The 72089-nt window shown below is 37.1% G+C and overlaps 2 protein-coding genes and 2 pseudogenes across 2 annotated transcripts; 1 reads left to right on the forward strand and 3 right to left on the reverse strand.

The window, feature by feature from the left end:
- Positions 1-4600: 4600 nt before the first annotated feature.
- On the forward strand, positions 4601-5548 carry Olfr290 (olfactory receptor 290). The gene has a single exon (NM_146416.2). It carries the CDS (start codon positions 4601-4603, stop codon positions 5546-5548), a length of 948 nt encoding a protein of 315 aa, NP_666528.2.
- Positions 8211-9309, reverse strand: Gm18560 (predicted gene, 18560; annotated as a pseudogene).
- Positions 28989-52829, reverse strand: Vmn2r65 (vomeronasal 2, receptor 65). The gene is made up of 6 exons (NM_001105180.1): positions 52636-52829; positions 36192-36471; positions 35020-35820; positions 32324-32542; positions 31961-32084; positions 28989-29908 (listed from the first exon to the last, which is right to left on the reverse strand). Exons 1-6 carry the CDS (start codon positions 52827-52829, stop codon positions 28989-28991), a joined length of 2538 nt encoding a protein of 845 aa, NP_001098650.1.
- Gm17985 (predicted gene, 17985) lies at positions 37269-38088 on the reverse strand (annotated as a pseudogene).
- Positions 52830-72089: the final 19260 nt, after the last annotated feature.

The following is a 72089-nucleotide window of genomic DNA, read 5'->3' on the forward strand; positions in this document are numbered from 1 at the left end:
TCAGCAATTAAAAATAAGGTCATCATGAATTTTGCAAGGAAATAGATCGAACTTGAGACTATCACGCTGAGTGAGGTAAACCAGTCTTAGAAGGACTTCTATACTATGTATTCACTTATAAGTGGATAATAGTCATAAAATATACAAGGTTACATGGTAACCACAGTCTCAGATAAGCTAAACCAGAAGGAATTCCAAAGTCAGTAAGCTTAAAACTCACTTACAAGGGGGGAATTAATAGTCATAAGAGGCAGGTAGAGTGAGGTAATTGAGAGGGAAGTGGGATGGGGAGGGGAACGGGGTATTCAGGATCTGGTGTTTGGTAGGACAGGATAGATTTCTAGATGCCCATGAAAATGAATGAAAATCTACAGTTAACAGAGGTGAAGAGGTAGGACCCATCTCCAGGGTGAGACAGAGACCTGGCATAAGAGAGTTGCCCAAGAATCAATGGGGGTGACCTGAACTGTAACTCACTACACTGGTGATATACAACCTGATATACAACCTGATGATGCCACCCGTCCAGACAGGGGGTGGAGTGATAGAAACACTAACCCCCCTCACAAAACTTTCAACTCAAATTTTATTCTGTCTACAGTAATGCAGGTATGAAGGAGGGAGTAGAGCCTGAGGAAATAGCCAACCATTACCCGACTCAAATTAACATCCATCCTATGGGAAAATTCCAATCCCTAACACTACAAATGACACTCTGTTATGCTTGCAGATATGAGTATGTTGTTCTGTGAGAGGCTCCATCCAGCATTTGACTCAGACAGATACAGAAACTCACAGCCACAAAGTGAATTGAACTTTCTTATGGAAAAATAGGAGGAAGGATTTCAGGTCCTGAAGGAGATTGGAATTCTACAGGATCACCAACAGAGTCAACTAACCTGGACACTTGGAGGTCTCAGAGTATGAACCAGTAAAGTGTTGGACCTATGCCTTCCTGCTTCTATGTAGCAGATGTGCAACTTGACTTTCCTGTGGGTCCTGAACTACTAGAACATGGGTTATCCCAAAAGTTGTTGCCTGTATATTGGATATGTTCTTCTAGCCAGACTGTCTTGTTTGATGTCAGTGGGAGGAGAGAGTATGTACCTATGCTTGCAAAGATTTGAAGTGGCAGGGTGGGGGGAATACTTAGGGGTGCTCCCCTTGGTTGGTAGAAATAGGGAGGGAAATATGAGAAGGATTATGGGAGCAGGTGAGAGGGGCAGGTGCAGCAATCTGGATGTAAAGTGAACAAGTAAGAAAATTAAATTTAAAGAAATAATAAAAAGAATGCAGTTAAAAAGTTTCATATTCAAATGGGTTTGTGTCTATGTTCACAGCAGTTCTCTCATGTTGATGGCACATAGTTTTCATAAGATATTTTTGTGCTAATAAATATATATAGTAATATTTTTGCTCTTTTATAAAGAGATTATTTACAGAAAATGTGATGATATGTTCAATGATAGATTTTTGTAATCATTGTAATTTTTGTAGTTTCCTATCACCAATTATCACCTTTACTTTGGCCATATGATTACTATAAAACTTTTTATTATAGTCTGTAAAGCAAGTTCAAACTTTTACACCAGGGTAAGTTATTGTTATTTACAGAAGGCACTATTGAAAACCACAAAATAAATATCTTATCACAGAGTTACTATTGGCCAAGTTCATTACAGGTGGTCCATGGGCTATTACAAGGAATGAAAATGGCACTCCTGTAACATAGAATTATTTTAAAACCAAATATCAAATTAATTAGTTTTGTGTCCCTATTCCTAACTTGGTAGTAATGTAGATATTCTCCCTAGAGTTCTTATTATCCTGCTTCCCTAAGGAGAGAATGGGAATATATAAATTATTGACTAACCCCTAGTGTGAGTCCTAAGAACAAGTGTTAATTTGGTTTTTACCTACTGATGCAATATTTTGCTCGATCATCTACTTTGTCTTTTTGAAACTATTTATTGGTAACAATATATTTTAAGTATAATTTAAATGCAATACTTTGTTGCTATTAGTAAATATACTAATAAAATATAGTTTTATATGTTGTATAATTTAAGCTATATATGTTTTATTTTTTTGCTTAATTGTATCTGTTATATTTCCCTATGTGACAGAAACTTAAATATTCTAAAAAGTTAGTAGTTTCTTGTATAATATTTTTAAAGTTTGCTATATGCAAAGTTCTAAGTCAGAAATGGTAAGAACATCTGAATGATATGCAATTTTTAATAGAAATGTAATGTTTTCCCTATATATTTTTCTTTTATTAATTTCCATCTTATGTTTATATTTTTTTAGGTGCATCAAGTAATCATAAAATACACTTGGAGAGATTGAATTTTGTAAAGCTTCCCTAAATCTCTAGCTAGGAAACTATTGATCCTTCCATCGGATTCTAGAACTTGTTTCTGAGAATAATGTTATTGATAAAATTTTTTACTTTTAATTGCATCAAAATTGTTAATAAGTAATGTTAATACTAGAATGAAAAGTCTGATAAATATATGCAGTCTTTACATGTAAGCAAATGTTATGTTCTGTGTTTCAAGGATTACTAGTTTCATGGAATACATTCAAACAAAAATGTATAAAAATAAAAATATATTAGATTTTGTTATATATGTATATATATATATATATATATATATATATATATATATATATATATATATAATTACTATCTGAAGATAAGGATAGGTTTATTTAATCAGAATATTCTAAAATATATTTCTATTCATTCTTGTTTGAAAGAACCAAATTTGTGTGAGGAAACAATAAGTAATTGTACAAGGTAACATTTGTTGCGTGAAGATGTTGCTGTTGCAATAAAAGTGCCACATTCTATTTGCGCATCTTTTATTATTTGGAAGACTAATACATATGATAAAATGTAAGAGCTACACAGGGTTGTGAAAATTAGAGACAATAATAATTGATATGATTTAGGTTTTGTTTCAGTCATTGTTATTCATCCAAGAACATCCTTCATTAACTTTATAATGATATACATATATTTGTAATGATTGTAATATTTTTCATAGTTCAAGATATGAAAAGACTAGCAATAGAAGTTTATTTATTCCAAAGTTATGTTCTAAATCTGTTGTTGCTTGAGGAATGAAGATGAGCACATTGCAGTGCTTTCTCTTTTTCTTTTATTTTGAAATAGGGTTTTGCTTTGTAGTTCATGCTGGCCTCAAATTTACAATTCCCTGGTCTTAGCCCCCTAAATGTGAGAATTGGGGATAAAACCATTATATATTATTTATATTATATTTCTGTGCATTTTAACTTACTGAAGAAAGTATTCATTGTTTCACCAGGAAATAAACAGGAGTCAGATTATAGAAGGTACATTTTCATTTATTTTCTAACCACCTTATACTACAAATTGTCTAGTATGTGGTACTATAGAAAATTTGTTTTCAAAACCACCAAACACAGTATTAATTTCTACAAGTTTGGTTATTTTCTGGTGAACATCATTATTATGCATATGTTAATGTAAATGCTATTGTTCATATCCTAAATATATGGTATCAAAGTTATAGGACTATTTCTACATTTAATTCTTCCAAGTATTTATATGTTGAAGAAGTCATAGGTCATTCATACAGTCATGATTTCATTGTTGATATGATTTCCTATAATTTTGATAATTTTTAGTATCATAGTCTTACCTACCATTGAATATATTTGTATATATAATATGATTGCATAGTAGAATATATGAAGTAAGCAGTTGTGTAATAAAGTAATTCTACCTTAATTTAGACTGAAGAAGTGTCTAGTGTCATATACATTAATATAAGACATAACAGACTATAAAAATGTTTAAGGTAATGTGAAAATTACATCAGTTTTTCATGAATTGTGAAATTAATATTTATATAAGTATTCTATATGAATAACAAGTCATGAATTTTCAAGGTCTGTTTAGTTACTTAGTGAATTTCCTCCAGAGATAGAATGGGGATTTTGTATATTCAGAAATAGTATAAATACTCAGAAGTTTTAGAAAGGCTAAAAGGTAAATTCACATAATAGACACCAAGGTAATCAGAGAATTGTAAGGACATACTTTAAAAACCTGTAATCCATCAAATTGGAAAATCTAAATAAAAGAATAATTTTTTTGATAGGCAACACCCACCAAAAGTTCCCCAGCAATAACAACAACAATGAAAATGCCTAGGGCCAGAAGATTTTAGTATAGAATTCTCCCAGACATTTAAAGAGGATTCAATGCCAATATCTCTGAAATTATTCTACAAAATAGAAACAGGAAGAACATTGCCCAATTCATGCTATGAGGCCCCTCAAACCACTTGAGGATTCAACAAAGGGAATTACAGACCAATATTTCTTAACAATGTATATAATGTACTTGTAAATAGAATCCAAAACATATAAAAATTTCATGATCCAACGCTATGCGATAATAATAATTAAGATAGAGGTAACACATACCACCTTCAACCATGTTCTGATATATTCCCAGTTTCTCACAAGCAGGATCCCTGCTTTATCAGTCTAATCTGTATTCTGTGCTCTCATTTCAATTAGACACATCCTGTGGATAAAGGAGATGGACGTCTACAATCTTACCACAGTGACTCAGTTCATCCTCATAGGGCTCTCTGACCTCCCTGAAGTGCGCTATCCACTCTTTGTGGCCTTTGTCATCATCTATCAGATCACTTTACTGGGAAATGGGCTCATCCTCTTGGCCATTGTGACTGAGAAAAAGCTTCAAACTCCCATGTATTACCTGTTGGCAAATCTGTCCTTACTGGACATATTCTGCCCATCAGCTACTGTCCCCAAGATGCTTAAGAATCTCTTGACTGAGGATCACAGCATTTCCTTTGTTGGGTGTGCTTTACAGCTCTATTTCCTGGTGGCTCTAGCTGGGACTGAAGTCTTCTTGCTGGCTGTGATGGCTTATGACCGGTATGTGGCCATATGCTTTCCTCTACGTTACTCTCTCATTATGACCAAGGTTCGCTGTGTGCAGCTGTTGTTTGGGACTTGGGCAGCTGGGTTTCTGAACTCCTTTGTCCACACAATGTCCACCTTTAGCCTGTCTTTCTGCAATTCTAATAGAGTTAATCAGTACTACTGTGATATTCCACCTGTGGTGGCCCTGTCATGCTCATCTACCTATATGGCAGAAATGCTTGTTTTAGTGATAGGAGGTATCTGTGGGGTTGGTGCTTTTCTGATCACTCTGATCTCCTACATATACATTGTCTCCACCATCCTAAAGATCCGGTCAGCTGAAGGAAAGCGCAAAGCTTTCTCCACATGTGCTTCCCATCTTCTTGTAGTCTTCTTGTTCTATGGCACCACTATATTTACCTATATTCGCCCAACCTCCAGTCAACACTCTCCTGGTAGAGACAGACTCATCTCTATGTTGTATGGGGTCATTACTCCCATGTTAAACCCCATTATCTACAGTCTGAGAAACACAGAAGTCAAAGGAGCTCTAAGAAAAGTTTTACATCTTCGGATATGTTCACAGAGAGAATGATGCAAGACTTCTCAAGCTAAGATGTACTCCTTGTAGATCCTTGATTCATGCAGTTGGCCTGTGTCTTTTGGTTAGTGAATTGAAGTTATTTGTGTTTAAATTTATTATTGAAATGTGTGTTGATTGTAGTCATCCTGTTGTTGATTTTTTGTCTTGGCTATACTTATTTGTATCTTTAACCTGTAATATTGTTTCTCATGTTTTCCTTAGGTTTGGTTTGTTGGTTGTTTACAGTGTAGAACATTTTCCTTTATCCTTTATATATGACATAGTTTTTGTGGGTATATATACTAAATTGGTCATCAAAGCCTTTAAGGACTTGGAAATGCATTGTTCACTACTCTTCTGACTGAAATTTTTCATTGGGAAATCAGCTCTAAAGCTGTAGATCATTTTTGTTGCCATTTCTATTAGTTTTATTGATGTATTTCTTGGTTATCACTTAGTCATTTGTTCTGCCTGAGTTCTTTCTGTTTAATTTCTTTTTTAAAAAATATTTTTATTGGATATTTTATTTATTTATATTTGAAATGTTACCTCCTTTCCTGGTTTCCCTTCCAGAAACTCCCTATCACAGCCTCCCTCCCTCTGCTTCTATAAATGTGCTCCTTCACTAATTCAGCCACCCTCTCACTCCTGCTTCCCCACCCTGGCATTCCCCTACAATGGTTCATCAAGCCTTCCCAGAACCAAGGGCCTCCCCTCCCACTGCTAACAAGACCATTCTCTTTAATTTCATTGTTCTATTTCTTTGTGTTTCTTTAAATTATTTGTATTCTTTGATCACATTTATGATTGTTCCTTTAAATTCTGTCTTCTGATGCCTAGCTAAATAATCTTATTTGGCAAACATTTCTATAGTACTAGTACATTTTGGAGAGACGATAGTGGCCTAATTTGTCAGATTGTTGGTATTTTGTGATAAAGTCTGGGTATATGCACTTCCTTTATTAGCGCTAAGTTTGATATAGACAAAGCAGATTGGAGTAGAATAGCAGACACATGGGCAAGCTGGGCCTACAGGTTGGAAATAACTTGGGGTAATGAAGTCAGGTGTACATATTATCCTTGACCTTTGAGCAGGATGTATTTCCCACAGTGTGAAGGTATATACACCTATGTGGATAGATTGCATGTTGTATTAAAGGGTCTTTCTGTTGGAGAAAAGGTAAGGTATAACTTTCTAGAAGCCAAATTTGATTGAGGAACTAAATGTGGGACCTTGGTGAGATCTCATAGGTTGGAAGATACCATGGATAGAGCTTCAGGAAGACTCACCAGGTGTTTTATTGATTAATTTTTGATGTAGGTATTTGTAGCTCACAATGGGAAGTACCACCACTGAGCTTGTAATCCTGGGTTGTATAAGGAATTAAGATAAGAAATCTCTGAGGAGCAAGCCAATAGGTAGTTTTTCTCTATGGTTTCTGCTTCATTTCCTAACTCTGGGTTCCTGACTTGAGTCCTGTTCTGGGTTTTCTTGATTACTGTATATTGTAAGATGAAATAAATGCCATTTTGTCCCAAATTTGTTGTAGTAAGTGTTTTTATCACAGTTATGGGCATTTGACCTGTATTGCAATAACAAACATGAAAGTTTCTTTTGGGGAGCAGGTATGAAATCCAATCATAAAATGGTTAGTGACTCTATAATAGTCCTACCAATGTCTTCTTGCCTGGAAGTAAGTATTGAGGTATGCTAGATCCAAATTTGGGTAAGACAACTGATGCTTTATTTTATAATAATTAGACTTAAAGCACCTTTTCCATTATGAAATCTAGCCAGTAGAGATGAAATTTGTTAGTTGGTTTGTGTTTGATTTCTTTGTCATTTATCCAAAGCTTATGTTATCTTCAGAACTAAGGATTTGTTAAAAATTTTTATGTGGACCCACAAATCAGCAAATTTCAAAGTGAAAGAATGTACTTAAGCTGACAAACTAATAAAATATGCTAAGACTTGCTGGTAGAGTCACCAGCACTTTACACAATGCTTGGCCTCAACCAGTTTAAGTAAAATAAATATGGAAAAAAGATCATTGCAAGGCCAATCATTCCCCTTGGGGAATCAAGAAGCCAGTTTTGACCAGTTGAACAACATATACATACACTGAATATGAACACATGCTTCTTCAGAGAAGCAGGGTATCTTTGACCTCCTGACACTGGGCTCTGTGTCTGCTCTGTGCATTAGAAAGACAACTGCAAGTGTTGGGCCCAAAGATATTTTCTGGGATGCTTGACAAGACTGCCACTGCTCCCATGCACAGTGTATGCATCCCATGCGCTGTTGCACAGTGCAGTGTGCTCAATCAGCCTACCATAGTCGAATTCTTTCACTGCCCTCCAGAGGAACTCAAATCATCATTGGTGCAATTACAAACGAAAACATGTCTACAGCTGGCAGCTGGTACCTCTGATTTTACTTCCATGTGTGGAACTGCACACACAGTGTGATTCCTGAGCAAAAAATTCAACTACTGTGACCAGAAGAGCTTGTTAATCCACAGTCTTTGCCTTATTGTATGCAAAGTGAGCTACTGCGCGGATTGTCCTGAGTCTGTCTCTCTGTCTCTTCTTGAGCATCAGTTGGATCCTTTCTGAAACAACCAGAGAAGCATGCAGAAGCTTCTTTCCACTGTGGCTCCTTTCAGTCCAGAAACTGATAGAAAAGGTTGTACCCAGACTCTGAGTTCTTGGAGATATCAGATGTCAATCTGTAGAAGTCTTCAATAGCTTGTGCATCTACTCTACAATGTTGTCATCACATAACAACCAGAAATCATGACTCTTAACTATTGCAATATAATGGCCTCAGTTGGGACCACTTCCGCAGTGAACCTCAACAGCGACCAGGTCATACATTCTGTCAGGGTTGGTTGTGTCTCCTGAAATGTTAAACAGACGGAGTTCTAAAGGAAACAGCACCCGGTAAGAAAGCTTTCTATATCGATGAATTTGGTCCATATATTTAAATCTCTTCAGGTGCAGAGGCAGGATCATGGGTAGTTTCTTAACTTCCAGGCATGTGTGTGCTTTCTGCTTGCTCAGGCACTCTTTACAGTAGTATTTATATTCACAGCACAGTTTCTGTGTTACTGAATCCTCTTAAACAGTGAGTAATTGATGTGTTTTGTTCCATGTCAACAGAAAAGTCTAAAAAAAAAAAACCCAAATATTCATCTTTGCTGCTTATAGTAAGCACAAGTAAGACACTTGGTTTCATTAGTTAATGTTCCATGAAAAATTTCGTGGACCTACGTTGGGTCTGGTAGTGCTGTTGTTATCCTTGCTGTCCATGGGTCTCCGTTCCCTAATCGTCCATTTTGCTTCCCCTGTTTTCTTTCTTATTGTAGAATATCAGCAATTGTATTGAGTAGGTAACTTAAGAATTCATGGACACCTTGTTGCATGTAGCTGTCAAACAACTTGTTTTCTTTCTGCAATCTTGTGATAAACTTCTTGGGCGGGATCATGCCGACCTTCCTTCTGGACGGCTATGTTGTGGAAGAGGTCTGCCAGGCAGGTGAGAAGATTCTCCTTTTTTTCTGGGCTGACTTTTGTATACTAGAACTTTTTCCTGAAATGGACAACAAAAATAAAGTGCTTGTAAGAACTGAGTTGCAATATCAGGTGTTCCTCAAACTGACTAATCCGAAATAGTGCTTGCTGACCAGAAACTGTTCTGGACCAATCTCTTTCTCTAATTTCGAGGCATTGGCGCCCACTGTACAGATGGAGACAAATGTGAAGACTGTCATTAGGATTTCCATCTGCCATCTTCCAGACAGTTACCGCAGGCGGGGGACACAGGGAGTCAGACCGCCTGCTCAGTATATACACTTTAAATTAAAATTTGCAATTAAAAATATTTTAAAAAAATTTATTAGATATTTTCTTCATTTACATTTCAAATGCTATCTATAGTTTCCTCTCTGAAATCCCCTATATCTTCCCTCCCCGCCCTGCTCCCCAGTCCACCCACTCCCACTTCCTGGCCCTGGCATTCCCCTGTACTGGTGCATATAATCTTCACAAGACTAAAAAAATTTAAAAGACTATATTTTTGGTATGCTATCTGAAGTAACTTCACATCTATTACTGTGTTACTTGTTTCAATATCTATGTTTACATGCATGTTTATATTTATATTTGCTTATATCTGTATTATCTATTTTTTCTGTTATATATTTATCATGTAGTTACAGATCTGCAATTTTTCCAATTATGTTTTATTATTTTAAGAAGTTTTAAATTTTTATTTATGAGCATGAGGATTTGCCTGCATGTAACTATTTTCTCCATTGTACTTGGTGTACATGTGTGACTGTATCTTCTTGCTATTTGCAATGTTCATAAATGTTGTTCAATCTTCTGGCAATAGAGTTATAGATAGTAGTGGATCACCATGTGGATGTCAGAAACAAAATCTTGGTCTTTTGCAAGAGCAATAAGTGCTTTTAACTTTTGAAACATTTCACCTATCATTAATTGTACTTAAATATTTGTTTATTTGTATGCATATGTATGTTTTGTTTGCATGTTGTCCGTGCAACACATGTGGGCAGTGTGCATAGAAGCCAGAAGAAAACATTTTATCCCCAGGAACAGGAGTTTCCATTGACTTCAGTCATCACATGTGTGGTGGGAATTGAATTTGGGTCATTTGGAAAAGAAACCATAACCTCTAAGACATCTCTTCAGACCCTTTTTACTTTTAACTAACAAATTGTTATAAAAATTTAAGGAGTCAAATTGTCTATTGTTTATAAACATTGAGTAATAACTAAATAATGTTAGTTATCATTTTCTTCCCCTCAAACATCTAATTTTTCTGGTGGGAATTATTGAACATTTCCATTTTTCAGTTAGTTAACACAACTATATTTTTATTTAGTATATTCAACACATCATTGAAATACAGGTCACAGAGAAAAATTTTATTTAGTCCAATAAATTGAATGTTTGTTGCTTCAGGAAATGTTGCAGGACGAAGCAACCAAGTCATCATAGCATTTTTATTGATCCTTTGGGAATTTCATGTAATGCACCTCAATCACTCTCACTTCCCAGTCTTTCCATAGGCAACTGCCAATCCATGTGCTCTCCTCAGCCCAATCTCCCCCATTCCTCCCAGAAGAGAGAGAAAAAAAGAAAATGAAAAGGTCCAATTGTGTTATCTATATAATTACTGGAGCAGAGTCAAGTTCTTGATGTCCTGGCCCTTAAGTAGAACTGAGTTGTTTCTCTCCCACACTTCTGCCAATAGCAACCAGTTGTGGAGAGCAACACTTCAGCATTTTAATCACAGTTTTAAAGAGTTCTCTTTAATGGACTCCTGTTGAGGCTGCTACTTTTTGGTGTTGTGGTGGGGGTTGAAGTGGGCAAAGGTTTTGCCCACTTCAAAGGTTTTGCCTTCCATGTTCTTCATTCTGCCAACCATGTGTCTGACATCATCAATATCACTGCAAAAGTAGCTTCCTTGCTGTTTATAGTTAGCAGGAGCACCAATCATGAGCTCCAACATGGTGCTGATTACATCAAAGATGAGGAATACAGTCTTACAGCTACAGTAGAACCATGAATACATTCAAGTTTTGGAGGCACTACAGGACACCCACATCAATATGGCCCTCAGCGACAGCATGGCCCATGGAAATCAACATGACATTAGGCTGCAGATCAAATGATCATGAATATCCATGTGGCTTCTTGTGGCTTCATGGGCCATGAACATCAACACAAACCTGGACTGCAATTGGAATTCAAATCCAGATGTGGTCCTTGGTGGCAGCATGGATCCGAACATTGCCATGATCCTAAGTGGCAACACAGGACATCCATGTTGATATATCCTTCCCCTGCCCCCATGGTAGCATGGCTCATAAACATCAAAATGGCCTCAATGCTCAGGACAGCTCATCCTGAAATGGTTTGAAGCAAGATACAGGATTTGATATAGAGGTAGTTTTAAAACTGATGGTCTCTGGCCTTCTAGCTCTGTAACTATACTGAATGCTTGCTGATAACTTCTAAAAAAAATCCTAAAAATTTTCTTGCTTATTCTATGATTAAAAACCACTGGCTTGGACAACTAACACCTGTTTGCCTAGCAGTGTGGAAATAAGAAAAAATTTATTTCTATCATTCCTTCTTCTGTCCAGGCAGCCAGAAGCCTCTTTGGATAGGCTGGTTAACACTTTGGGAACCAGGGAGGAAAGGAAAGAAAAGAGTTAATATGCTTTATATAGTCAAATATGCATAGACATATATAGATTCATACATACATATATACATTACATTTATATTGATATTCTCATTTACTCATCAATATATTCCAATTTTGTTGGGCCCAACAAAATGTTTCATACATTCCACAAGTATTCATGCATGCTTACATACACATATATCTACATATGTATGTACAAACAAGCAGACACATACATTTGGATAAGTGGGGGAAAAATAGGGAATGTCTAGGTAGAAGCCTAGAGATCATTTGTTGCCCAGAGAGGGGAGGTCAGATTAGATGGTACACAAAATGGTGGGACCTTGGATAGATCTTGAAATTTTAGGAGAATGGTTGAATGGGGGACAGTAGGGAGTCTCATCAGTTTAGATCCAGGATAAGGAAGTGGGAGGTTTGGCAGAGTGGGGAAAGGTTGTGACACACAAGGAATCTGTGATTGGAGGTTGATAGATGAAGTCATGGTAAAAGCCCAGTGGTTGGTTGTAGCTCAGGTAGAGTGATCTGACCAGGCAGGGGTATCATATGTGGGTTCTATGCTGTGTCTACAATAAGTGATCATACCTGTTGAGCTATCTCTAAAGCTTCTCTCACCTACCATCTATCAGTTAGGTAATCAGTTAACTATCCACATAATTTTATTGTGCTATCAGGAGTCAAGTTAATTGGTATGTGTTAAAATTGGTTGTGTTTCTACTTACTGAGATGTTTAATGGTCATGAGGATGATGCTCAACTTTCACATGATGCACTAAATAATAATACATAAATATGCATTTTGTCTAACAATGAAAAGACATTGTTTAAGAAAATGTGATAATATAATTATATTTTAAAACAATGGTTGGCATACATTTTTTTTGCTACTGTTTGGGCACATGATTACAAAATTATTTTGTTTTATCTTGTTTACAAGGTATATAAACATATAATTTTTTATTGGGGTAGGGAATTGTAATTTATTTAGTTTACATGAAAATTATTCAATGTGTCAAGAAACCCTAAAATAATTGTTTGAGATATGTATTTATATATTATATTTATATTTGGTTGCACACCAAGGTTTGAAAACATTTACTGGGCCATTACAAGAAACTTAAATACCACTGCTATGCCACAAATTTATCTTAAGGTTTACATTAAATTGATTAACTTAATTTTACCTTGTTTAGCTATGTGGTTCTATTATTAGGCTGGTAGTAACATACTTAATCTCTCTTAAGTTATTATTAGGATTCTCCAAGGATAAAGGAGGAATAATATAAATTATATATAAACACTTGACATGAGTCTTACATTCAAGTGGTGAATGTATTTTGATCTACTGATCTAATTTGTTGACCAGGCTACTTGTTTTAACTTACTGATTTGTTTTTCTGGTTATGTTAACCTACTTTTAAAGCAAAATATGCTGTTTTGCTAATGTTTCAATAAATCAAATATAGTTTTCATTATGCTAACTTTTAAGACATATTTCTATTTTGCTAATTAGGAACTATTTTTTCTCTATATAGCAGACATTTTAATACTTTTGAAGGAAAGAGTTTCATATATTTCACTTTTGCCATATTAAAGATGTTAAGATTCTGAGCCCTGAATGGCCATGGAAAAGAAAGCATGATGTGCTTTACCAAACCATGGTGCTGAGCCAGGATGTGGGTCTCCATGAGTGCTGATGGTTGCTGAGGCCTTGGAGCATGTTTACGTAATAATTTCCATATTTTCTTGTTTCTCATTCAGGGAATGCTCTCTCCATTAAGGTTTATGACACCATGATAATTAGACATAGCATGAACCTTGGAAGTGAGAATCTGTTCCTCAGCAAAATGGTAAACACTGTGACCTCCAGAACAGCCTTTAAGGCTGTGGGGAAAAAACTGGGAAAATATGAGTTCAAGAATATCTATTTCCTGACTATGCAAAATATAAGGGTGAAATATGAAATGTGTAGGGGCCTTTATGAACCTGAACAAACAGATATAGCTGTATTAACAAGTTAGTAAAGGGAAGACAATAGTTCAAAAATAAGGCTCATGACTAAAAAGGAGTAACAGGAAACGAAGGAGTAGTGATCTTAAGATGGGATCCCACCCAGCTAAGTTCATTGTTTGTGCTCATGAAGCAGGCAGATTCCTGAGTTAAAATTCAGCCTGGAACACAGCATGCTTGGTTACAGGTGTGGTGGAAATGGCAATCTTAGGATAGGATCTCACCCAGCTAAACTTATTGTTTGTGCTTGAAAAGGTGGGCAGATCTCTGAGTTTATTTGCTATGGAAAAACAATGTACTTGTTGTTTTCTAAGAATCAAGGGACTCAAATCATAAAATGCTGATTCATGGCATAATAAAAAGGAAACTTGGGGTAATCACTGAACTGATATGTAAATAATACACTGGGCTTTGGTCTGTAAGCGCTGAGCTACCTAAACAGTTCAAGAAAATGATAACAAGAAGGGTAAATTCTGGATAAATAATTACAGATAGTTAATGCTAGCTATGCAAGTCAATTACCACTTATACATTACATCAAGAACCAAATGAAATACATGGTTACACTTCATAAATGCTTCCTAGAATCTCTAGCTTAAAAATTGTTCATTTCTACTTTGGAAGTGTTACATAAACTCTTCTTGAGAAATATGATGAGCAGGATGTTACTCTTCCTTGTCTAATTTATTCATAAGTGCTTAACCTTTATGTTTGAATTAAGAAGAGAAAATTATTGGGATAAATACAAGTACCTTTTCCACATAAATAAGTTCTGTACTGCATGTATCAAGGCCATATATTTTATCAAATATTTTCAAAAAGCTAAACATATAATGTAAGTAAGAATAATGTGCTTTATGTTTTTATGGATGTATATTCTTCATATAATTTGGGAAGAAACAGGGTATGTTTCTTAATGATAATGCTATTATTGAAGTACTGTAGTCCTTTTTAAAAGGGTCAATTATATATGAGTGAAAAAAGTTATTCATTGTATAAACATTATATACACCTTCTGAAGTTGTTGCTCTTGTGAAAAAGGTTTCATATTTATACTTACACCTACTGTATTATTTTCATTTTTTTCAATTTTTATTAGATATTTTCTTCATTTACATTTTGAATGCTATCCTGAAAGTCCCCTATACCCTCTCCCCACCCTGCTCACCCATTCCTAATTCTTGGACCTGGCATTCCCCTGTACTGGGGCATATAAAGTTTGCAAGATCAAGGAGCCTCTCTTCCAAATGATGGCCGACTAGGCCATCTTCTACTACATATGCAGCTAGAGACAGGAGTTATGGGTGTACTTGTTAGTTCATATTGTTGTTCTACCTGTAGGGCTGCAGACCCCTTCAGCTCCTTGGGTACTTTCTCTAGCTCCACCATTGGGGGCCCTGTGTTCCATCCAATAGCTGTCTGTGAGCATCCACTTCTATGTTTGCCAGGCACTGGCCTAACCTCACACTGGCCTAGCCTAACACAGGGTCCTTTCAGCAAAATCTTGCTGGCATATTCAATAGTGTCTGCATTTGGTGGCTGATTATGGGATGGACCCCCAGGTGGGGCAGTCTCTGCATGGTCCATCCTTTCCTCTTAGCTCCAAGATTTGTCTCTATAACACCTTCCATGGGTATTTTGTTCCCTATTCTAAGGAAGAATGAAATATCCACGCATTGGTCTTCCTTCTTCTTGATTTTTTTTTTTTTGTGTCTTGCAAAATTGTATCTTGAGAATTCTAAGTTTCTGGGCTAATATTCACTTATCAGTGAGTGCATATCAAGTGACTTCTTTTGTGATTGGGTTACCTCACTCAGGATGATATCCTCCAGATAAATCCATTTGCCCAAGAATTTCATAAATTCATTGTTTTTAATAGCCAAATAGTACTCCATTGTGTAAATATACCACATTTTTCTGTATCCATTCCTCTGTTGAGGGACATCTGGGTTCTTTCTAGCTTCTGGCTACTATAAATAAGGTTTCTATGAACATAGTGGAGCATGTGTCCTTATTAGCAGTTGCAACCTCTTCTGAGTATATGCCCAAGAGAGGTATTGCTGGATTTTCCTGTAGTACTATGTCCAATTTTCTGGGGAACCACCAGACTGATTTCCAGAATGGTTGTATATGCTTGCAATCCCAGCAGGAATGGAGGAGTGTTCCTCTTTCTCCACATCCTCGCCAGCATCTGCTGTCACCTGAATTTTTTATCTTAGCCATTCTGACTGGTGTGAAGTGGAATCTCAGGGTTATTTTGATTTGCATTTCCCTGATGATTAAGGATGTTGAGCATATTTTCAAGTGTTTCTCAGCCCTTTGGTATTTCTCAGTTGAGAATTCTTTGTTTAGCTCTGTACACCATTTTTAAATGGGGTTATTTGAATTTCTGGAGTCCAGCTTCTTGAGCTCTTTGTATATATTGGATATGAGTCCCTTATCAGATTTGATTGGTAAAAATCTTTTGCCAATCTGTTGTCCTTTTTGTCTTATTGACAGTATCTTTTGCCTTACAGAACCTTTGCCATTTTATGAGGTCCCATTTGTCAATTCTTGATCTTACAGCACCATTGCTGTTCTGTTCAGGAATTTTTCCCCTGTGCCCATATCTTCGAGGTTTTCCCTACTTATTCCTCTGTAAATTTCAGTGTCTCTGGTTTTATATGGAGGTCTTTGATCAACTTAGACTTGAGCATTGTACAAGGAGATAAGAATGGATCAATTCGAATTCTTTTACATGATAATAGCCAGTTGTGCCAGCACCATTTGTTGAAAATGCTATCTTTTTTCCACTGGATGGTTTTAGCTCCCTTGTCAAAGATCAAATGACAATAGGTGTGTGGGTTCATTTCTGGGTCTTCAATTCTATTCCATTGATCTACCTGTCTGTTGCTGTACCAGTACCATGCAGTTTTTGTTTGTTTGTTTGTTTGTTTTTTTGTTTTTTTGTTTTTTTTTGTTTTTTTTTTTGTTTTTTTTTTGGTCACAATTGCTCTGTAGTGTAGCTTTAGATCAGGCATGGTGATTCCACCAGAGGTTCTTTTATTGTTGAGAATAGCTTTTGTTATTGTAGGTTTTTTTTTTTTATTCCAGATGAATTTGCAAATTGCCCTTTCTAACTCAGTGAAGAATTGAGTAGGAATTTTGATGGAGATTGCATTGAATCTGTTTATTGCTTTCGGCAGGATAGCCATTTTTACTATATTAATCCTGCCAATCTATGAGCATGGGAGATCCTTCCATCTTCTGAGATCTTCAATTTCTTTATTCAGAGACTTGAAGTTCTTGTCATATAGATCTTTCACTTCCTTACTTAAAGTCACACCAAGGTATTTTATATTTTTTGTGACTATTGTGAAGGGTGTGGTTTCCCTAATTTCTTTCACATCCTATTTATCCTTTGTATAGAGAAAGGCCACTTATTTGTTTGAGTTAATTTATATCCAGCTACTTCCCTGAAGCTGTTTTTCAGGTTTATGAGTTCTCTGGTGGTATTTTTATGGTCACTTATATTTTTATGATATCATCTGCAAATAGTGAAATTTTGACTTCTTCCTTTACAATTTGTATTCCCTTAATCTCTTTTTGTTGTCCAATTGCTCTGGCTAGGACTTCAAGTACCATATTGAATAGGTAGGGAGAGAGTGGGCAGCCTTGTCTAGTCCCTGATTTTAGTGGGTTTGCTTCCAGCTTCTCTCCATTTACTTTGATGTTGACTACTGGTTTTCTGTATATTGCTTTTTTATGTTTATGTATGGGCCTTGAATTCCTGATCTTTCCAAGACTTTTATCATGAATGGGTGTTGGATTTTGTCAAATGCTTTCTCTGTGTCTAAGGAGATGATCATGTGGTTTTTGTCTTTGAGTTTGTTTATATACTGGATTACATTAATGGATTTCTATACATTAAACCATCCCTCCATCCCTGGAATAAAACCTACTTGGTCAGGATGGATGATTGTTTTAATGTGTTCTTGCATTCGGTTAGCGAGAATTTTATTGAGTATTTTTGCATCGATATTCATAAGGGAAATTGGTCTGAAGTTCTCTTTCTTTGTTGGACCTTTGTGTGGCTTAGGTATCAGAGTAATTGTGGCTTCAAAGAATGATTTGGGCACCTTCTGTTTCTATTTTGCTGAATAGTTTGAGGAGAGTTGGAATTAGGTCTTCTTTGAAGGTCTGATATAACTCTGCATTAAACCCATCTGGTCCTGAGATTTTTTTTGGTTGGGAGACTATTAATGACTGCTTCTATTTTTTTTTAAGGGGAAATGGGACTGTTAAGATTGTTAATCTGATCCTGATTTAACTCTAGTACCTGGTATCTTTATAGGAAGTTATCCATTTCATCCAGGTTTTCCAGTTTTGTTGAGTACAGACTTTTATAGTAGGATCTGATGATATTTTGGATTTTCTCAGGATCTGTTTTTATGTCTCCTTTTTCATTTTTGATTTTGGTCATTAGAATACTGTCCCTGTGCCCTCTAGTTAGTCTGGCTAAGGGTTTATCTATCTTGCTGATTTTCTCAAAGAACCAGCTCCTGGTTTGGTTGATTCTTTGAATAGTTCTTTTTGTTTCCACTTGGTTGATTTCTGCCCTCAGTTTGATTATTTCCTGCCATCTGCTCCTCTTGGGTGAATTTGCTTCTTTTCATTCTAGAGCTTCTATATATGCTGACAGGCTGCTAGTGTATGCTCTCTCTAGTTTCTTTATGGAGGTACTCAGGACTATGAGTTTTCCTCTTAGGGCTGCTTTAATTGTGTTTAATAATTTTGGGTATGTTGGCTTCATTTTCATTAAACTCTAAAAATTCTTTAATTTCTTTCTTTCTTTCTTCCTTGACCAAGGTATCATTGAGTAGCATTGTCCAGTTTCCACGTGAATGTTGGGTTTCTATTATTTATGTTATTATTAAAGATCAACCTTTGTCCGTGGTGATTTGATAGAGTGAATGGATAATTTCAATATTTTTTTATCTGTTGAGGCCTATTTTGTGACCAATTATATGGTCAATTTTGGAGGAGGTACCATGAGGTGATGAGAAAAAGGTATATCTTTTTTTTTTTGATAAAATGTTCTGTAGATATATGTTGAATCCATTTGTTTCATAACTTCCATTAGTGTCCATGTGTCTCTGTTTAGTTTCTGTTTCCAGAATTTGTCCATTGGTGAGAGTAGGGTGTTGAAGTCTCCCACTATTATTGTGTGAGGTGCAATGTGTGCTTTGAGCTTTGCTAAAGTTTCTTTAACGAATGTGGCTGCCCTTGCATTTGGAGCATAGATATTTAGAATTAAGAGTTTGTCTTTGTAGACTTTAACTTTGGTGAGTATGAAGTTTGGCTCCTTGGTTTTTTTTTTTTTTTTTTTTTTGATAACTTTGGGTTGGAAGTCAATTTTATTTGATATTAGAATGGCTACTCCAAGATTGTTTCTTCAGACTATTTCCTTGGAAAATTGTTTTCCAGACTTTTACTCTGAGGTAGTGTCTGGCTTTGTCCCTGAGTTAGGTTACTGCAAGCCGCAAAATGTTGGGTCTTGTTTGTGTAGCCAGTCTATTAATCTATGTCTTTCTATTGGGGAATTGAATACATTGATGTTAAGAGAAATTAACAAAAAGTAATTGTTGCTTCCTGTTATTTTTGTTGTTAAAGCTGTGATTCTTTTCTTGTGCCTGTCTTCTTTTAGGTTTGTTGAAGGATTATTTTCTTGCTTTTTGTAGGGTGTAGTTTCCAACTTTGTGTTGGTGTTTTCTCTTTAATATCCTTTGAAGGGCTGGATTCACAGAAAGATATTGTGTGAATTTTGTTTTGTCATGGAATACTTTGGTTTCTCCATCTTTGGAAATTGAGCGTTTTGCTGGTTATAGTAGCCTGGGTTGGCATTTGTATTCTCCTATTTTCTGTATAACATCTGTCCAGGATCTTCTGGCATTCATAGTCTCTGGTGCGAAGTCTGGAGAAATTCTAATAGGCCTGCCTTTATATGTTACTTGACCTTTGCCCCTTACTGCTTTTAATATTCTGTCTTTATTTAGTACATTTGTTGTTCTGATTATTATGTGTTGGGAGGAATTTCTTTTCTAGTCCAGTCTATTTGGACTTCTGTAGGATTCTTTTATGTTCACGGGCACCTCTTTCTTTAGGTATGGGAAGTTTTCTATAATTTTTGTTGAAGATATTTGCTGGCCCTTCAAGTTGAAAGTTTTCATTCGCATCTACTCCTATTATCCATAGGTTTGGTCTTCTCATTGTGTCCTGGATATCCTGGATGTTTTGAATTAGGATCTTTTTGCATTTTGCATGTTCTTTGATGTGTCCATGTTTCCTACGGAATCTTCTGCACCTGAGATTTTCTCTTCCATCTCTTGTATTCTGTTGCTGATGCTTACTCCTATGGTTCCTGATATCTTTCCTAGGGTATCTACCTCCAGAGTTGTCCCCCTTTGGGTTTTCTTCATTGTTTCTTCTTCCATTTTTTAGATCTTGGATGGTTTTATTCAATTCCATCACCTGTTTGGTTCTGTTTTCCTGTAGTTCTTCAACAGATTTTTGTGTTTCTTCTTTAAGGTCTTCTACCTGTTTAGCAGTGTTTTTCTGAAATTCTTTAAGGGATTTTTCTGTTTTTTTTTTTTTTTTTTTTTCTTTAAGGACTTCTATGTTGAAGGGGAGGCAGTGGGAAGTAGAGGAGAATATGATCTGGTATTTGGTCAGGGAAAAGCACTGAAGCCATGAGGGCCAGCAGAAAGAATGGAAACAGGCAACCTCAGGAAATAGGAGGTTGGGGGACCCTCCAGAATGCACCTAGGAGATAAGAGACTCTCAGGAATCAAAGGGAGGGACCTTAGATGAAATGCCTGACAGTAGGGAGAGGGAACTTATAGAGCCCACCTCCAGCAGGAAGACAGGAAGGACATCAAGTGAGGGCTAGGGTTGCCATCCCACAGTAACATATCTGACCCATGATTTTTCCTGTCTGAAAGAATTACAGGGATGTAAATGGAGAGGAGCCTGAGGAAAAGAAGGCCCAGCAACAAACCCAAAGTGGGATCCGGCTCAAAGGAAGGTTTCAAGGCCTGACACTATTACTGAGGCTATGGGGCATTCACAAAAAGGGACCTATCCTGACTGCCCTCGAAAGACTCAACAATCAGCTGAAACAGTCAGATGCAGATATTCGTACCTAACCAATGTATTATTTTTTCTTATATATTTTAATTGACCAAAGAAAATATTTATTGTTTTTACACAAAAATTTGATAGGGTAGTAGAATGTTCCCTTTGTTTTATTTTAACCAGCTTTTACATGTGGATTTCCTGTTATATTAAATATTTAATTTCAATATGGAGTTTCTATCCTGCCTTTGACAATTTAGTCCCCAAGTAAAAAACGTTCTACCTTTATTATTTAAATAAGCCTTAATCAGCACTAGAGCGGCTCACATATCTACCATATATGCTACTAGAACCTACAATTCTAACCATATTCCAAGTTATTACCCACTATGTTTCATCTGGGCTGCTCTTAACTCCAATTGCTCAGCCCTCAATGCCATACCTTCTCGACTTCTAAACCATGTGTCTTTCTGCTCTCTTCACCCTCTTTTCCCTCCCCTTGTGGTCTCCTTTGCTCTCAAGGCTGGGCATGTCCAGATCCAACTCTCTCAATTCTGTCCAGCCATAGCTGTAGGCATCTTTAGTCACCAATCAGAAGTTACTTGGGAATAAGGTCACATAGTGTCACTTGGACTCTCATCTCTGGGGCAAACAGGTCTTAGGGGCCCCCACTTAACATTACAATACATAGCAACTGACCAAACCTCAACAATTCCTCTTTTTAATCCAATAAAAGGCTTTTTTCCTCTCAGACACAAATTGAATACAGTTATAATTCTGAAAATTATAAAATATGATATACACTTATGAAATTCAGATAAAGTATTTTATCATTTTTCCTATCATGGTGAGTTAGAACTTTGTATCTAAATTAGTTTTTAATCTTAACTTTTATGTTTAGACTTCTTGCCCAGAACATCTGACATACTTTAAGTGAAGCAGGAATTATGATGTTAATTATCTCATCAGAGCTTAGCAGTAGATTATTTTGTGTCCATTTGTGCTTTTTGGGCAGCATCCTTTTAGCAGATAAAGTTAGGGCATTTATTTTTCTCTAGCAGGCTAGATTATCAGAGTTGAAGCAACTCCATACATAGGTTATTAATGCTCATCATCTTCTTTGAAGTGGAATAGGGGTACTGTTAGAAGCAAATCTTTCTCATAGTCAAAAGATCTTTTAATATGAAATTATTTTGAATGCTATTTCTTTTGGGGTTATGGGAAGGTTTATATGGTTCATCTAATCCTGATTTAATAGAGTATCTGAACAAGCAAACATTGCCTGTCTCCAGCTACCTAATATCTGTCCAATCTAGGATGTATATTTCTGTGATAATCTAGAGGAGTATTAACATGAGTTTTATGGACTGATGCTTAATTTGTATTTCTTAATTATCATAAACAGTTTGTAATAGCAGCTATTAAAAGGACTGGGATTAAACCTTGTAATCTTAAATGAGCTGCATAGGCACAATCCCTATCTAAGAGTAACAAAATTAATCTTAAATTTTGTATCAATATACAAAGACTTATATGAATGAAAACTTTAAACATGTATCAATATACAAAATTCTCTGTCAATGTAATAAAATAACCCCAATTCTGCATCAAAATCTAAAGATGATGATCAATGTAATACTATGGCTATAAAGTACTTTTCTTTAAGAGTAATTTTAATAATCCATTGAGATATGTCTACTTTATTACAATATTACTATATCCCCCTTTTTCTTTTCACCCCATTTGAAGGATAGGAAAGATGAAGGAAAGATAGAAATTCTTGAGTCTAAGCTCCTTATTTAGTTTTCTTTCTTTTCAAGACTATAATTATTTGTAAATCATTTTTTAAATGGCAATATATGTATAATTTATAATATGGCTGAAAACCTTCCACTCCAACTCAAGGGAAAGGGATGATGGTCCTCTTATAATTGATTCTTGATGAATTGGGGCAAAGAATTTCTGTTTGGGGGTCAAAAAGGAAATTGTGAAAATAGTTAAGTCAAAAGAAAGATATCTGGAATTGGGTAGTGTTCCTTCTGTTTCTATATTGTGGAACAGTTCAGTTTTGAAGACTATTGGTGTTAGGTCTTCTTTGAAAGTTTGATAGATTTCTGCACTAAAACCATCTGGTCCAGATTTTTTTTAATTGGAAGACTTTTAATGACTGCTGCTATTTCTTTGGGGGTTATAGGACAGTTTATATGGTTTATCTAATCCTGATTTAACTTTGGTATTTGTTATATGTCTAGAAAATTGTCCATTTCATCCAGATTTTCCAGTTTTGTTGAATATAGGCTTTTGTAGTAGAATCTGATGAGTTTTTGAATTTCCTCAGTTTCTATTCTTATATCTCTATTTTCAGTTCCGATTTTGTTAAATTGGGTACTGTCACTGTGCCCTCTAGTTAGTCTGGCTAAGGTTTTATCTATCTTGTGATTTTCTCAAAGAACAAACTACTGGTTTTGTTGATTCTTTGTTTAGTTCTTTATAAAGGCAGTTATTGCTATGAATTTTCCTCTCATACTGCTTTCATTGTGTTCCATATGTTTGAGTATATTGTGCCTTCAATTTCATTTAATTCTAGAAAGTATTTAATTATTTTGTGTATTTATTCCCTGTCCAAGTGATAATTGAGTACCAAGTTGTTCAGTTTGCATGAGTATATTTGTTTTCTGTTGTTTCTATTGTTGTTGAAGTCCTGCCCTTGTTTGTGGTGATCTGATAGAATGCAAGGGGTTATGCCAATCTTCTTGTATCTGCTGAGACTTGCTTTTTGTTCAGTAATATGGTCAGTTTTGGAGAAGATTCTTGGAGGTGCTGAGAAGAAGTGTTATATGTAAAAGTTCTGTAGATATCTGTCAAATCCATTTGGTTCATAACTTCAGTTAGTTCCATTATGTGTCTGTTTAGTTTCCATTTCAATGACCTGTCCATTTGTGAGATTATGATGTTGAAGTGTCTCACTGTTATTGTGTGGAGTTTAATGTATATTTTTGAGGTTTAGTAATGTTTCTCTTACGAATTTGTGTCCCTTGCATTTGTGGCCTAGATGTTCAGAATTGAGGCTTCATCTTAGTGGACTTTTCCTTTGATGAGTGCCCTTCCCCATCTGATTTGATTACTTTTGGTTGAAAGTCTGTTTTATTGGACATTAGAATAGCTACTCTAGATTGTTTTGTGGGATCCTGTTCTTGTAAAACCGATTTTTTTCAAACCTTACTCTTAGTGTTTATCTTTTTTGCTGGGGTGTGTTTCTTGTATAAAGCAGAATGATGGAAATCCTGTTTATGTGTATTACATCTTAGCCTATATAATTTTATTGGTGAAATGAGTTTATTGATATTGAGAGATATCAATGACTAATGATGGTTAATACCTGTTATTTTGTTGTTATAGGGTGTATGTGTATATACATATATATATATATATATATATATATATATATATATATATATATATATATATATATATATGTGTTTCTCTTCTTTTGGGTTTGTTGTGAGATGATTAATTTCTTGTGTTTTCTTGTTTGAGATTACCCTCATGGTAGAATTTTCCTTCTAGTATCCTCTATAGGTTTTGGTTAGTAGAATTATATTGTTTAAATTGGTTTTGTCATTGAATAATCATTGAATAATTTGGTTTCTCCATCTATGGTGATTGAAAGTTTTGCCAGGTAAAATAGTCTGTTCTGGCATCTCTGGTATTTTAGGGATTGCAAGACACATTTCCAGGATCTACAGACTTTTAGAGTCTTTGTCTAGAAGTTAGGTTTAAATTTTATAGGTCTTTCTTTATTTGTCACTTGTCCTTATTCTTTTGTAGCCTTTAGCATTCTTTCCTTGTTCTGTGTGTTTACTGTGATGATTATTATTTTGGGGGATGATTTTCTTTTTCTTGTCAAAGGAATTTGGTGTTCGGTAGGGTTCTCATACATTTGTGGCCATGTCTTTCTTTAGGTTAGGAAAGTTTTCTTTTTCTTTCTTTTTTTCCAATGCTTTTAACAAAACATTTTTTAAAAATTAATTTATTTTTTACATTCCATATTCCATTCCCTTCTCCCTCATCCACCCTCTGACTGCTCCACACCCCATACCTCCTCTCCAACCCCCTGTCTCCACATGGATGTCCCCATCCCCCATCACACCTGACCTCTAAACTTCCTGGGGCCTCCAGTATCTTGAGGGTTAGGTGCATCATATCTGAATAAACACACACCCAGAAGTCCTCTACTATTATGTACTCATATCAGCTGGTGCATGCTATCTATTTGGTGGTCCAGTGTTTGAGAGATATCAGAGGTCCACATTGAGACTGCTGGTACTCAGGAAGTTTTCTTCTATAATTTGTTGAAGATATTTTCTTGACCTTTGAACTGGTAGTCTTCACCCACTTCTTTTTCTATTATTCTTATTATGGTCCTCTTACTGTGTCCCAAATTTCCTGAACATTTTGTGTTAAAATCTCTTTGCAATTGGCATTTTATTTGACCAATTTACCATATGTCCTGTAGTATCTTCCTCACCTAAGATTTTGTCTTCCATCACTTGTATTCTGTTCATGATATTTACATCTGTAGTTCCTGTTCTCTTTTCCATTTTCCTTTTCCAGTGTTGGCTCCATTTGTGAGTTCTTTAATGTTACAATTTCCATTTTAGGTCTTGGACCATTTTGTTCATTTCCTTTACCTTTTTTATTGTAATTTCCTGTATTCTTCTAAGTGATTTCTTTGTTTCCTTTTCAAGGGCTTCTACCTGTTTGATTGTGTTTTCTTTTTTAAAAGGGAATTGTTTATATCCTCTTTAAAGGATTCTATCATCTTCATGAGGTAGGATTTAAGGTCAGAATTTTGCTCTCTATATGGAATAGGTTATACAGGGCTTGCTGTAGTAAGAAAGCTAGGTTCTGTTGGTGCCATATTGCATTATCTTTTGTTGATTAGGTTCTTGTGCTGGTCTTTCCCTAATTCTGGTTGTATCTGGCGTTAACTGTTCCTGGGGTTCCTGAGTGTAGCTGGTCTCTCAGGTGGCAGATAAAACTGTGTCTTTCGGTCTAGAGCAGGCCTCCTGGGAGTCAAGCAGTGTTATGTCTCTAGTTCAAGCAGGTCTCCTGTGCCCCTGATTAGCTCAGACTTCCTTTGGGACCTGTAGAGCTTTGAATGTCAGGGTAGAAGAACATAAGTTCACCCTGAATGCAGGTGTAGGTGTGGACCCAGAAAAAGATGGGGTTCTGAGAGGAGGGGGACAGAACCCATGTCTGCTTGCCTCTATCGGGCACCAGCATTGGAGCACGGTTCTTTCCTGTATCCTTTGTTAGAGCAGTCTTCTTTGGAGATAGGAAGGGATGAATTTTGAGGTAGCAGGCATGTCAGTCTGCCACTGGTGCAGATGGAGATGTGGACTGGAAGTATCATGGGGCTCTGGCAGGGCAGCACTGATTCTACATTTTCTGGACTTTTGGGGTCCCAGGTGGTGTGAGTATTGGAGTTGGGGTCTCACCCATGTCCCTAGTTATCAGTCTTTCTGGGAGGCAGGCAGATCTATGAGGTCCCAGGTAAGGCATGCTGATCTACCATGGGTGCAGGTGGAGGTGCCTCACTGATAAATCTTATTATTGTTCATTTAAATTCTGTATCCTGGTGTTCATACAGGTAACTCTCATTGCAGAAATTTGTACAGGAATGGTAGGTTTTTGAGAGAACTTACTGGGTTTTTCCTTTTACATTATTTCTTCTCATATACGATCTGGGAGTGTTTTTCTTTTATTAGTTCTAAGTATAATATGGACAATACACATTATGGCAGATGAAAGGATATGTGCAAAGCTGGAACCTAGAATGAAGATATGATTTACATGTGATGAAGTCAGACAGAAAGTGCTATGCTGGTGTGCAGGCTGTCTCCTTATCTAAGACTAGAGTGTATGAATAGATCTGTCTGGGTGGTAAGGTTGAGTGTGTCGTGGGAGGGGACTGCAGGTTGGGGAATGTGTACATTGGGCCCTGACAGAAGTCTATAGATTGGTATGTCCAGTTACAGAGAATATCTGGATGGTGACAGTCATGAAATCCTTGGAGATCTTGGTAGATCATATAGAAGAGAGAGGGACATCTGGTCAGTGAAGAATTTAAAGGCAGTAAGAAGGTACTGTGGGTGGTGGCAGGAGGAGAAGTTCTGACAGAGCTTACAAATTATTTATAGAGCAGGAACAAGTGGCAAGAAAATATTGGAACAATGCACGCTGAGCCTGTGCTATATTGGGTGAGTTGAAGAAAATCTAGATTGAGAGGTTCAGGGAGGCTAAATAAGTTAGACTCTGGAGAAAGCAGTTGGTTGTGGCACAGGCAGGAGTGACTAAACTTAATATGGGTACTTGATCTGAGAATTTCTAGATCTGTTTGAATGGAAGAAGGTGTGGATAGAGAGGCCAGGGGAACTCAAAAGTGTAGATTTTTAATAAGGAAACCATTTATTTTGATTATATTCATCCCTGATTCCTCTCCAATCTTTCCCACATGGCCAACCACCCTACTTCATGCCTTTTCTTTCATTCAAGCAAGAATACCAAAAGTCTTGGAAATAGCCTGAGATTTTTTTGTTTGTTTGTTTCCATGAGATCTTTTTGGCCATCTATCTACACACTGGCAGTGTAGGTTTTGCTTAATTGTGGAAAATATATCAGTGGATCATTGTCTTCCCCTGGTACTTAGTGACTATATATCTTTCATTTAAGTTTGTGTTTTAAGAAGTTTATACAGTACTAGATTTTCATATGACTTCTCAAATGGCCTTTAGTGGTAGTTTCCTCTCATAGTATATCTCACATTCCTCTTATATTCCCAGTTTCCTATTTAATTATCTCAATTTAGTCTTCCTTTGCCTCTCCATAATTATGTATTATTTTCATGCTTTTTGATGTCTAACATGTTTTATTCTACTGTTAAGTAACCCAGGCTTTTGGTTACGGCATTTGATCATAGCCATAGTAAGCCTATCTAGAACAAAGAGTAGAGCTGGATCTTGACCTGGTCATTCTCAGCTTTCTGTGAAACCACCACATTGATTTCCATAGTATCTATACAATTTTTCACTCTCACTCACAAAAACAAAGGATGAGTGTTTTTCATTACTCCATATTCTCAACAGACAGAGCTGTCTATTGTTACATTGATCTTGACATACTGATTGGTATAAGATAAAATCTCAAAGTAGTTTTGATTTTTTTTTCTCTGATGACTATGGGTGTTGAACATTTCTTTATGTGCTTCTCAGACATTTTTTATTGATTTTTTTATTTACTTATATTGCAAATATTGTCCCCTTTCCTTTTTCCCCTCTGCAAATCCCCCATCCCACTCCCCCACTCCTTTACCTCTAAGAGGATACTCCCCCACATACCCACCTAATCCTGCATCACTTCTCTAGCAGCCTCCTATGATAGGACATCAAGCCTTCACATGTCCAAATTGATGACAGATAATGCAATCAATACTCTGCAACATATTTTATTTTTTATTTTGAGATTTTTTTTTGATCTGTACATCCTTTGAAAATTGGTAAATTAGGCCATTTGTTTACTTGATGTCTGGTGTTTTGCAAAGTTTCTTATATATTTTAGATACTAACCTCCTTTTAGATTTGTATTTAGTAAAGAAGTTTTCTCTTTCTGTGGGCTGACACTTTGCATAAATGTTTATAATTTTTTGCCCTACAGAGACTTTTCAGTTTCATGAGTACCCGTTCATTAATTATTTGAGTTAGTACCCATGCCACAGGAAACATTTTCTTAACCAATGAATTCAAGACTATTTCTCACTTTCTTTTGTATCAGATACAAAATGTCATATATCAGATATTTTGTATCAGATATCAAGATATCTGGTATTATGTTGAAGTCCATAATACAGTTGAAGTTGAGCCTTGTGCATAGTGATAAATATACACCTACGTTCATTATTCTAAATCCATCTATTCTATTTAAACTTAGCCATTTGTTAAAGATACTGTTTTTCCCTCTAGTTTGTATTTTTGACCTCTTTGTAAAAAAACAACTTTTCAAAGATGAGTGGACTTAAGACATTGCTAATAATTTAATGGTTATATTCAATTTTAGAATGTGTGTCACTGAACTTCTGAGTAAAATTCACCTTTTGTTTTAACAAAATTGTGAAGCACTTTGGGAAAAAAATACAAACAAGCAACCCTGCACTGGAAGTCAAGATAGAAAAGATTTCCACAACCACCATTGCCTTTCCCTTGGTGCTATGGTAGACTGGGAGAAAAGTAATCCACACACTACAGAAGACCAGCATGCTAAATGTCAGGAATTTGGCTTCATTGAATCTATCAGGCAGATTTCTGGCCAGAAAAGCTACAGTGAAACTCCCTAGGGCTAATAAGCCCAAGTAACCCAGTACACAGTAGAATGCAATAACTGAACCCTTGTTGCAGACAATGATGATGTGACCATGTTCAAAGTGTGGATCAGAATCAACAAATGGAGGAGATGTTCCTATCCATGTTCCACAAAGTATAAGTTGGATCATGGTGCAGATGGGAATGATATAGTTAGGTGCCCTTGTTACTAACATCTGTCTTATCTTTTTTCTTGGATCAGTGATCTTGAAAGCCATTACTACAGTAATTGTTTTGGCCAAAATAGTGGAAACTGCTACAGTGAAAACAACTGCAAAAGTGGTCTGTTGTAGGATGCAGGTAGCCATATGGGGATGGCCAATGTAGAGCAAGGAACAAAGAAAACAAAATATGAGAGAGATGAGAAGAATGTAGCTGAGAAGTCGGTTATTCGCCTTGACAATGGGATTGTCTTGGTGTTTCAAAAGGATACTGAGTATAACAGTTGTGAGAGCAGAGAATAACAGGGCCAAACAGGTCAGAGTCATTCCTAAGGGGTCTTCATAAGCCAGGAAGGTCACAACTTTCTTTAGGCAGTGAGTTTGTTTTATGTTGGCATACTGATCATTTGGACACTTCACACATTGATCCATGTCTGGTATAGAAGAGGAAGTATTATCAGTTTTATTTTTCTTCTCTATTTTTCTCAAACATTTTAAATTAATGCACTGGGTAATCTTGACCAAATTGGCATATTGTTGGATATACATTCTCCTGCACATAGTCTTTTAAAAGCCATAACTAGTCCTATCTAGGAAGGCAAAAACGCTATGAAGTAATTAGCACTCGATGTAACTGGATCATATAAATCTTTTTCTATTATATTTCTATGTGAGAAATTTAGTAGACTAGATCACATCATATTTTCACTACTTTTTGAAATTAGGTTAGAGTGTTAATCTACTCAAAGGATAAATCCTTAATGAGAAAGCACCAATACAAGAAAATTTTCCATCTCTTAGTGGAATGACATATAATCCTAGATGGGTGCAAGACTCTCCTTCCAAATTTAACTTGAAATTTACACTGCAGTACATGCAATTTAAAATTTTTATTTGAATTGGAAGACCATATCCAATTGGAATTTTATAATAGCAGTCTTTCCTTCAGTGGAATACATTCAGTTATTTTAAGTTCGCCTTATTTTTCAAAACTTACCTTAGCATATAAGTAATCTAGTGAATCTCAATGTTTTATGGGTTGCCTAAGATCATTGAAAAGCACAGGTAATTGTTTGTGGAGAGCTCTTGGTGCAGCTTCAAGTACACTGTCAAGAATATTTACAATGAACTAGGACAAAGGTGTAGGATCAGATAAAATTTTGACATTAGGCTAGGACAATGCTCAAGATGAAGACAGCTGAGGGATGTGTTCTTTGTATCTTGATTGGCTCTTTATGTTCCTGAGTACAATAGTCATTTGTTTTTGATTTGTTTGTCCCTTAACCACTCTGGTTATACCTTGTTTGTTCCTTGACTGATTTGTCTTTGTCCTCATTCTGACCCTATTCTTTGTATATACCTAGAATGGTATAAAAGCAGAGTGGAAAAAAAATCTGGTTTCAGCATGAGCACTGGCTGGAGTCATGTTATAATGTCTAATTGTATTTTCCCTTCGTCAAGACCCTTTGAATGACCAAGCTGACTTGGTTGCTTATTTACATTTTGATTCATAAGAGTAGCAAAATTACAGTCATTAAATAGCAACAAAAATCATTTTGTGGTTGGAGGTGGGGTTACCACAACATTAGAAACTATATTGAAGGGTTACAGTTTTAGGAAGTTTGAGAATAACTGGTTTATTCTTTTGAACTATTTTGTAAATTTTTCATCATTACTATATGTAAAAAATTTTATATTTATGGTTTTTGAAATATATGCAAGTAGCAAGTTAAATGAAAAGAATTGCAATATAATATTATTCTGTATTGAACTGACAAAGGCAACCCATTTAATTCATTAATATTGCTTTTATATTTATGTCACAGTGTCAATTCAAGAAACCTTTTATTGCAATATTTCAACACAGTATTCATTTCTACTTTTTCTTTTATTATTCACTATGTTGTATAGCCCAAAATGCCGAATATTCTTTATGGTATTGTTTTTGTTGTTTGTGTCTTCAAGGCAGGGTTTTTCTGTGTAGCTCTGCCTATAATGGAACTCACTCTGTACGACAGATTGGTCTTCAATACACAGAGACTCACATGCCTCTGCCTTCTGAATTTGAGTGCTGGGATTAAAGACACACACCACTGCTCCCCAAGTTAATGTTGAACATTCATTCTAATGCATTATTTTATGTCTGAGTACTACATCCATCTCTGCTTTGGTCATGTTAAAATTTTATTGAAATATTTATGCACTGGTCCTGAGATTGAGATTTAATTTTATTATTATCCATTTCTACTCACTCCTACAATAATTATTTTGTATGCCAGTTACTTGATATATTACCAATTATATCACATTGAAAATTCCCCTGGTACTCTTGAGACAAGAGAGATGTCACCAATTATAAATTTTCTACTATCTATATAAAATTATATACTGCATCATTATAATGGATTCTTTAATAATATATCTATATTTGGCTGACTTACTGCTTGCAAAACCTCAACTGAACAATTGGTAAGGCATGTAATTACCTGTCATGTTGGAAATTTCATTCTCTGGACATGGGGTACAATCAAAACAGCAGACAGCCTTTCCTTTCTGAATGAATTTTCGGAATCCTACACTACAGGGCACACTGCATACTGATTGTAATGTCTAAAAAAAAATAGATATGTGTTAGTAGAAAGAGTTTGACCCACTTCACAATAAAAAATGCGATTTGCAGTCTTATTACTAACATTTTTCATTTATTTATAAGTACACAAATGAAAGAGTAATATTTTATTGTTTTTAAATCATATTATAAACATATTATGTTTTATGATATAAAATATAAATAAATAAGTGATATTTATTCATTTATAGTTAAGAATCATACTTAAGTCCAAACTCACCTGTCTAATGTCTATGGTCCAATCTATCATGTCTTCCGCTATATATAATTGCTGAAAATGTAGAAAATGTTGGGAAAACTTTCCTATTTTCACATTAAGTCCAAGAGCTGGTAGAAGATCCATAGCATAGAGAATGTCATATTCTGTATCCAGTTTCCCTCTTCTGTATTGATATTCAGAAGGAATTATAAATTTGTTGTTCTCCAGGAAAGGGGCCACCTGGAATAAATTTATTGTTGTAATATAAACTATGCATGCACATTAGGGTAGATAATCTGAAAATCTGAATGCTTCTAATTTAATTTATCTGGTCTAAAATGTAACATTATTAAAACTCCTTAATACAATAAAAGAAAAGACTATAAATCTAGAATTAAGTAGCATTATGCATTGGAAATATCAGTTTCACAATGAAGTTAATGGTTTACAACATTCACAGCTTAGCAGTATTTATGGAGAGTAAGACATTATCATCATTATTTTATTTATCATTATTATTACACCATCAGCTACTGAATAGAGTTCCTCAATATATAAATACAGTTGCAGAATTGCCTAACATAAGTTAATAAATTATTCATTATATCAACCAACAGATTTTTTTTTTTGTGGTTTTTCAAGACAGGGTTTCTCTGTATAGCCTTGGTTGTCCTGGAACTCACTTTGTAGACCAGGCTGGCCTTGAACTCAGAAATCTGCCTGCCTCTGCCTCACAAGTGCTGGGATTAAAGGCGTGTGCCACCATGCCCAGCTCAATCAACAGATTCTTGATCATTTAAAGGACACTTGTGTTTCTTGCTTTGTTTCAAATGTTGAAAATACAGTAATGCTTATATGTTGGAAATATACTGGGCAAAACTCATCAACTTAAATTCTTTCCTTCCTTTTTAAAAGTTCTTTGAGAATTTTATTCAGTATAATCTTGTCATATACTTTCTAGTCTCTCAGCCCCTTTCCAACCTTCCCTATATCTCAACACACCCAATTTCTTGTTCTTTCTCTTGCTTTCAAAAAATTCCCAATCCCTAAAAATAAGCTACGAAAATCAAGAAGTCCAATTTGTATAGGCAAGCTATTGAGCATGGGATCTGCTTTGAAGTTTAGCTTTTATGTGCAGTGTCATTCAATCGAAGAAAATTGATTTTCCTTCTAAAGAGACCAATTGCAAATAGCTTTTTGGCAAATGTGGAAATGTGTGTTCACTTCTTATTTGTGCCTGGATTTTGTCTGGCTCATGATTGGGAGGTCACATGAATGCTACCATAAATCTATGAGTTTATATGTGTTTCTACTCTGTTCTATGTCAGAGACCATCCCGTGAGAAAGTGAGCCCTTCAAAATCTCCCTAACAGGCCAAATGGCCTTGTGCTAAGAGCTGGTTATCACCCCCTTCCTCCTTATTCCCTTCCCTAACACCTAAGGCTGTAAAATTTGAATAACAGTCCCCTCTTCCCCATCTTTTCCTGAGTTCCCATGACATCCAAGGACATGAGTTATGCCTGAGCCCAGCTTGATACCCAAGGCTGTGAAGGAGGATCAATGTTCCGGAGATAAGATGCAAAGTACCCACTGCTTGGCGCCTGACTTCGGCCCCCATATCAGCATTTGCCCACTTCTTTGTTGTTTGTATAATTCTCCCTCAACCCCTCCCCTATTCCCCGCGATGTATGCTTTAAAAAGAAGGCACCTCAGCATAATAAACGAGACCTTGATAGGTACCCTTCCTGGTCTCCTGTTTCTCTTTTTCTTCCTCCCATCTCCTTCCAGGTTTGTGGTCCCCCTCGCACCCACGAATAACTGAATCCCACGGGACGGGATAGTTCTACTTATTAAATAATATTTTCTTAAAAATCTTCAATCATTTATGGCTCTTAAATTTTTCTGTCCCCTCTTTGACATAGATGCATGATCTCTGAGGTGAATGGTGTTATAGAGACATCCCATTTAAGGATACTTTCTTCAAAGGCTCTTACTCTTTGCTTTTTGTACAGTTGTGGGTCTCAGTTATTTATTACCTATGCAGAAAGAAATTTATCTGATGAGAGTTGAGTACAGGTATAGCATCACATCATTAAGAGTTGTCTTATTCTATGCTCATTTAGCAGAATAATTGGTTTTTCCTTGAGCCCATGATGTGTCCATTCTAGAATTTTTGGCTATACTAACATTGTCAGGTGTGAGTACCATCCTATGGAGTGGATCTCAAATCCAATGATAAAGTTGGACTTAGGTTGATTAATCCCTTAATTGTTGTGACACAATTTTGTTAGCATATCATTTTTATAGATTTCAGAGTTTCTAACATGGAGAAATTGATGATTCTTTTTTGTTTTGTTTTCAGTGGTAAGATAAGCACCTTCCAGCACTATGAAGACTAGCCATTAAACAGGGAGATTTCAGTTGAGGATCAGATTGATTTCTCCATGTTCAATATGATTACTATGATTGTTTCAGCAACAAGGTCTTACTGTTACATTGTGGTAAATAACCAATAACATTGATTCTAATGTTTCCAGTATGCTGTTGTCTCTTGATATTAATTTACACCAGTAACCAGGTTCATGTAATATGAAGCAAAATGCTACAGAAATAATTCCACTTGTGAGAAATTTTTGTAGAATACTTGTATTTAGAACTTATGGTAAACTTTGTGTCATATGTTGACACTTCATACTATTCAGTGTGAATATCATTACCTTCCAGGAGTAAAATTCCAGTTCTTTTCCAATATCCTTCTGCCAATGTTCTGTATGTTGAATAAGCATTTCATGGAGTGCATAGGCTACAGCATAGACAGCATTGTATAGGTTGTAACTTGGCTCGCTCATTGACACTTCAAACTGGTGCCTGGATAACCATTCTAGTAGGATTTTGGTTGAACAATTTTTCAGTGTCTTACAATGAGATGGCAATGAACAGTTGAAATACAGCCACCACAACCTAGCAAGGGAAGTATCCTTACTGTAGTTGGAAGGGTGCACTGTCTGGATGAATTTCTTAAAACCAGGAATCTTAGAATGGGGATGTGAAAAAATGAAAATCCCATTAAAGGAGGAAAGAAGTAAGTCTCCTTTACTTGTGTTCTCATCCCAATGTGAGGTGGTAATCCAGAGTCTCTTAATACCTAAATGTTGCCACAGTCTAAAGTGTACAGTTAGAATGTCCGAGTCACCATAAATGATAATAACTTTTGCTGATGACGTCAAGATCTGGTTATAATACTTTTCAGCTCTTTTCTGATATAGTTGTATATTTTGTATTATCATATTCACAAAGGCTATACAGACTTTGTGTTTGTGCATCTCTCCTCTCAACTTAAAGAGAAACTCAATGCCTAGTTCATCATCTGAAATGACCAGTCCCACCCAATTCCAGCTAAAATAAACCACTAAGGCCGTCATGGCCAGGGTCAGAAATGTGTTCTTTGGAGACATCTGGTACAGATAAGGATAGTGTTCCCGGTCACTTAGGAGAGGATGAAATGGCCCATAGTAAAGCTAAAGGACAAAAACATTAACTATATGAAAAAAAGAGAATGTGCAAATTCCAGTCTTTCTAAGCATGCCAGTTAAAATCTGGGAACATTAGGAAGTATAAATTGTTTGTATAGTTATTGTAATTCTACCTTTTTGTGATTTTTTCCCCCAAAAACTACTTAAAAGACTTTTACATTAAAACACTTGACATCTCCACTCTTTCATATTTATTTCTAATAATGATGTCATGTATGTGCCAGAAAATGATAATTTAAGCTTCAACTTCTGAATCATAACAGACATAAAGCCAGTTTGTGCCTTCTAATCTGTCTTGGTACTCAGAAAGGTGGCAGGAAAGGAGACGGTTTCAGTACAACACAATACAATCTCACCTGTGGTATTGCAAAGATGTGTAGGAATGGCCCAAGTATGGCAGATGAAAACCACCTTGGTCCTGTAAGTACAGTTAAAATTCTTCTTCCATGTTTACAGTTGTAGTTAGGAATAGTAGCATCTCTGTTTGAGTACATGTTAGTCATTTGTAGATCTTCCTTTTTGGCACAGTTAACATTAACTATCAGAGAAATATTTGGTAAAATATGAATATTCCTGTTTATTTGTTTGATTGCAAACAATAGAGCCAAAATCAGGTGGATATTTCTGGTTGTCAATCTGAAAACAGAACACAGAGATCACTAGAGTTTAAGTACAAAACATGTTAAAATTAGATTACATTCACTACCCTGATTATGACTGAATGTTGTTTCCCTGACCCATTTCAATGGTGACACAGGTCTGTTGGAGAATGAAATATATGCAAGAGTATAGGAATATTTAAAACTATCTTTTTTTGGAGGGAGGATAGACTTCACTCAAATGGTATTGTTATCAAAATTCATATAGTTCACTTCTGTTGTCTTTGAACATGATGAAGAGTCTTTTTGCTGTCCATGGACTAGAAAGTAGGTGCTAGCCAATTCTGAATCTACTCATTGCTTTATCTTGGAATTCAAGGAATTACTGTGTGTAGAAAATGAATGAATTCCATAAGCTACCTAGATTCTGATGTATTCACCAATCGAATCATCACTATCTAAGTCCTTAACTTAGTAAATGAGAAATAGCTAATTAAATTTACCCGTATAAACAGCTTTTAGGAGGATATAGGATTTACAGGGAATGCAACAAACTACATTTCCTATTATCCCTTTTAAATTCCATAGAATTTTCTCCTTTTAATTGTCTGTGCCTGTGCAATTTTGAGTGATAAATGGCTGAGGACAAGAACTACTGTTACTGTATGAGGAGTGAGCTCCCTTCACTACACAGGGGCACTTGGATTCCAAATAATGTGTTTTATACTTAATTGAACATTATTATATTGACCCTGAGTTATGCTTTTTTTCTCTTCAAGATTTTATCAACTCTATTTTCCTCCCACTTATTGTCCCCTTTGGTCAGGTGTCAGTAGATCACTCAGTGGTGGCTTCACCCCACTCAGTGGTCTGCACTATGAGAAGTACTCACATGTATTGGTGGCTGGGCACTTCAGTGTTTAGTAACAGTCTTTAGTAACTGTATGGTTGCAGAAGGCACCTGCACACTGCCAGTCTTCTCTAGTTGAGCAGTAGTGAACTCAATAGCTGGCATATTCCAGTCCCATTGGCTACATTCTTCTCATAAGCATCTTACTGTTCTTTCTAAATACTCTTAGAATCTCCATAGAGATAGATATCAGGCATATCCTCCCATAGGCGCCCATAGGTATAATACTTCCCAGGAACAAACCAATGAAATACTTCCCTGCAGCCAGTATCTACCATATTAGTATCAATAAGTGAACTCCTTGACACTGCATGGAATGGGAATTTCCAACTATTACAGAGGATAGTCTTGTGTTATAAAGAAGAAATATGGGCAGGTTGACATAAAACACCTCTGTGAGGGTCTGATGTCCAGCCGTGAGATAGTCATGGCTTCCTGAAAGCTTCTTGGTTCTGGTTAGTGAAGATCCCGGTTGGTGGCTCCAGTGGCAGCAAAATATCAAGCAGTGCGCACTTGCTAGTGTTTCTGAAGAAGATGGTGCTGACATCAACAGTGTTCTCAATGGGAATGATACTCAGAGGTGAAAGCAACAATGTCTTCCATGTTTTCTTCAGATTTACACTGTAGATCACATTTCGTTTTGTAGACATATTGCTTCATCTACAAGTCAAAGTTTGTGTCAACTGAGCAGGTTGTTTTGGTAAGGAATTTGAAAACATCCTTCTCCTTCATTTGCAGGGCATCAGGGACTCTGGGCATTGTATAACTTTCTTTTAAAGTTACTATGAGAAACAAGAACAAGGCCATTTGTTCATAAATGGGCAGTGTGGAAAGACTATCTTTGTTGTATCTTGGTTGTTTTGAATTTTGTACATATTTTTCTTTCTATAATACCTTGATTTTTATGTCCATATTTTTATTTAACATATTCTAACAGTATATATGACAATTTGTTTTCACTCCATGGTCTCATTATGGTAGCTCTTGTTGACTTTTTTGTTGTTGTTGTTTGTGTGTGTGCGTGTTTGTGTATGTGTGTATGTAGAACAAGCTACCGTCAAAATTACAGAGATGTATTTGTTTCTATCACCCAAGTGTTAGGCTAGAGGTAAGCATACACACGCTTGTAATATTTGACCATTTTTTTAAACAACAATTTGAATCATTTCAGTCTTTTTATTTGTGATTGCTTATATTGTTGTATAGTCTGTCTATTTTGTATTGTGTTTTGACTATAGCGTACATATATCAACTATACTAGATCCAAATTGTTGTTATGTATCTGCTATTATATTAGATGAACAATGTATGTACTTTTTAATTTTATGTTTTCCTTGCTTAAATATTTTTCTAGTGTTTTTGTTACGTTAATTCTGAAAATCTCTCTTATATTCTTAAAGACCTAAAGTTTTGCCTTGTTCTTTATTTTCTTGCCATTATGAGATAAATCTGTTTAATCCTGAGTTGTTGAGTGTGCTAAACTAAATAAAATACTTCTGTTAAATTTACATTAATTTTTAATATCTAAAAATCATAGAGTTGCTTCCCAAATAAGCTATCTTTGAGTTAATGCATTCATCTTACTTTTTGGACCACTTTTAAGTTCTATAAACACATTATATTTAATAAATTTTCCCCTTTATTTTGAGATCATAACTACCTTATATCTCCCTTCCGTTTTCCTCTTTAAGAACTGCCATTATTTCACATCTTACTCTCTTTCAAATTCATAGCCTCTTTTAATTATTGTTCCATATTTCTTCCAGTTGTGTTTGGTTCTATCCTAAGCTTACCAGGCTATAAAACCTTTTAGCCCTGGTCCTTCAGACAGTGTTAGTGGTAGGCTCCCTCTCAGGTGGTGGTTCTTAACCTCAATTTGATTGGCCATTGCCACAATTTCTGTACCATATCCCTAATTTAAAAACATTTATTATTTTATGTGTATAGGTGTTTGTGTGCATGTAGGTCTTTATACTATTTGCACATCTTGTACTGTCAGCATCACTTGATAGACTGGGATTGGAATTATAGACAATTGATATCCACCAATGTAGTTGCTAGGAATTGAGCAGCCAGTGCTCTTAATTAAATCATCACTAGAGTTCCAATACTCTCCTTTTAAAATTGAATTATTTGGTTGTTGATGTCTAGTTTCTTGACTTCTTTGTGTATTTTGGAAATTAGCCCTCTATCAAGTGTTGTGTTGGTGAAAATCTTTTCTCATTCTGCAGGCTGCCATTTTGTCCAATTGATGGTGTCTTTTGCCTTACAGAAGCTTTTCAGTTTCATGAAGTCCCATTTATTAATTGTCAATTTTAGTGCTTGTTTTGTTGAATTTCTTCTGTTTAGTTTCCTGTGCCATTTAACTTCAAGGTTATTCTCAGCTTTATCTACTATCAGGTTCATTGTATATGGTTTATGTTGAAGTCTTTGATCCACTTGGGTTTGAGTTTTGTGCAGGATCTTAAATATGGTTTCATTTGCATTCTTTTACATGTCAACATCCAGTTAGACTAGTGCCATTTATATATGACTTGTGATTTTTTTCTTGCAGCTTTCAACACTGTTTGTCTTGTATACTCAATGATTTAACTCTATAACGTCATAGGGATTTTCTTTTCTTGTTTCGTTTATTTGGAGCTCTGTATGAGTCTTATATCTGTCTGTCTGTGTCTTTCCTTATTTTGGGAAAGATTTACTCCCATAATCTTTTTGAATATCTGTTGTATTTCTTTTCTTTTCTTTTCTTTTCTTTTCTTTTCTTTTCTTTTCTTTTCTTTTCTTTTCTTTCTTTCTTTCTTTCTTTCTTTCTTTCTTTCTTTCTTTCTTTCTTTCTTTCCTCCCCCTCTCTCTTTCTTTCCTTCTTTCCTCTTTTTTTCTCCAAGACAGGGTTTCTCTGTATAGCTGTGGGTGTCCTGGAACCCACTCTGTAGACCAGGTTGGCCACGAACTCAGAAATCTGCCTGCGTCTACCTCCCAAGTGCTGGAATTAAAGGTGTGCACCATCACTGCCCGGCCTGTTTTATTTCATTAACTTAGCATGCTTCTTCATTTTTAACTGAATTTGAAGGTTTGGTGTTTTTCATTGTGATCTTTTTCTGTTTTTTTTCTTTCTTTCTTTTTTTTTTTTTTTTTTTTTTACGAATTTTTATATTTCTTGTTTATCTAAACTAGATCCTCTGTTTTACTTTCAAAACAATTCTACCTTCTGTCTAATCCACTCTACTAATAAGGTTTTCCTTTAAGATGTCTATTACTATTATTATTATTATTTATTTTTTTACTGTCCAGTATCTGTCCTCCAACAATTCCTCATTCTATTCCTCCTCCCCCTGTCTTCAAGAGGATTACCTATCCTCCCACCTGAACAGATCTTCCCACTCCCTGGGGCCTCAAGTCTCTTTATGGTTAGGTGCATCTTCTCTCGAAAAGGACAGACCAGACAGACCTCTGCTGCATATATGTTGGTGACCTCATAACAGCTAGTGTATTATGCCTGATTGGTGGCTCAGTGTTTGAGAGATCTTGGGGGTTCAGGTTAGTTGAGACTGCTGGTCTTATAAGGTTGCCTGGCTTCTGTATGTTGGTTGGGTGTAAGTATCTACTTATGACTCTTTCAGTTTCTTTTTGGGCCTCATGTAGGGCAGCCATGCTAGCCTTCTGTCTGTAAGCATACCATAGTATCAATAATAGTATTGGGCCTTGAAGCCTCCCTTTGAGCTGGGTCCCAATTTGGGGTGGTCAATTAACTTCCTTTCCCTCAGTATCTTCTCCTTTTTTTTTAAATTTATTTTTTTGGTTTTATGAGACAGGGTTTCTCTGTGTAGCCCAGGCTGTCCTGGAACTCACTCTGTAGACCAGGCTGGCCTTGAACTCATAGATGCAACTGCCTCTGTCTCCCGAGTGCTGTGATTAAAGGCGTGCGCCACCATGCCCGGCTTCTTCTCCACGTTTGACCCTGCAGTTTGTTTAGATAGGGACAATTCTGAGTCAGAGTTTTTGACCATGGGTTGGCAACCCCATCCCTCCACTTGATGCCTATCTTTCTACTGCAGGTGAACTGTACAAGATCCCTCTCCCCAATGTTGGGCATTTTATGTAAGGTCTCTCCCTTTGAGTCCTGACCATCTATCATCTTCCAAGTCTCTGGTACATTCTGGAGGATCTCCCCACTTTATACCTTCCAAGGTTACCTGTTTTCATTCTTTCTATTGGTCCTAGGGGACTCCTGTTCACCCCCACCATGCAAGACCTAATAATATTCCCCTTTTGCCTTCCCTTTCCCTCTCCCTCTCAGGTCCCTCCCTTCCTCTGTCCTATGCTTTATTCCCAAGTGGGACTGAGGCATCCTCACTTGGTCCTTTGTTTGTTAACCTTCTTGAGTTCTGTGGATTTTATCCTGCATATTCTGTACTAGTGTTTTGGTTAATATCCACTGATTAATGAGTACATACTATGCATATTGTTTGTATCTGAGTTACCACACACAGGGTATTTTCTAGTTCCATTCATTTGCCTGTAAAACTCTTAATATCCTCATTATTAATAGCTGAGTAGTATTCCACTGTGTAAATGAACCACATTTTCTGTATCCATTCTTCCTCTGTGGAACATCTGGGTTGTTCCAGCTCCCCGCTATCACAAATAAGACTACTATGAATATAGTACATGTGCCCCTGTAGCATGGTGGGGCATCTTTTGGGTATATGCCCAAGAGTGTTATAGCTGGGTCTTCAGGTTGATCTATTTCCAATTCTCCGAGGAATCTACAAATTGATTTCCAGAGTTGCTGTACCAGTTTACAATCTCATCTACATTATAAGAGTGTTTCTCTTTCTCCACATTCTTGCCAACACCTGCTATCACCTGCATTTTTGATTTTAGCAACTGACTCAGAAAGATGAAGACACCCACATCTAAACTGCAGATGGAGCTCAGGGATCCTTACAGAAGAATAGCAGGAAGTATTTTGGCCCTGAATGGAATAGGAACTCCACAGGAAGATCAGTAGAATAAACTAACCTGTACCTGTGTGACTGTTAAAGACTGATCTACCAAAGCACATACACAGGTTGGACCTAGGTCTTCCTGCACATATGTATCAGATGTGCATCTTGGTATTCTTTTGGGTCCCAAACAACTTGAGCAGTGGCTATAAAAAAACCTGTTTCTTATGTTCTTCTATCTGGGCTATCTTGCCCACTCTCTGTGGGAGAGCACACTCCTATCCTCACAGAGACTTGATGTGTCAGGATGAGGGATACCCCGGGGTCCTCCACCCACCATAGGAGAAGTGGAGGGGCTTTGGGAAAGAATTGGGGGAAGAGGTGATGGGGGGCAGTGAGCAAGATGTAAAGTGAATAAGTAAATAAAATAAATAAAAAATAAAATTTACCAACAACCACCACCACTACCACCACCATCACAACACAACACAACACAACACAACAAAACAAAACAAAACAAAACAAAACAAAACAAAATCCTAAATTCTGTTCTGAGGACCTGGACTGTCTTTATCATTTCTATCAGGTTTTATATTCCTGTTTTCTTAGGAATCACCCAGAAATTTATTCCCCTTTAATTCTTTCTCCTTAATTTTATTGATTTGTGGTTTCTTATGTCTTTAATCTTATTGGTTTTTAAAATTGTTTTATTATTATTTTAAAATTATTTTAAAAATTCTGGAGGGCGCAGAGTAGGATGACACCCGCCAGCTACCCACAACATCCATCACGGGATCTTAAGACTTCTGGTGAGTGGAAAACAGCATCTGCTCCAATCCAATCACAGGGGACCTGATATTGCATTAGTTAGGGAAGCAGAAAACCCGGCCTGAGTAGGGGCACAAGCCCCTTCCGGTCCGAGCAGCACCAGGGTAGCTAGGGTGCAGAGTCGGCTGACACCCACCAGCTACCCACAACACCTGCCACGGGATCTTAAGACTTCTGAGGATAGGCGCGGGAGAACTTTGCCTGAGCATCGGTTCCAGGACCCTGCCGAGTGTATCCTGCACAGGCAGCTGGCAATTTTCCCGGCCAGAGGATAGGGATCTGCCCTGTGCAGGAGCACTTTGCCTGAGCATCAGCAGCAGACATTTTGGTTCCGGAATCCTGCAGAGTGTATCCTGCATAGACATCTTGGTTCCAGGACCCCGCCGAGTGTATCCTGCACAGCTCCAGAGAATACCAGATGGCAAAAGGCAAACGTAAGAATCCTATAAACAGAAATCAAGACCACTCACCATCATCAGAACCCAGCACTCTCACCCCACCTAGTCCTGGGCACCCCAACACAACCGAAAAGCTAGACCCAGATTTAAAAGCATATCTCATGATGATGGTAGAGGACATCAAGAAGGACTTTAATAACTCACTTAAAGAAATACAGAACACTGCTAAAGAGATACAAGTCCTTAAAGAAAAACAGGAAAACACAACCAAACAGGTAGAAGTCCTTAAAGAAAAGCAGGAAAACACATCCAAACAGGTGATGGAAATGAACAAAACCATACTAGACCTAAAAAGGGAAGTAGACACAATAAAGAAAACCCAAAGTGAGGCAGCGCTGGAGATAGAAACCCTAAGAAAGAAATCTGGAACCATAGATGTGAGCATCAGCAACAGAATACAAGAGATGGAAGAGAGAATCTCAGGTGCAGAAGGTTCCATAGAGAACATTGGCACAACAATCAAAGAAAATACAAAATGCAGAAGGATCCTAATTCAAAACATCCAGGAAATCTAGGACACAATGAGAAGACCAAACCTAAGGATAATAGGAGTTGATGAGAATGAAGATTTTCAACTTAAAGGGCCAGCAAATATATTCAACAAAATTATAGAAGAAAACTTCCCAAACCTAAAGAAAGAAATGCCCATGAACATACAGGAAGCCTACAGAACTCCAAATAGACTGGACCAGAAAAGAAATTCCTCCTGGCACAGACTAATCAGAACAACAAATGCACATAATAAAGAGAGAATATTAAAAGCAGTAAGTGAGAAAAGTCAGGTAACATATAAAGGCAGGCCTATCAGAATTACACCAGACTTTTCACCAGAGACTATGAAAGCCAGAAGAGCCTGGACAGATGTTATACAGACAAAAAGAGAACATAAATGCCAGCCCAGGCTACTATACCCGGCTAAACTCTCAATTACCATAGATGGAGAACCCAAAGTATTCCACGACAAAACCAAATTTACACATTATCTTTCCATGAATCCAGCCCTTCAAAGGATAATAATTGAAAAAAGAACAATACAAGGATGGAAATCATGCCCTAGAAAAAGCAAGAAAGTAATCCCTCAACAAACCAAAAAGAAGACAGCCACAAGAACAGAATGCCAACTCTAACAACAAAAATAAAAGGAAGCAACAATTACTCTTACTTAATATCTCTTAATATCAATGGGCTCAATTCCCCAGTAAAAAGACATAGACTAACAGACTGGCTACACAAACAGGACCCAACATTCTGCTGCTTACAGGAAACCCATCTCAGGGAAAAAGACAGACACTAACTCAGAGGGAAAGGCTGGAAAACAATTTTCCAAGCAAACGGTCTGAAGAAACAAGCTGGAGTAGCCATTCGAACATCAAATAAAATCGACTTCCAACCCAAAGTTATCAAAAAAGACAAGGAGGGACACTTCATACCCATCAAAGGTAAAATCCTCCAAGAGGAACTCTCAATCCTGAATATCTATGCTCCAAATGCAAGGGCAGCCACATTCATTAAAGACACTTTAGTAAAGCTCAAAGAATACATTGCACCTCACATAATAATAGTGGGAGACTTCAACACACCACTTTCATCAATGGACAGATCATGGAAACAGAAACTAAAAAGGGACACAGTGAAACTAACAGAAGTTATGAAACAAATGGATCTGACAGATATCTACAGAACATTTTATCCTAAAACAAAAAGATTTACCATCTTCTCAGCACCTCACGGGACCTTCTCCAAAATTGACCATATAATTGGTCACAAAACAGGCCTCAACAGATACAAAAATATTGAAATTGTCCCATGTATCCTATCAGACCCCCATGGACTAAGGCTGATCTTCAATAACAACATAAATAATGGAAAGCCAACATTCATGTGGAAACTGAACAACACTCTTCTCAATGATACTTTGGTCAAGGAAGGAATAAAGAAAGAAATTAAAGACTTTTTAGAGTTTAATGAAAATGAAGCCACAACATACCCAAATCTATGGGACACAATGAAAGCATTTCTAAGAGGGAAACTCATAGCTCTGAGTGCCTCCAAGAAGAAACGGGAGAGAGCACATACTAGCAGCTTGACAACACATCTAAAAGCTCTAGAATAAAAGGAAGCAAATTCACCCAAGAGGAGTAGACGGCAGGAAATAATCAAACTCAGGGGTGAAATCAACCAAGTGGAAACAAGAAGAACTATTCAAAGAATTAACCAAACGAGGAGTTGGTTCTTTGAGAAAATCAACAAGATAGATAAACCCTTAGCTAAACTCACTAAAGGGCACAGGGACAAAATCCTAATTAACAAAATCAGAAATGAAAAGGGAGACATAACAACAGATCCTGAAGAAATCCAAAACACCATCAGATCCTTCTACAAAAGGCTAAACTCAACAAAACTGGAAAACCTGGACGAAATGGACAAATTTCTGGACAGATACCAGGTACCAAAGTTAAATCAGAATCAAGTTAAAGATCTAAACATTCCCTTATCCCCTAAGGAAATAGAAGCAGTCATTAATAATCTCCCAGTCAAAAAAAGGCCAGGATCAGATGGGTTTAGTGCAGAGTTCTACCAGACCTTCAAAGAAGATCTAAACCCAGTTCTGCACAAACAATTCCACAAAATAGAAGTAGAAGGAACTCTACCCAACTCATTCTATGAAGCCACAATTACTCTGATACCTAAACCACAGAAAGATCCATCAAAGATAGAGAACTTCAGACCAATTTCCCTTAGGAATATCGATGCAAAAATCCTCAATAAAATTCTTGCTAACCGAATCCAAGAACACATTAAAGCAATCATCCATCCTGACCAAGTAGGTTTTATTCCAGGGATGCAGGGATGGTTTAATATACGAAAATCCATCAGTGTAATCCATTATATAAACAAACTCAAAGACAAAAACCACATGATCATCTCGTTAGATGCGGAAAAAAGCATTTGACAAGATCCAACACCCATTCATGATAAAAGTCTTGGAAAGATCAGGAATTCAAAGCCCATACCTAAACATGATAAAAGAAATCTACAGCAAACCAGTAGCCAACATCAAAGTAAATGGTGAGAAGCTTGAAGCAATCCCACTAAAATCAGGGACTAGACAAGTCTGCCCACTTTCTCCCTACCTCTTCAACATAGTACTTGAAGTCCTAGCCAGAGCAATTCGACAACAAAAGGAGATCAAGGGGATACATACTGGAAATGATGAAGTCAAAATATCACTTTTTGCAGATGATATGATATTATATATAAGTGACCCTAAAAATTCCACCAGAGAACTCCTAAGCCTGATAAACAGCTTCGGGGAAGTAGCTGGATATAAAATTAACTCAAACAAGTCAATGGCCTTTCTCTACACAAAGAATAAACAGGCTGAGAAAGAAATTAAGGAAACAACACCCTTCTCAATAGTCACAAATAATATAAAATATCTTGGCGTGACTCTAACTAAGGAAGTGGAAGATCTGTATGATAAAAACTTCAAGTCCCTGAAGAAAGAAATTAAAGAAGATCTCAGAAGATGGAAAGATCTCCCATGCTCATGGATTGGCAGGATCAACATTGTAAAAATGGCTATCTTGCCAAAAGCAATCTACAGATTCAATGCAATCCCCATCAAAATTCCAACTCAATTCTTCAACGAATTAGAAAGAGCAATTTGCAAATTCATCTGGAATAACAAAAAACCTAGGATAGCAAAAGCTCTTCTCAAGGATAAAAGAACCTCTGGTGGAATCACCATGCCTGACCTAAAGCTTTACTACAGAGCACTTGTTATAAAAACTGCATGGTACTGGTATAGTGACAGACAAGTAGACCAGTGGAATAGAATTCAAGACCCAGAAATGAACCCACACACCTATGGTCACTTGATCTTCGACAAGGGAGCTAAAACCATCCAGTGGAAGAAAGACAGCATTTTCAACAAATGGTGCTGGCACAACTGGTTGTTATCATGTAGAAGAATGCGAATCGACCCATTCCTCTCTCCTTGTACTAAGGTCAAATCTAAGTGGATCAAGGAACTTCACATAAAACCAGAGACACTGAAACTTATAGAGGAGAAAGTGGGGAAAAGCCTCGAAGATATGGGCATAGGGAAAAAATTCCTGAATAGAACAGCAATGGCTTGTGCTGTAAGATTGAGGATTGACAAATGGGACCTCATGAAACTGCAAAGCTTCTGCAAGGCAAAAGACACCATCAATAAGACAAAAAGACCACCAACAGATTGGGAAAGGATCTTTACCTATCTTAAATCAGATAGGGGACTAATATCCAATATATATAAAGAACGCAAGAGATTCTATCTCACACCAGTCAGAATGGCTAAGATCAAAAATTCAGGTGATAGCAGATGCTGTCGAGGATGTGGAGAAAGAGGAACACTCCTCCATTGTTGGTGGGATTGCAAGCTTGTACAACCACTCTGGTAATCAGTCTGGTGCTTCCTCAGAAAATTGGACATAGTACTACTGGAGGATCTCGCAATACCTCTCCTGGGCATATATCCAGAAGATGTCCCAACTGGTAAGATGGACACATGCTCCACTATGTTCATAGCAGCCTTATTTATAATATCCAGAAGCTGGAAAGTACCCAGATGCCCCTCAACAGAGGAATGGATACAGAAAATGTGGTACATCTACACAATGGAGTACTACTCAGCTATTAAAAAGAATGAATTTACGAAATTCCTAGGCAAATGGTTGCACCTGGAGGGCATCATCCTGAGTGAGGTAACCCAATCACAAAAGAACTCAAATGAAATGTACTCACCGATAAGTGGATATTAGCCCAGAAACTTAGTATAGCGAGATATAAGGTACAAGATTCAAAACACATGAAACTTAAGAAGAACGAAGCCCAAAGTGTGTACACTTTGTTCCTTCTTAGAATTGGAAACAATCACCCATGGAAGGAGTTACAGAGACAAAGTTTGGAGCTGAGACAAAATGATGGACCATCTAGAGACTGCCATATCCAGGGATCCATCCCATAATTAGCCTCCAAATGATGACACCATTGCATACACTAGCAAGCCTTTGTTGCAAGGACCGTGATATAGCTGTCCCTTGTGAGACTAGGCCGGGGCCTAGCAAACACAGAAGTGGATGCTCACAGTCAACTATTGGATGGATCACAGGGCCCCCAACTTAGGACCTAGAGAAAGTATCCAAGGAGCTAAAGAGATCTGCAACCCTATCGGTGGAACAACAATATGAACTAACCAGTACCCCAGAGCTCTTGACTCTAGCTGCATATGTATCAAAAGATGGCCTAGTTGGCCATCACTGGAAAGAGAGGCCCATTGGTCAGGCAAACTTTATATGCCCCAGTACAGGGGAATGCTAGGGCCAAAAAATGGGAATGGGTGGGTAGGGGAGTGGTGGGGGGAGGTGTGGGGGACTTTTGGGATACCATTGGAAATGTTATTGAGGAAAATACGTAATAAAAAAAAAGAAATAATTTGTATTCTACTTCCTAAATGTTTCTGATACTTCCTAAGAGTTTGTGTGCCATACTGAATAATAGCAGAACAGAAATGTTTTTTTTTTTCTTTTGTTTGATGTTAAGGAGATTTTTCCAGAGTTTTCCTACACTATAAAATGTTTATATTTTTTTACATTGTATCTTTTATTATTTTATGAATGCATCTCATTTTTCTAAGTACTTAAGGTCATTTTTATTAATGGATATAGCACTTTGACAAAATTCTCAGTACTAAAACCTGAATTATTTAGGTAATGGTAGAAATAAATATATATGGAATAAAACTTTGTTTAATTTTTTATGTATAAAGAGAATTTAGTTAAACTTGGACTCAGGTTCATACAAAGGGGATTCCAAAGATAAGTCTTAATAATATCCTTACCCAGCATTTTTCAGTTTTTCACCAACAACAATCACAACAACAGCCACAACAGCAACAACTAACATCAACAGCTTGGTAGTATAATGACTTATAGTATAGCATTCTTCACAGTATATCAACACAATTTTTTTGGTCTTGTCTAGATTGTGAGATAATCAAGTACATGAAACCAAGTAATTTATTTCTGTGATGCATGAGTAACATGTTTCTCAAATAGATGAAGAGAGCTTTAACTAGATGGTCTACTAGACAGTGAGACAGGAAGGCATCGGTTATAAGTTTGTATGTACCTTGAATCTGTAGAACATTAGTGTCAAAACAACATTTTAAGAGTGAAGCCTAGCTTCCTTGTTTTCAAGGGATAAGCTACAAAGGGTAAGCAGCTTGCAAAGTGTCACAGTCAATGAACCTGAATTTAGATTGTTGTCTTCTGGTTCCTAGTTCAGATTTCTATCCCTTTAAGGATTTGAGATAAATAGGAGAGAAGATCAAAAAACATTCCAGTTCCTCCTTTTCTCATTAAGATAGGATCCTCAGAAATGTCTCTTCAAACTCTTATACACTTCCATGACCCTTCTGGGAATTATGACAGTTTTGGATTGAGATGGGTGAAAACATTCAAATTGAACAAATGTTCTCTCCCTTTCCTTCAACAGTTGCTTCCACTTGGAGTGTACATTAATTTGATAGGTGTACAATTTAATTGAGAAAGACCTTGTTAAATTCTTTAATGTTTGCTGTTATATTGCTTGTTTGTTTGTTTGGTTTTGAGTGGTATTTTATTTTATTTTATTGGATTTTTATTTTTTGTTTTTTTATGGGTTGTTTTGAGAGAACTTTAGGTGAGTAGGGCAGAAAAGAGAGTCTAGAATGACCTTGTGGGATGGAAAGAGTATGATCACCATATATTTAAATAAAAATTATATTAAATAACATAAAATATAAAAATATTAGAAAAATTACCATAGTAGTACCTTCCTTTCTAGGTCCATCAGATATAATACATGTAATACCCCAAGATAATGGTTTGTATGTGATAAATATCTATTAAATATTAGTTAATATCATTGATTTTATTTTTGATTAAAAATATGATTCCAGAGAGTTACTGATTATCTGTTATTTACAATCTATGTTATTATATACCAAATCAGTATATAATTAAACTTATTTTTTGTTTATAACAGAATACATTCTCAAGTATTTCCATAACATATGAAGACAAATCCATTACCAAGACTATTACATACCTACTTACCTGTTTGCATACTAGCAGTGCAAAGAAAGTAAGGTTGAATGATCAGGCCTCATAACAGTATTTGTACAACTGAGGCATTTATGCCTACATGAGCCATTCTTACATTCAGAAATACTGAACTTAGTTTTCTTATTTGTAAATAGGGAAAGTCAGGAATCGAGACAGTAAAATTTATGTCTTATCATTTAAAGCATTCTTTTTACCTTTCTCATCTTACATAATATAAATATGTAAATCTGGATATAAAAAAGACCTTTAATTTCAACTATTTGTTTTGTAGACATAAAATTTTCAGTATTTTAGTGAAGATCTTGTTACTGATGTACAGTGGACCATACTATGATAAGATTGGAGTGTGACTGTTAAGAGGAAGTACAAATGTTCCTATCTTGACCTCCAATAAAACAAAGTTCCCCTCCAATATTTTGAGGACCAGGCTGGCCTGGAACTCAGAAATCTGCCTGCCACTGCCTCCCAAGTGCTGGGATTAAAGGCATGCACCACCACACCCAGCTTCAGCCTCATTTTTGATTTTCTCTTTTAAACTCTTCCAATCTTTCCCTTATGTCTTTTGCAAGAGTGTCTTGTCTAGGGCACCACCTTTCCCATGTTCCATTTTACTGTGAATATGAGTTTATAATTCAACCACTCTCAAAATGTTTTTCACCATCCATCATCTGTAAAGATATATTTGATATCCAGGTCAGTGGCCATCACATACTGTATTAATTTAGTTTCACTAAATCTCCCTCTTACATCCATGTCTTCTTAAAAATTGCTTTTATCTGATAAACATTCTCCAAAATTCTATAAATAACTGAATAGAATCATTGTCCCAAAGTATACAACTCTACTGTGTTGAGCTTCATAGATATAAAAATGTTCTACATCACAGAGTATTACCACACATTTGTTTTATTTGTGTCAATTTCCTCAACATGAAATGGGAGATATTTGCTATGATTTTACTAAGTCAAATTCCACATTCTACACATCTCATTACCAAAGAAAAATGATAGCCTACCACACAAATTAAGGAGTATGCCAAATATATTTTCTATTACCAGGGAAAGAGAAAATAGAGGTGTAAATGCAGGATGAGTGTCTGAAATTTTAAATAGTAGGCAAATAATGATGGGAAATAATGAAGTCAACAAACCATCTTCAATAGTAGGAAATTGGACCAAATTTGTAACCTTAATATCTCTCTCTTACATATTAGCAAGGACTACAGAAAAGAGCAGGTAAATAACTTCTCTACTCAAGATAACCTAAAAGCATTCTACATATACTTATAACCTAGAACTTAAATAAAGGCACGGTATTATTAATACAACAAGTCTTTGACTCTACAAATGACAAATGGAACAGACTTGAAAATGAAATTGTCATATTTTTTCCTATTCTGATTGCAGCTAAAAGGCATAGCAAAACAGTTTGTAAATGATGATATATTGGTCATTCAAACAAATGATAACTATCTGTATCAGAAACATACCCAGGAAGAAGATTATAAATATTAAGGTCATCTCTGTGTGGGAACTGGGCTCTGCATACTGATGGAAGGAACACTAGAGGACTACTGAAATATGATTTTATTGCAGCCTCTAAGAACCAAACTCAGGGGAGTGCTTTGTTCTGTGTGTCTGGGAGACATCACATAGCATTCCTATAATAACAAGGTACAAAGTATATGTAACATAGCCTAGCAAATGTTATTCTAAAGGGGTGAACAAAATGCCTAATCCAGAAATAGGGAAATTATCAACAGTCAAACACAGAACAAAGTTTTGATTGATCTTAGTGGTTTAGGTAGGAAATGGGAAAGTAGACATAGAGAATTATGGTCAACCTATCTTTATCCCTAGTACACATTATTTACTATGATAAACATAAATGAATGAAAGAGGCACTTACAAAATATCTGGATTTCCATTGAAAGGATCATTCAGTAGTGGACCCTGTCTTGTATATATGTAAAAAAAGCAGTTATCTTCTACATCTCCAACCTTGTTTTCATTTTGTTTTATTCTCCAAAAGCACTTGGGATGTGCTACACTCAAAAGCAAGAAATACTCCAGGATTAGGAAGAAAGACATGAAAGATAACATCTTTATCACATCCCCTATGCCTTGAGCCTGAGTCAAGTGCAGTATGACTCCTTAGGCCAAAGCCCAAGTATCAATGTGCTGTAGTGCACCTGTGTGACTCTTTTTTATAATTGTAGTTAGTACTGAGAAAAACATGTATGAACTTTGGTACTTTTCTTTTCTGCATGTTATCCTCTGGAGGATTCTTAAGCACTTTCTATCCCAGGGCTCTCTATTCGAATGTCTGTGTTCAGGTGACAATCATGGGCTGACAATTTTGTTTAATGGTAATTTTCCCCTCCCTACATCTGATGATTTCATCCATGTCACTGGATATGAAGGCTCCAGGCATGAAACTTAAGAAAATTTGCTAACCTGTTTAGTTCACCAAACTGTTTTTCTGATCACCATTTGAAAGAGTTAAAATGAATTGCACCAGCCATTCCAAATTGAGTTTCAAAGTAGAAGTTTCAGAAACAGCTTATCATAGCCATAGCTCAATATAGACCTACAGGTGTTGTGTCCAGGATTGTCCATGCTAGGGAGAGGCATCCTCACTAATTAAGTGTCCAGAGAACAAAATAGCATGATCCTGTGTGACTCATGCATATCTGAATGCCTGCTACTATGCAAAGTTCCCCAAAGCTGAATATCTTACACAAATAATCAATGATTATCCGGATCCTAGAAATACCCACCAGTATCTCAGTATCAAAGTAGAAACTAAACTGCATATTAGAGTTGGAAAATATGACAGGTTTTGGTTCAATTATCCAAGTGTTGCTTCCAGCATCTATGGCGGGCCCTTGTTTTCTTTTTTGTTTTTGTTTCTGTTTTTGTCTTTGTTTTTGTTTTTATGATACTAATTTCATTTATTTTCCCCCACATTTTTTATTAGATATTTTCTCCATTTACATTTCAAATGCTAGTCTAAAAGTCCCCTATACCCTCCCCCACCCTGCTCCCCTAACCACTCACTCCCACTTCTTGGCCCTGTCATTCTCCTGTACTGGAGCATATAACGTTTGCTAGACCAAGGGGACTTTCTTCCCAATGATGGCCAACTAGGCCATCTTCTGCTACATATGCAGCTAAAGACATGAGCTCTGGTGGTACTGATTAGTTCATATTGTTGTTCCACCTATAGGGTTGCAGACCCCTTCAGCTCCTTTGGTTCTTTCTCTAGCTCCTCCATTGGGGGCCCTGTATTCCATCCTATAGATGACTGTGAGCATCCACTTCTGGAAAGGCAAAGCCTCACAGGAGACAGCGATATCAGGGTCCCTTCAGTAAAATACTGCTGGCCTATGCAATTGTGTCTGCGTTTGGTGGCTGATTATGGGATGGACCCCCTGGTGGGGCAGTCTCTGGATGGTCCATCCTTTCGTCTTAGCTCCAAACTTTGTCTCTGCAAGTCCTTTCATGGATATTTTATTCCCTATTCTAGGGAGGAATGAAGTATCCACGCATTGCACTTCCTTCTTGATTTTCTTGTGTTTTGGAAGTTGTATCTTGGGTATTCTAGGTTTCTGGGCTAATATCCATTCATCAGTGACTGCATATCAAGTGACTTCTTTTGCGATTGGGTTACCACACTAAGGATGATATCCTCCAAATACATCCATTTGCCCAAGAATTTCATAAATTCATTGTTTTTAATAGCTGAGTAGTACTCCATTGTGTAAATGTACCACATTTTCTGTATCCATTCCTGTGTTGAGGGACATCTGGGTTCTTTCCAGCTTCTGGCTATTATAAATAAGGTTTCTATGAACATAGTGGAGCATGTGTACTTATTACCAGTTGGAACATCTTCTGGGTATATGCCCAGAAGAGGTATTGCTGGATGTACTGGTAGTACTGTCCAGTTTTCTGAGGAAGCGCCAGACTGATTTCCAGAGTGCTTGTACCAGCTTGCAATCCCACCAACAATGGAGGAGTGTTCCTCTTTCTCCACATCCTCACCAGCATCTGCTGTCACCTGAATTTTTGATCCTAGCCATTCTGACAGGTGTGAGGTGGAATCTCAAGGTTGTTTTGATTTGCATATCCCTGATGATTAAGGATGTTGAACATTTTTTCAAGTGCTTCTCATTCCTTTGGTATTCTTCAGTTGAGAATTTTTTTGTTTAGCTCTGTACCCCATTTTTTTAATGGCGTTATTTGAATTTCTGAAGTTCAACTTCTTGAGTTCTTTGTATATATTGGATATTAGTCCCCTATCAGATTTAGAATTGGTAAAAATTCTTTCCCAATCTGTTGGTGGCTTTTTTGTCTTATTGACAATATCTTTTGCCCTACAGAAGCTTTGCAATTTTATGAGGTCCCATTTGTCGACTCTTGATCTTATATCACAGGCCATTGCTGTTCTGTTTAGAAAATTTCCCCCTGGGCCCATGTCTTCAAGAAGTTGTAGTAACACTAAATCCATACACTATTGGGCCTAGACAAGACAGCCCAGTTATGTGAAAGGGATCCAAAGACATTCAACAGAGTCAGACACAGCCCCTGCTCCTGCTGTTAGGCGTCCCATATGGATACTGATCTGTACAACTGTTACATATGTGCAGAGGGCCTCGGCCCATCCCATTGATGTTCTCAATTTGGTGGTTAAGTCTCTGCTATCCCTCATGGGCCAAGGTTATTTGATTCTGCATATTTTCTTGTTGTTTCCTTTACCTCTCTGGCTCCTTCAATCCTTCCTCCCCCTTTCCCATAGGATTCCCCTAGCAGTGCCTAATGTTAAATGGTGTGTCTCTACTTTTTTTTTTTTAAATCAGTCATTGGGTGAGGTCTTTCAGATGATAGTTTTGATTGGCACCTCTCTACAAGTGTAGTCAAATATCTCCAATAGTTCTAGAGGTGGGCTTTCTCTCATAGCCTGGATCTCAAGCTGGTACAGCCATTGGATGGCTTTTACCTCAATTTTCCTCTTCTTTATCCATATACATTTTATAGGCAGGAAAATTTGTGAGTTGAAGGTTTTGTGGATGTGTGAATATTCTTTGAATTAAGATAAAACCATAGGAAAAACATGCAACATCAGTATTTAGCAATGTGCCAAGACTAGGGAGTTTGCTTCAGGGTTCTCTTAAATAACTAGGAAAAAACTCAAGTATCACCCCTTTATATGTCCATTTGAAAATGGATCCTCTATGCCTGTGAGCTTACTTGCATGCTTTTATTTGACTTTTAAGAACAGGTAGCCAAAATGTCCATTCTTTTAAGCACTATATCCTTCTTGATTTATGAGATTTATCCTGATTTAAAGATGGTGACTAATCAGAGCCTTTTCCTCTCTGTGGTCTGGTAGTGACACCCTTACTTTTTCCCTGTCATCATCCAGAACTGAGATTCACGTTTGGTGGGAAACGTGATGAGGAAGTATCCCTTGTTCTTTATTTTTAACTCACAGGTTTGGAATGTTTTGTCTGAGTTCTTCATTTTGTAAGTAGTAATGTAAAAATAGGACTGATAATTTTATTTCTCTCACAAAAGGTGTATATACTTGATGTTGAACTATTTCCAGATTTAATAAGAAGACACTGCTTAGTTATTTTTTTAGTGAATTTGACATTATGTTCTAAACTGATGAAATCTTTGTCAGCTTGAAGGCTGTAACCACTTGTGTCTAGGTGCTCAGCCTGACTGAGGCATTACTAATTGCTTTGTCAGACACTTGTGCAGTTGTTACATAGGAGATATAATTGTATTGTACATTTCTTGTACTTTCTTTATTGACACATGAAAGCTGTGGTGTCTTTCTGTACATAATAGATGCACATATGAAAAGGGATGTGTCCTAAACATCTAGCTTTCTTTATGTTTTTGATATTATGAGAATTGAAAGTTTACCTTCTCTTGTACATAGACTTCCTAGTAACAGTCATATGTCAATCTAATTTCCAAAGTTTGAAAATGCTTACTTTTGCAAACTCAAACACTTAATTTACCCATCTTAATTAAGGCTTAAGTAAATTTATGTAGGCAGTTGTTACATAGGAGATATAATCATAAATTTTGAGGATCAATGCATAAATGTAATGGAATAAGACTGGATTAGAGTAAGACTATGCATACTGAAAGTCATATTGTAAAAGGGTTTGTTTTCTTGAAGTTTTACTCATATTCTTATATTCATTAAATAATCGGAAAATATTTTTGAACCTATTAACTCAGCATAATTTCATTTGACTTCTCAGTAATCTTGATACTAAAAGTAATAAAAGAACGATTCATATAATGTTAAAGATATTAAGACTGTTTCAGCAAATTGTAAAGCTTTCACAGTTAACAGTTACTCTTAGGGTCACTGTTTCTGAACACCAAATTAAAACTGACATGTTATTCTGCATTTGTGGATGCAACATTTCCCATTGCAGCCACATCCTTTTATTTCTGCAGTTTATTTTTAAAGATGACAAGGCCTGACACTATTACTGAGGCTATGGAACATTTACAAAAAGGAACCTATCATGACTGCCCTCTGAAAGACTCAACAAGCAGCTGAAAGAGTCAGATTCAGATATTTGCACCAACTCAATGGACAGAGGCTGCTAACCCCTGTGGTTGAATTATGGAAAAGCTGGAAGAAGCTGAGGAAGAGGGCTACCCTGTAGGGTGACCAGCAATTTCAATTAAACTGGATTCCTGAGAATTCTCAGACACTGGACAGCCAACCAGGCAGCATATACCAGCTGATGTGAGGCTCCCAACACATATACAGCAGAGGACTGCCATGTCTGGGTTCAGTCAGAGAAGATGTGCCTAATCCACAAGAGACTGGAGGCACCAGAGAGTTTAGAGGTCTGGTGGGGTGGGGTAGGGGTGGGGATATCCTTATGGAGACAGGGGGCATGGTGGAGGTATGGAATATGGAACAGTCATAGGGTAGACCAGAAGGGGAATAAAATCTGGAGTATATGTTCTTTTGTAATTGGGTTACTTCACTCAGAATGATATTTTCTAGTTCTATCCATTTGCCTAAGGTGGGGGCAGGGACCAGGAAAGGGGATAACATTTGAAATGTAAATAAAGAAAATATCCAATAAAAAAAGAAAAGAAGAAATAAATGTAAGGGGCTGGAGAGATGGCTTAGCAGTTGGGAGTGCTCAATGCCCTGCCAGAGGTCCCAGGTTCAGTTCTCAGCACCCACATAGGAGCTCAATACTGTAGCTCCAGGTCCAACCATCAAATGCTCTCATACAGACATATTCAGGGGATTTTTGGTGAGGAAACTAGAGAAGGGGATAGCATTCGAAATGTAAATGAAGAAAATATTTAATAAAAAAAGAAACTGCAGGAAGGAAGTTGCAATAGGTTTTGCTCACACTGCTTAATGCAGGTTATTATAAATTACTGGTTAGTCTGCTGAGTATGTTTGCCAATGTGAAATGCAGAGCTCAGGTATTAGTGTAGGCCTCTTACAGCTTTTAAAACTGTGTGAGAGGTAGGATGTTTTTGCAATCCGGTGTAACAGTACTGGTAGTGAGTTTTAGTGTGGTAACAATTTAAGATGAATTTGGGCAGCAAATAGTGGAGTCAGGTATATTGTATATAGATGAAATCAGTATTTAGGAAAAAGGAAAGTGTTTTTCACAGTGAGCTTTATATCATGGATTTTGACAAATTCATTATGTATTAATTGCTTTTTCCAGTTTTAAGGAGTTGATATTTAAAAGTTGCTTTTTCATCTTTCAATGACTCTTTAAGTAAATGCATACCAATCAGCATGTTAGTGTCTCTGAGAAGGAGGGATTTAGAAGTTCTCATTGTTGAATAGCCTTTTCTTCAGCAAGACTTCCAGTGTCTACACATGTTTTGACAAACCGATGCATTGTTTGCAATGTTGCAATACAGAGCACAAATTCACAGCATACGGTTGTGGGTGTTGATGTCTCCCTTACTTATATTGTGTTACTTTCTTAGACTGCTAGAACCTCTGACACCTACAATGAGGTTGCATGATACCTTCAGGAAGGTGTCATGATTGGGTCAAATTTGGCTTGGTTATTCTCACTACTCTGTTACCTATGATCAGGTGTGGCACAGGTCTGTTTGGTTCTGAAGCAAGTGGACCTAGTCATAGGCCATGGCACTGTGCTTTTATTGATCATGTATGCTTACTGTCACCTACTTTTTACAGGCATCATAATTAAAGCTAGACAATTTCTTTGATGGAAAAGAGACTTTCCAATAGAAAATGAAATATTGAAAACAATATCTATTTTTTCACTTTCAACTTTTGATGATGCTTTTTCATGGTATCTGTTGAATGTTACTGCCATTATAGTGATTTTCATTAAACTCACTTTGAAAGAACCTTGTTTATTAGCTTATTTAGCTCTCTAAATAGTTTGTGAGCGATGGTAAATTCCATAGGAGGGTCTGTCTGTTCTGAGGCATAAACTTTCTGTAAGGGAAAAATGGGATTGCAAACTTGTATAACCACTCTGGAAATAAATCTGGAAGTTCTTCAGAAAATTGGAAAGAGTTCCAACTGAAGATCCAGCTGTACAGCTCCTGAGCATATACCTAAAAGATGTTCCAACAAATCACAAGGACACCTTGTCCTTGTTTTTAATTGCTGAATAGTATTCCATTGTGTAAAGGAACCACATTTTCTATGTCCATTATTCAGTAGGAGGATAGGTTGTTTTTTTTGTTTCTGGCTATTCAAAAAAAAAAAAAAGCTGGTATGAACATAGAGGAACAAGTGTCATTGTGGTATGGTGGAGCGTCTTTTTGGAATATGCCCAGGAGTGGAATAGCACTGTCTTGAAGAATAACTACTCCCAATTTCCTGAGAAACTGAAAAACTGATTTCCAGAGTGGTTGTACAAGATTACTATCACAGAAGCAATGGAGAACTGTTCCCTTTGTTCCACATACTCACCAGCATGTGCTTTTTCTTGAGTATTTGAACTTATCCATTCTGAGTGGTGTATGGTGGAATATTAGCATCATTTTGATTTGCATTTCTCTGATGACTAAAGATGTTGGAAATTTCTTTAAGTGCTCCTTGGTGACTCACAATTCCTCTGTTAAGAGAAAACAATTTCTCTGTTTAGCTTTGTACCCATTTTAAAATAGGGTTATTGATTTTGTTTGAGTCTAACTTCTTAAGTTCTATGATTATTTGGGATATTAGCCCTGTTTTAGATGTAGGGTTAGTGATGACATTTTTACAATATGTAGTGTGGGGCAGTCTCATTCCCTTCAGTCTCTTCTCCACATTATGTCTCCATATTTCCTCCTGTGAGTATTTTGTTCTCCCTTCTAAGAAGCACTGAAGCATCTACACTTTGGTCTTTCTTCTTCTTGGGCTTCATATGGTCTGTGAATTGAATCTTGAATATTCCTAAATTTTGGGCTTATATCCACTTATCAGTGAGTGCATACCATGTGTGTTTTTTTGTGACTGAGTTACCACTTTCTCTTCTATAACTTTCAGTATATCTGGATTTATGTGAAGACCCTTAATCCAGTTGGACTTAAGCTTTGTATGAGGAGATAAGATATGGTCAATTTGCTTTCTTCTACATGCTAACTGCCAGTTGAGCCAGAAAATTTTGTAGAAAATGCTGTCTTTATTCCACTGGATGGGTTTAGCTCCTTTGTCAAAAATCAAGTGGTATGTGGGTTCATTTCTGAGTCTTCAATTCTATTCCATTGATCAACCTGCACATCACTATAATAATACCATGCAGTTTTTATCACAATTGCTCTGTAGTACAACTTGAGTTTGGGGGTGGTGATTCCCCTACATGTTCTTTTATTGTTGAGAATTGTTTTCCCCATCCTTGGTTTTTTTGTTATTCCAGATGTGTTTGGAAATTGCTCTTTCTAAATCTATGAAGAGTTGAGTTGAAATTTTGATGGGGATTGCACTCAATAGGTAGATAGCTTTTGTCAAGCTGGCCATTTTTACTATATTGATCCTGTCAATCGATGGGCATGGGAGATCTTTCCATATTCTTAGATCTTCTTTTATTTATTTCAACAGAGACTTGAAGTTCTTATCATTTTCATCTTTCACATGCTTAGTTAAACTCACACCAAGATATTATATATTATTTGTGACTATTGTGAAGGGTGTTGTTTCCCTAATTTCTTTCACAACCTGTTTATCCTTTGTGTAGAGAAAGGCCACTGATTTGTTTGAATTAATTTTATATACAGCTACTTTGCTTAAGTTGTTCATCAGGTTTAGGAGATCTCTGGTAGAATTTTTGGGGTCCATTAAGTATACTGTCATATCATCTGCAAATAGTGATATTTTGACTTCTTCTTTTCCAATTTGTATCCCTTTGATCTTCTTTTGTTGTCTAATTGCTCTGGCTAGGACTTCAAGCACTATATTTAATAGGGAGAGAGTGGGCAGCCTTGCCTAGTTTCTGATTTTAGTGGGATTACTTCAAGTCTCTCTCCATTTAGTTTGGTGTTGACTACTAGTTTGTCGGATATTGCTTTTACTATGTTTAGGTATGGGCCATGATTTCCTGATCTTTCCAAGTCTTTTATCATGAAGGGGTGTTGGATTTTGTCAAATGCTTTCTCAGCATCTAATGAGATGATCATATGTTGTTTTTTGTTTTTGTTTTTTCTGAGACTATTTATATAGTTGATTACATTGATGGATTTCCATATATTGAACAATCCCTGCATCCCTGGGATGAAGCCTACTTGATCATAATAGATGATCCTTTTAATGTGTTCTTGGATTCAGTTGGCGAAAATTATATTGAGCATTTTTGCATCAATATTCATTAGGGAAATTGGTTTGAAGTTCTCTTTCCTTTTTGGGTCTTTGTGTTGTTTAGGTATCAGAGTAATTACAGCTTCATAGAATGTATTGGGTAGAGTACCTTCTGTTTCTATTTTGTGGAATAGTTTGAGAAGTATTGATATTAGGTCTTTGAAGGTTTGATAGAACTCTGCACTGAAATCATCAGGTCCTTGCTTTATTTTTTGGTTTGGAGACTATTAATTTATTCACGGGATATTAGACTGTTTAGATCATTAATCTGATCCTGATTTAACTTTGGTACCTGGGATCTGTCTAAAAATTTGTCCATTTCATCCAGGTATTCCAGTTTTGTTGAGTAAAGGCTTTTGTTGTAGGATCTGATGATGGTTTGGATTTCCTCAGATTCTGTTCTTATATCTCCCTTTTCATTTCTGATTTTGTTAATTAGCAGCTCTCTCTGTGTCCTCTAGTTAGTCTGGCTAAGGGTTTATTTATTTTGTTTATTTTCTCAAAGAACCAGCTCCTGGTTTGGATAATTCTATGTACGGTTTTCTTGTTTCCACTTGGTTGATTTCAGCCCTGATTTTGATTACTCTTGGAAGAATTTGCTTCTTTTTGTTCTAGAGCTTTCAGTTGTGCTGTCAAGGTGTTAGTGTATTTTCTCTCCAGTTTCTTTTTAGAGGCACTCACAGCTATAAGTTTTCTTCTTAGGAATGCTTTCATTGTGTACCATAAGTTTGGGTATGTTGTGGCTTCATTTTCATTAAACTCTAAAAAGTCTTTAATTTATTTCTTTATTTCTTTCTTGACCAAGTTATCATTGACTAGAGTGTTGTTCAGTTTCCACGTGTATGTGAGCTTTGTTTATTTATGTTGTTATTGAAGAATAGCCTTAGTCCTTGTTGATCTGATAGGATGCATAGGATTATTTCAATCTTTTTGTGTCTGTTGAGGCCTTCTCTGTGACCTATTTTATGGTCAATTTTGGAGAAGGTAGGATGAGGTGCTGAGAAGGAAATATATCCTTTTGTTTTAGGATACAATGTTCTATAGATATCTGTTAAATCCATTTGTTTCATAATTTCTGTTAGGTTTCACTTTGTCTCTATTCAGTTACTGTTTCCATGATCTGTCCATTGATGAGAGTGAGGTGTTGAAGTCTCCCACTATTATTGTGTGCAGGGCTGTGTGTGCTTTGAGCTTTATTAAAGTTTCTTTAATGAATGTGGATGCTCTTGCATTTGGAGTATAGATGTTCTGAATTGAGAGTTCATCTTGATAAATTTACCTTTGATGAATATGAAGTGTCCTTCCTTATCTTCTTTGATAACTTTAGGTTGAAAATCAATTTTTTTTTTATATTATTGAATGGTTACTCCAGCCTGTTTCTTGGGACCATTTGCTTGGAAAATTGTTTTCCAGCCTTTTACTCTGAGATAATGTCTGTGATTGTCCCTGAGGTTGGTTTCCTATATGCAGCAAAACATTGGTTCCTCTTCACCTAACCAGTCTTTTACTCTATGTCTTTTTATTGGGGAATTGAGTCCATTGATATTAAGACATATTAAGGAAAAATCATTATTGCTTCCTGTTATTTTTGTTGTTATAGTTGGAATTCTGGTCATGTGGCTATCTTCTTTTAGGTTTGTTCAAAGATTACTTTCTTGCATTTTCTAGAGAGTAGTTTCCATCCTTGTGTTGGTGTTATCCCTTTATTATCCTTTGAAGGGCTGTATTCATGGAAAGATATTTTCTAAATTTGGTTTTGTCATGGAATACCTTGGTTTCTCCATCTATAGTAATTGAGATTTTTGCTGGGTATCATAGCCTGGGCTGGCATTTGTGTTCTCTTAGGGTCGGTATGACATCTTCTCAATATCTTCTCGCTTTCATAATCTCTGGGGAGAAGTCAGATATAATTCTGATAGGTCGGCTTTTGTATGTTACTTGATGTTTTCACCTTAACAGCTTTTAATATTTATTCTTTGTTTTGTGCATTTGTTGTTTTATTATATGACAGGAGGTATTTCTTTTCTGGTCCAAACTATTTGCAGTTCTGTATCCTTCTTGTATGTTCATGGGCATTTCTTTGTTTGTGTTGGGGAAGTCTTTTCCTATAATTTTGTTGAAGATATTTATGTTGGAAATCTTCCTTCTCATCTATACCTATTATCCTTAGGTTTGATCTTCTCACTGTGTCCTGGATTTACTGGATGTTTTGGGTTAGGATCTTTTTTTTCATTTTTCATTTTCTTTGATTGTTGTCCCCATGTTTTCTATGGTATCTTCTGCACCTAAGATTGTCTGTTCTATGTCTTATATTCTGTTGGTGATGCTTGTATCTATGGTTAATGAATTATTTCCTAGGATTTCTATCTTCAGAGTTGTCTCCCTTTTTGTTTTATTTATTATTTCTACTTCTATTTTTAAATCCTTGATGATTTTGTTCAATTCTATCATCTGTTTGGATGTGTATTCCTTTAATTCATTAAGGGATTTTTTTGTGTTTCCTCTTTAAGGGCTTCTACCTGATTACTTGTATTCTCTTGTATTTCTTTCTTTTTTTTTTCTTTCCATTTTTTATTAGGTATTTAGCTCATTTACATTTCCAATGCTATACCAAAAGTCCCCCATACCCACCCACCCCCACTCCCCTACTGTTGGGAGCCGCCCCCACATTCGCCGTCACAAGATGGCGCTGACATCCTGTGTTCTAAGTGGTAAACAAATAATCTGCGCATGTGCCAAGGGTATTTTACGACTACTTGTACTCTGCCTTTCCCGTGAACATCAGCTCGGCCATGGGCTGCAGCCAATCAGGGAGTGATGCGTCCTAGGCGAAATATAACTCTCCTAAATAGGGAAGGGGTTTCGGTTTCGTTATTGGGGTGGCTTTCGCTTTTGGGGCTGGGGGTTTGCGCTCCTGGCTCCTGAAGATGTAAGCAATAAAGTTTTGCCGCAGAAGATTTTGGTTTGTTGTGTTCTTTCCTGGCCGGGCGCGCGAACGCGTATAAGACCCTACCCACCCACTCCCCCTTTTTGGCCCTGGCGTTCCCCTGTTCTGGGGCATATAAAGTTTGTGTGTCCAATGGGCCTCTCTTTCCAGTGATGGCCGACTAGGCCATCTTTTGATACATATGCAGCTAGAGTCAAGAGCTCCGGGGTACTGGTTAGTTCATAATGTTGATCCACCTATAGGGTTGCAGATCCCTTTAGCTCCTTGGGTACTTTCTCTAGCTCCTCCATTGGGAGCCCTGTGATCCATCCATTAGCTGACTGTGGGCATCCACTTCTGTGTTTGCTAGGCCCCGGCATAGTCTCACAAGAGACAGCTACATCTGGGTCCTTTCGATAAAATCTTGCTAGTGTATGCAATGGTGTCAGCGTTTGGATGCTGATTATGGGGTGGATCCCTGGATAAGGCAGTCTCTACATGGTCCATCCTTTCATCTCAGCTCCAAACTTTGTCTCTGTAACTCCTTCCAAGGGTGTTTTGTTCCCACTTCTAAGGAGGGGCATGGTGTCCACACTTCAGTCTTCATTTTTCTTGAGTTTCATGTGTTTAGGAAATTGTATCTTATATCTTGGGTATCCTAGGTTTTGGGCTAATATCCACTTATCAGTGAGTACATATTGTGTGAATTCCTTTGTGAATGTGTTACCTCACTCAGGATGATGCCCTCCAGGTCCATCCATTTGGCTAGGAATTTCATAAATTCATTCTTTTTAATAGCTGAGTAGTACTCCATTGTGTAGATGTACCACATTTTCTGTATCCATTCCTCTGTTGAGGGGCATCTGGGTTCTTTCCAGCTTCTGGCTATTATAAATAAGGCTGCTATGAACATAGTGGAGCATGTGTCCTTCTTACCAGTTGGGGCATCTTCTGGATATATGCCCAGGAGAGGTATTGCTGGATCCTCCGGTAGTACTATGTCCAATTTTCTGAGGAACCACCAGACGGATTTCCAGAGTGGTTGTACAAGCCTACAATCCCACCAACAATGGAGGAGTGTTCCTCTTTCTCCACATCCTCGCCAGCATCTGCTGTCACCTGAATTTTTGATCTTAGCCATTCTGACTGGTGTGAGGTGGAATCTCAGTGTTGTTTTGATTTGCATTTCCCTGATGATTAAGGATGTTGAACATTTTTTCAGGTGCTTCTCTGCCATTCGGTATTCCTCAGGTGAGAATTCTTTGTTCAGTTCTGAGCCCCATTTTTTAATGGGGTTATTTGATTTTCTGAAGTCCACCTTCTTGAGTTCTTTATATATGTTGGATATTAATCCCCTATCTGATTTAGGATAGGTAATGATCCTTTCCCAATCTGTTGGTGGTCTCTTTGTCTTATTGATGGTGTCTTTTGCCTTGCAGAAACTTTGGAGTTTCATTAGGTCCCATTTGTCAATTCTCGATCTTACAGCACAAGCCATTGCTGTTCTGTTCAGGAATTTTTCCCCTGTGCCCATATCTTCAAGGCTTTTCCCCACTTTCTCCTCTATAAGTTTCAGTGTCTCTGGTTTTATGTGAAGTTCTTTGATCCATTTAGATTTGACCTTAGTACAAGGAGATAAGTATGGATCGATTCGCATTCTTCTACATGATAACAACCAGTTGTGCCAGCACCATTTGTTGAAAATGCTGTCTTTCTTCCACTGGATGGTTTTAGCTCCCTTGTCGAAGATCAAGTGACCATAGGTGTGTGGGTTCATTTCTGGGTCTTCAATTCTATTCCATTGGTCTACTTGTCTGTCTCTATACAAGTACCATGCAGTTTTTACCACAATTGCTCTGTAGTAAAGCTTTAGGTCAGGCATGGTGATTCCACCAGAGGTTCTTTTATCCTTGAGAAGAGTTTTTGCTATCCTAGGTTTTTTGTTATTCCAGATGAATTTGCAAATTGCTCCTTCTAATGCGTTGAAGAATTGAGTTGGAATTTTGATGGGGATTGCATTGAATCTATAGATTGCTTTTGGCAAGATAGCCATTTTTACAATATTGATCCTGCCAATCCATGAGCATGGGAGATCTTTCCATCTTCTGAGATCTTCTTTAATTTCTTTCTTCAGAGACTTGAAGTTTTTATCATACAGATCTTTCACTTCCTTAGTTAGAGTCACGCCGAGATATTTTATATTATTTGTGGCTATTGAGAAGGGTGTTGTTTCCCTAATTTCTTTCTCAGCCTGTTTATTCTTTGTGTAGAGAAAGGCCATTGACTTGTTTGAGTTAATTTTATATCCAGCTACTTCCCCGAAGCTGTTTATCAGGTTTAGGAGTTCTCTGGTGGAATTTTTAGGGTCACTTATATATACTATCATATCATCTGCAAAAAGTGATATTTTGACTTCCTCCTTTCCAATTTGTATCCCCTTGATCTCCTTTTGTTGTCGAATTGCTCTGGCTAATACTTCAAGTACTATGTTGAAAAGGTAGGGAGAAAGTGGGCAGCCTTGTCTAGTCCCTGATTTTAGTGGGATTGCTTCCAGCTTCTCTCCATTTACTTTGATGTTGGCTACTGGTTTGCTGTAGATTGCTTTTATCATGTTTAGGTATGGGCCTTGAATTCCTGATCTTTCCAGAACTTTTATCATGAATGGGTGTTGGATCTTGTCAAATGCTTTTTCTGCTTCCAACGAGATGATCATGTGGTTTTTGTCTTTGAGTTTGTTTATATAGTGGATTACATTGATGGATTTTCATATATTAAACCATCCCTGCATTCCTGGAATAAAACCTACTTGGTCAGGATGGATGATTGCTTTAATGTGTTCTTGGATTCGGTTAGCGCGAATTTTATTGAGGATTTTTGCATGGATATTCATAAGAGAAATTGGTCTGAAGTTCTCTATCTTTGTTGGATCTTTCTGTGGTTTAGGTATCAGAGTAATAGTGGCTTAATAAAATGAGTTCGGTAGAGTACTTTCTACTTCTATCTTGTGAAAAAGTTTGTGCAGAACTGGAATTAGATCTTCTTTGAAGGTCTGATAGAACTCTGCACTAAACCCGTCTGGTCCTGGGCTTTTTTTGGCTGGGAGACTATTTATAACTGCTTCTATTTCTTTAGGGGATATGGGACTGTTTAGAAGGTCAACTTGATCCTGATTCAACTTTGGTACTTGGTATCTGTCCAGAAATTTGTCCATTTCGTCCAGGTTTTCCAGTTTTGTTGAGTATAGCCTTTTGTAGAAGGATCTGATGGTGTTTTGGATTTCTTCAGGATCTGTTGTTATTTCTCCCTTTTCAGTTCTGATTTTGTTACTTAGGATTTTGTCTCTGTGCCCTCTAGTGAGTCTAGTAAGGGTTTATCTATCTTGTTGATTTTCTCAAAGAACCAACTCCTCGTTTGGTTAATTCTTTGAATAGTTCTTCTTGTTTCCACTTGGTTGATTTCACCCCTGAGTTTGATTATTTCCTGCCGTCTACTCCTCTTGGGTGAATTTGCTTCCTTTTTTTCTAGAGCTTTTAGATGTGTTGTGAAGCTGCTAGTATGTGCTCTCTCCCGTTTCTTCATGGAGGCACTCAGAGCTATGAGTTTCCCTCTTAGAAATGCTTTCATTGTGTCCCAAAGGTTTGGGTACGTTGTGGCTTCATTTTCATTAAACTCTAAAAAGTCTTTAATTTCTTTCTTTATTCCTTCCTTGACCAAAGTATCATTGAGAAGAGTGTTGTTCAGTTTCCACGTGAGTGTTGGCTTTCTGTTATTTTTTTTGTTATTGAAGATCAGCCTTAGTGCATGGTGATCTGATAGGATACATGGGACAATTTCAATATTTTTGAATCTGTTGAGGCCTGATTTGTGACCTATTATGTGGTCAATTTTGGAGAAGGTACCATGAGGTGCTGAGAAGAAGGTATATCCTTTTGTTTTAGGATAAAATGTTCTGTAGATATCTGTCAGATCCATTTGTTTCATCACTTCTGTTAGTTTCAGTGTGTCCCTGTTTAGTTTCTGTTTCCATGATCTGTCCATTGGTGAAAGTGGTGTGTTGAAGTCTCCCACTATTATTGTGTGAGGTGCAATGTGTGCTTTGAGCTTTACTAAAGTTTCTTTAATGAATGTGGCTGCCCTTGTATTTGGAGCATAGATATTCAGAATTGAGAGTTCCTCTTGGAGGATTTTACCTTTGATGAGAACGAAGTGCCCCTCCTTGTCTTTTTTGATGACTTTGGGTTGGAAGTCAATCTTATCAGATATTAGGATGGCTACTCCAGCTTGTTTCTTCATACCATTTGCTTGGAAAATTGTTTTCCAGCCTTTCACTCTGAGGTAGTGTCTATCTTTCTCTCTGAGATGAGTTTCCTGTAAGCAGCAAAATGTTGGGTCTTGTTTGTGTAGCCAGTTTGTTAGTCTATGTCTTTTTATTGGGGAGTTGAGACCATTGATGTTAAGAGATATTAAGGAAAAGTAATTGTTGCTTCCTGTTATTTTTGTTGTTAAAGTTGGCATTCTGTTCTTGTGGCTGTCTTATTTTAGGTTTGTTGAGGGATTACCTTCTTGTTTTTTCTAGGGCATTGTTCCCGTTCTTGTATTGGTTTTTTTCTGTTATTATCCTTTGAAGGGCTGGATTCGTGGAGAGATAATGTGTGAATTTGGTTTTGTCGTGGAATACTTTGGTTTTTCCATCTATGGTAATTGAGAGTTTGGCTGGGTATAGTATCCTGGGCTGGAATTTGTGTTCTCTTAGTGTCTGTATAACATCTGTCCAGGCTCTTCTGGCTTTCATAATCTCTGGTGAAAAATCTGGTGTAATTCTGATAGGCTTGCCTTTGTATGTTACTTGACCTTTTTCCCTTACCGCTTTTAGTATTCTATCTTTATTTAGTGCATTTGTTGTTCTGATTATTATGTGTCGGGAGGAATTTCTTTTCTGGTCCAGTCTATTTGGAGTTCTGTAGGCTTCTTGTGTGTTCATAGGTATCTCTTTCTTTATATTTGGGAAGTTTTCTTCAATAATTTTGTTGAAGATGTTTGCTGGTCCTTTGAGTTGAAAATCTTCATTCTCATCCACTCCTATTATCCGTAGGTTTGGTCTTCTCATTGTATCCTGGATTTCTTGGATATTTTGAGTTAGGATCTTTTTGCATTTTCCATTTTCTTTGATTGTTGTGCCGATGTTCTCTATGGAATCTTCTGCACCTGAGATTCTCTCTTCCATCTCTTGTATTCTGTTGCTGATGCTCAAATCTATGGTTACAGATTTCTTTCCTAGGGTTTCTATCTCCAGTGTTGCCTTACTTTGAGTTTTCTTTATTGTTTCTACTTCCCTTTTTAGGTCTAGTATGGTTTTGTTCATTTCCATCACCTGTTTGTATGTTTTTTCCTCTTTTTCTGTAAGGACTTCTACCTGTTTGATTGTGTTTTCCTGTTTTTCTTTAAGGACTTGTAACTCTTTAGCAGTGTTCTCCTGTATTTCTTTAAGTGATTTATTAAAGTCCTTCTTGATGTCCTTTACCATCATCATGAGATATGCTTTTAAATCTAGGTCTAGGTTTTCGGGTGTGTTGGGGTGCCCTGGACTGGGCGAAGTGGGAGTGCTGGGTTCTGATGATGGTGAGTGGTCTTGGTTCCTGTTAGTAGGATTCCTACGTTTACCTTTCGCCATCTGGTAATCTCTGGAGTTAGTAGTTATAGTTGACTCTGTTTAGAGATTGTTCTTCTGGTGATTCTGTTACCGTCTCTCAGCAGACCTGGGAGACAGATTCTCTCCTCTGAGTTTCAGTGCTCAGAGCACTCTCTGCTGGCAAGCTCTCTTACAGGGAAGGTGCGCAGATATCTTGTTTTTGGACCTCCTCCTGGTCGAAGAAGAAGGCCCAAAACAGGGCCTCTCTCAGAAGCTGTGTTGCTTTGGCAGTTCCCAGAAGCTGTCAGCCTCTGTGGTGCAGACTCTCACCTGTGCAGACTAAAATCCTAAATTCCAGGGAGTCCTGGAACCAAGATGGTGACCGCTGCTCCTGAGGCTGAGGCGGACACCTGTCCTCTGGTCCGGAAGGTGGCTGGCTGTCTGCGGCCCGCCAAGGGTACTGCCTCAGCGGCTCTGTGCTTCCGCCCGTCCCAGAAGCTGTCCGGTTCTCTGGCGCACCCTCTAACCTGTTCAGACTAATTTCCTAGGTCCCTCGGAGTCCCGGAACCCAGATGGCGACCGCTGCTGCTGAGGCTGAGGCCGCCTCCCAAGCCAGGCAGACACCTGTCCTCTGGTCCGGAAGGTGGCCGGCTGTCTGCGGCCCGCCAAGGCTGCTGCCTCAGCGGCTCTGTGCTTCCGCCTGTCCCAGAAGCTGTCCGGTTCTCTGGCACACCCTCTAACCTGTTCAGACTAATTTCCTAGGTCCCGCGGAGTTCCGGAACCCAGATGGCGACCGCTGCTGCTGAGGCTGAGCTCTCTTGTATTTCTTTAAGGGAGTTATTTGTGTCCTTCTTATAATATTCCATCATCATCATCATCATGATAAGTGACTTTAGATCTATATCTTGATTTTTGGTGTGATGGTGTATCCTGGACTTGCTATGGTGGGAGAGTTGTGTTCTGATGATGCTAATTAACCCTGGCTTCTTTTGCTTCTGTATTTATACTTGCTTTTCAGCAAGTGATTATCTCAAGTGCTCCCTGACCTCAATATATCTCGTTGGAACATGTCCTTCCCATAATCTCAGTTGAGTCAGACCTCCTAAGAGTCCAGCTATCTAATCTCTGTGATTCTGTGATCCTGTGATCCTGTGATCCTGTGATCCTGAGATTCTGGGTGTGTCAGAGTTCTTGGGAGACAAGCTTCCTCTGAGATCCTGAGATCCTAGTGTGAATAAGCTCCTGGGATCCTGGAATCCTAAGATCCTGGGCATGTTAGAGTGCCTAGAATTGGTACCTTTTCTGGGGACAATGGGGCTGACCACTGAGTTCTAAATCAGTGTAGACCAGCGCCTACTGGAAGGAATCCAAGCCACTGGTTGGGCAGGCTTCCTGTGTCGATGCTCTTGCTGGCCCCAGTCACTCCCAGTGGTATTGGGACAGATTTGTGTTCTACTCACTAGTGATCTTAAGATCCTGGGAGTGCTGAAGCACCTGGGAAGTGGAGAGTCCTCTAGGGACCATGGGAATGTCTGCAGAGTATTCACACAAGGTGACCAGGTGCTGGCACTAACCAGAAGGTACAGTTTTTCTCACCATTGCTCTGTAGTACAGGTTAAGGTCAGGGATGGTGATTCCACAGAAGTTCTTTTATTATTCAGAATAATTTTCACTATCCTGAGTTTTTTGTTACTCCAGATTAATTTGCAAATTTCTCTTTCTAACTCCATGAAGAACTGACTTGGAATTTTGATTGGAATTGCATTGAAACTGTAGCTTGTTTTTGGAAAGATTGCCACTTTTACTATATTAATACTGTCAATCTATGAGCATGGGAAATATTTCCATCTTCAGAGATCTTCTTCAATTTCTTTCTTCAGAGATTTGAAGTTCTTATCATACAGATCTGCCACTTGCTTTGTTAGATTCACACCAACATATTTTATATTATTTGTGACTATTGTGAAA

The sequence above is a fragment of the Mus musculus genome, chromosome 7, assembly GCF_000001635.26.
Source record: "Mus musculus strain C57BL/6J chromosome 7, GRCm38.p6 C57BL/6J".
Classification (NCBI taxonomy): domain Eukaryota; kingdom Metazoa; phylum Chordata; class Mammalia; order Rodentia; family Muridae; genus Mus; species Mus musculus.

Coding starts and splice junctions, on each gene's coding strand:
- Vmn2r65 (NM_001105180.1), bottom strand. CDS start 52,829: ATGTTATCTTTCATGTCTTTCTTCCTAATCCTGGAGTATTTCTTGCTT. Junction 35,821..36,191: donor ACATCTTTGCAATACCACAG/GTGAGATTGTAT, acceptor TTTGTCCTTTAG/CTTTACTATGGGCCATTTCA. Junction 32,085..32,323: donor GGACCATAGACATTAGACAG/GTGAGTTTGGAC, acceptor ATTTTTTTTTAG/ACATTACAATCAGTATGCAG.
- Olfr290 (NM_146416.2), top strand. CDS start 4,601: ATGGACGTCTACAATCTTACCACAGTGACTCAGTTCATCCTCATAGGG.